This window comes from Acomys russatus, chromosome 5 (genome assembly GCF_903995435.1).
Source record: "Acomys russatus chromosome 5, mAcoRus1.1, whole genome shotgun sequence".
Lineage (NCBI taxonomy): Eukaryota > Metazoa > Chordata > Mammalia > Rodentia > Muridae > Acomys > Acomys russatus.
In genome coordinates, this window is record NC_067141.1 from 6,981,738 (window position 1) to 7,049,726 (window position 67,989).

The window sequence follows — 67,989 nt, forward strand, 5'->3', positions numbered from 1 at the left end:
CCAGCCATGTGCCCTGGTACCTGGCCACTCCTGCTCCATCTTTGTCCTGATGGCAACCTCCTCATGGCCTCTTCCCTTCAACTTTTCTCCTACCTGGCTCTCCTGGCTCTCCTTTTTTTTTCCCCCTGGTCCCTACCTGAGACCCCTGACTGGCCTCCAGTTCACTCTCGCCCAGCTATGGGCTGATCAGTTTCTTTATTAACCAACCAGAGGTGATGAAGAACAACTTTTACACAACATTGAGACCAGAGATGCTTCATAGAAATGACAGTGCCGGGCTGGTGAGGTGGCTCAGAGGCTAAGAGCACTGGCTGCTCTTCCAAAGGTCCTGAGTTCAATTCCCAGCAACCACATGGTGGCTCACAACCATCTATAATGAGATCTAGTGCCCTCTTCTGGAGTGTAGATGTACATACAGGCAGAACACTGTATACATAATCAACAAATAAATTTTAGAAAAAAAGAAAAAAGAAAAGAAATGACAAGTGCCCATGTCTGACTGCAACCAGATCTCTGGGCTCAGAAACCAGCGTCTGAATACACAGTGCACAAGACCATCCCAACACTCAGGTCTGAATCCCAGCACTTCGAGTTTTCCTTCTAGGGCTTCCTGGAGGCCTGGCTTGGCAGATAGCTATTGCTTAAATTTGGTTTATATCATGGAATATCTTAATCTTTCCATTGTGATTGAAAGTTTTTCTGGGTATAATAGTCTGGGCTGGCATCTGTGGTCTTTGAGAGTCTGTAGAACCCATCTGGATTTTAGAATCTCCTCTGAGAAATCATATGTTATTCTAATAGGTCTGCCTTTATAAGTTGCTTGGTGTTCTTCCCTTGCGTTTTTAATAGTCTTTCATTGTTCTGTACGTTTAGTATTTTAATTATTTTGTGCCTAGGATAATTTCTTTTCTTGTTCAGTCTATTTGTTATTCTGGATGCTTCTTGGACCCTGATAGACATTTCCTTCTTTAGGTTAGGAAAATATTTTTCTATGGTTTTGTCGAAAACATGTTTTGAGACTGGAGTGATGGCCCAGTGGTTAAAAGCACTGGCTGCTCTTGTAGAAGATCTGGGTTCACTCCCAGCACCCACGCAGAGGCTCACAACAATCTGTAACTCCAACTGCAGAAGATCTGACTCTCTTCTTGGGCACAAGATATAGTTCACATATGTACATGCAGGTAAAAGGACACTCATAAAGTAAAATAAATCTTTAAGATTTAGTGATTTATAGCCGGGCGTGGTGGCGCACGCCTTTAATCCCAGCACTCCGGAGGCAGAGGCAGGTGGATCGCTGTGAGTTCGAGGCCAGCCTGGTCTACAAAGCGAGTCCAGGACAGCCAAGGCTACATAGAGAAACCCTATCTCGAAAAACCAAACCAAAAAAAAAAAAGGAAAAAAATTGTATTTTCTGTTACCTGGGCTGCTTCTTCCTTTATTCCTATTATTCTTAGATTTAGTCTTTTCATCGTGTGCCAGATTTCCTGCATGTTTTGTACCAAATTTTTTTTAGATTTAAATTTTTCTTTGACTGAGGTATTCATTTTTTATTGTTGTGGAGTATTCAGAAAAGAATACTGCCTAGACATGGGTTTAAGTCAATAAAATGTCTTTATTAGCTAGCAAGCGATTATACTAGGTATTTGAGAATCCCAGTGTAGCACTAAGCCTTTCTCTGGGTGAACTTTTAAGCACAAAAACCATGTTCTGGGTTGACATACTTCAGTTAACAATAAAAATTAGTCAAAAAACAATGTTAGTACATTTAAAGACTTTCCCAGAACTATGGGCTTTGATGGATTAGGTCCTTGGTTTCATTTTGGCAGGTGATACAGTCTACATGCTGAGTTTTACAGTCTGAATGGTATTTCCATCATGGAGTCAGTCATGCTAAGGTCTGGGGGTCTGGTATACTATCATGTCTTTAATGCCTGAGATTGTCTCTTCCATCACTTGTATTCTGTTGGTGAAGCTTGCCTCTGAGGTTCCTGTTCAAGTCCCTAAATTTCCATTTCTAGGTTTCCCACAGCTTGGGTGTTCATTATTGATTCTACATCCATTCTTGTTTTGTTTTCCAGGACAGGGTCTCTCTGTGTAGCCTTGGCTATTCTGGACTACTTTGTAGACCAGGCTGGCCTCGAACTCACAAAAATCCCACTGCCTCTGCCTCCCGAGTGCTGAGATTAAAGGTATGTGCCACCTATGCAACACTACGCCCAGCTCACTTTTATTCAGTTCCTTCCACGGTTTGTGTTTTCAAAGAGTTCTTCATTTCTACTTTATAGGATCTCTATCATGTCCATAAAGGCTATTTTAATGTCTCTGTCTTGTGCTTCAGCTGTTGTCATTTTCAGAGCCTATTGTGGTAGGGCTGCTGGGTTCTAGTGGAGACCTATTGTCCTGGCTGTAATTGGTTGTATTTTTATGATCACATCTAGGCATCTTGGCTTGAGAAAATCGTAACTGTAGATACTGATGTCTGGTCTTAGCTTTGTTGGGCGGCTATTTCATTCCTTAGTTTCTGTTGCCCCCTCTGGTTCTTTCGAGGTTGTGGTGTCTGTGTGTTACTGGTAGGGAATTCTGGGATCAGGCTAAGTGTGACCACTGGGGATTCTGGGTAAAATGTATTTCTATGTATTGGGAGCTGACACGTGGGGATGCCTAGGAGGTGAGGGTTTAGAGGGTCCACAGGAAGGAGAAAAGCAAGGCTTTCTGCCAGCATCTGTTGACTCCCGAGGCATTGGAGACCGAGACTAGGGGACTGGACCTGGAAAAGAGGTGAAGATCTGTAGTCAGTCTACCTCCTTCCCTGGCCAGAGTGGCCTGCAGGTTCCCAGGGGCGCCTGCTGCTGTAGAGGGCTGGAGCGATGGGCTGAGGAAGCTGGGAGGGCACAGCAGGTGGGGGACAGAGGTGGAGGAGAGGAGGAAGAGATGAATATAGCCCGTTTCCCTCTTTTTTTGTTGTTGTTGTTTGTTTTTGGTTTTAATGTTTTTTTTTTTTTAATAATACAGTCCCATGTAGTTCATGCTGGCCTCAAAAGCTGCTATTTTGCTGAAGGTGAGCTTTTTCTTTCTTTCTTTCTTTCTTTTTTGTTTTTTGAGACAGGGTTTCTGTGTAGCCTTGGCCGTCCTGGACTCACTTTGTACACCAGGCTGACCTCAACCTCACAGTGATCCGCCTGCCTCTGCCTCCCAAGTGCTGGGATTAAAGGCGTGCGCCACCACCACCTGGCTTCTTTTCTTTTCTTTTGCTAAGTTTGGTTTTTTTTTTTTTTTTTTTGAGATAGAGTCTTATGTAACTCAGGGTGGCCCTCAAGCTCCCTAAGTTGTTCATGATGACCTTAGCATCCTGATCCCTGTGCCTCCACGTGCCGGGATTACAGATTATTTTTGAGGCAGGGTCTTGCTATGCAACCCACACTGGACCAGAACTTCTTCGGCCTCAGCTTTCCAAGTGAACTCTTATGTTCTTACACCACTGTCTCTGCTGGTATATTTGCTTTAAAAAAGAAATTAATAGTTTGTTTGCTTTTTGGGACAGTGACTTATTAATTAGCTCTAGCTGGTCTGGAACACTCTTAATATAGGCTAGGCTAGCCCGGAACTCAGGGAATTCTGCTTGCCTCTGTCTCCCAGTGCTGAGATTTGAGGCACTATCTGCCATATCTTGCTTTTATGTGGGGGCTGTGACCTCAGGTCCTCTTGCTTTCACAGCAATTGCTCTTACTCACTGGCCCATCTCCCCAGCCTCTCATGTCTGCCTTTGTTAGAAGCTGCCATGCCCTTCCCCCTGGAATGGCTGCATCAGTTCACACGCCCGTCATCTGTACTGCACATCTTCAGCAGCATTTGGTGTCCTCACTCCTTCATTCTGAGAGGTGTGTAGTGATAGCTCTCTAAGGCTTGATTTGCATGTCTGTAATAGCTAATGGTAACAAAAAAAAAGTTAAGCCCCTTTTTGTGAGAATGTTTGCCACCTGTGACATCGGTGTACAACAGTCTGTCCTTTGCACTTTCTCTACGCTCTACGCCAGGATGAGGCTTGATCCGCGCACCAGGGAGATCACTTACATCAGTCTGTCCTTCCCACATTTTCCAACTAGACTACTTTAAGCCAGGATGAGATGAGACTTGATTCATGTGTTGGGAAGATCCCTTCTGCTACATTGAAAGAGACTAATGTGACAGGGCGGGACAGTACAGAGGTTCTTCTATCTCATGTTCTTGCTAAGGGCATTTTGGGTTTAACTAGAATTTCATCTCCTGGATGGGAAGGCTGTGGAAAGCAACCCTACACTATTCTAGGAACCTGAGGTCAAGATGCTCAGCTAACTCAGCTTCAGTTAAACCCTGCTTGTTCAAACCTCTTCTGCTAACTGCTTATCCCAGCTTCTGTTAAACCAATTGTTTGTGCAAAACCTCTCCCTGCCACTGCAGAGCAAGACAACAGGATGTGGTTCTTGCCTTTAAAAGGAGCCTGCGCCGGGCGTGGAGTCGCACACCTTTAATCCCAGCACTCGGGAGGCAATGGCAGGCAGATCGCTGTGAGTTCGAGGCCAGCCTGGTCTACAAAGTGAGTCCAGGACAGCCAAGACTACACAGAGAAATCCTGTCTCGAAAAACAAAAATAAAATAAAATAAAATAAAAGGAGCCTGCTCTAAAATGCTCGGTGCTGCCTGAGTGTAGTCGCAACCAGTCTTTCAATTGGCTATAGACTGTGTGTGGGTGATCATCTGCGGTGGGCTCCCTGTAAAGCTAAAAGCCCACCGGAGGGATATAGGAGGAGATTAGGGACTGTTATCTTGCTAGTGCAGGAGGGATGGATACTCCGACTGGGTGTGGAGCTGAACAAATGTGAAACGCATCCGGGTATAACTAATTGGCGTGGACTTCCAAGGTGGCCGCAAAGAATCAAGGACTCCCAGGTTCAAGCATCCTTTATAGAAAACAGGTTTGGAGGCAGGACAAGTCAGGCTCTTACTTCTTTGAGTTGCTGTGACCCTCCAAAGCAAGAGGTCATACATAATGAGAGATTGACCCAGACCCAGGCTGAAAGATTTACAGCCGTGGGAGTGGAGAAAGGGATTTGCAAGAAGCCATCTGAAAATGGGGGTGGAGACAGGCAGGTTTCGCACCTCTGCCACTGACTGCGCCAAGCTTCAGAACGCCGACCCAACCCTGGCCCGCGGGGCGGAGGTGCTGGGAGGGCTGGGCAGCGCCTCGCTGTAAGGCGAGCCCGACTGCGGCGGAAGGGAGGCCGGGCGGAGGGAAGAGGGAGGTCGCGCGCTGCCTCCTCCAGTGCTAAGGCCCGGCGTTCCCGGAGGTGAGCTCGAGTGGAGCCTCAAAAGACTCGCGGGCACCAGGGAAGACTACTGCACACCCGAAGTCTTCCGAGTTTCCAGGGAGCGAAGGAGGGCGGGCGAGGAAAGGCGGGACTCAGGGCCCCGCAACCACTCGAACGCCTTCGGCCTCTCTCGACTATACCCCCGCTAGCCTCCGCGGTCCTTGCAGACCCGATCCGGAAACAACCGAGCGGATCCGGAAACAACCGAGCGGACCCGGAAGCGGGAGTGCCATTACCAGTGAGTGCGGGAATCCGCCGTTTGGGCTGAGACGATGGCAGCAGCTGCGCCAGCAACCCTAGGTGAGGACCGGAGGCACCGGCGGCCAGTGGCCGGTGCGTGAGGCCTCCGCCGTGCACGTGGGGAGCAGGGGGCTGGGGGCGGAGCGGAATGTCGCGGCTGGCGGCAGCCTGCCAGCACGGAGGCTTGGGAAGGGGGCGGGGCACAGCGCCCACCGCGATGGGCGTGGCCTTATCGGTGGGCGTGGCCTGAGGGTGGGGCGGGGGCGGGGCGGAAGAAGGAGCGGGACCACTGGAAGGGATTGGACGGTCGAGCCAAGTACGCTACGGGAGGTGGGAAGGGGCAGGCGAGGTGAGTGGGATGAGGCCTGTGCAGATGGAAGTCTGGGACTAGGTTACTGGACTGCTAGGTAGGCAGAGGTGTTAGGAGAACCATGGGAAGAAAAGTTGGTCCCTGGTCCCCCACAGCGCCAGATCCCCAGCCCCAAGAGGAGCAAAATGATACATCCGAGTCAAGTGAGCTCTGCCGGCTTCGTGCTGAACTGGCCGGTGCACTGGCAGAAATGGAGACCATGAAGGCTGTGGCGGAGGTGAGCGAGAGCACCAAGGCGGAGGCGGTGGCTGCAGTGCAGAGACAGTGCCAAGAGGAGGTGGCTTCCCTACAGGCCATCTTGAAAGGTGAGGAACCCTTCCCCAACACACCCACCCTGGCGTCCCTCTAACCAGGAATGCAGGATGAGAAAGGCTTCAGATGAGCTTCAGGTAGCTGAATAGACAGAAGTCTGTACCAGAATTTAAGTACCTCTTTCTGTTTTGCAGAGAGGCACCACAAGTGTTGTCAGCAACTCTGGTCAAGTCACGGCTAAGTGTGGCACCCATCTTTACCCATGTCTCACGGTTGTCCTATCTCAACCTTGCTGACGTCAGCTCTGCCCTGTGTATGAGCCAGAAACTTCTCATTTCCCGGCACCAGCCTTATGTTCAGCCTCGGGGCTCTAAACTCAGCCTGTTCTCTCTGAGCTTATCCCTGTGGTTCCCTCGCTTCCCAGGCACCCCCACAGCACCTTACACAAATGCATATGTCTCTCTCCTCTGTCTCATGGCCTCTGTGGATTAGTAGGCACCAGCCTTCTTGATTCTAGGTCCTCCAACATTTCCAATTACCTGCCCTTCTCTTCTGGGCAGAGATCAGAGTCTCTTTGAGGATGGCAGACCTGCCCTTTCTGTGTCCTGGCATTAGTATTACTCTGGCCGGCTCTATTGGACTACTGACTGCTTCAGCCCCTCACAGATCTCCCTCTATGGTCTGCCCTTGACTTTGGCTTCATGGTAAACTGCCGAAAACTCTTTTTTCACTCAACCAGGCGTGGCAGTTTATTCTGTAACCCCAGCTCTGGAGGTTGGAGATTGGGCATATCCCCAGCAGCTTGCTGGCCAGCCAGTCTAGCCAAAACAGAGAGCTCCAAAGTCAATAAGACAGCCCAGCTCAAAGAAATAAGGTACACAGCAAATACAGAAGCCAATTCATAGTGACCTCTGGCTTGTGTACACACACAAAAGAAAAGGTATCCTAAGTTAGAACAATGGCTACTCTTTATCAAACACTTGGGATAAGCTAGGCACAGAGATAATGCTCTGTAAAGTAAGCTGGTATTTTCTTTTGAGACAGGGCAGGGATGGCCTCATACTCTGTGTGTCAACAACCACAACAACTTCTCCTCCCCCTCCCCTCCCTCCCCTCCCCCCCTCTCCTCCTCCTCCTCCTTCTTCTTCAGTTAGGGGTGTGTGTGTGTATGTGTGTAAGAGAGAACTGTGAGGGTGTCACATGTGCAGTGGTACACCTGTTCAGCCAGAGGTCAGCTTTGTGGATTCAGTTCTCTTTTTCTGCCTTTGTGTGGGTTCCAGAAATTGAACTCCTCACGTCATCCGGACTTTCATGACAAATACCTTTAACCACTGAACCATCCCAATGGCCTTAAACTTGTCATCTTCCACCTCCAAGGGCAAGTATTAAGGCATATACTACCACACCTGGCTTTCTGCAACACTGGGAGTCTAAGCCAGGCCTTGTGTTTGCTAGGGAAACCCTGTGCCAACTGAGCTGTGTCCCCAGCCCCGCTATGTCTTCTCTTTTTGCTGCAAGGATCTTACACTGATGCTAGCCTGGAATTCATTCTACAGTCTAGTATGGCCTGGAACTCAAGGTGACCATCCTATTTGAGCCTCCCAGGTACTAGGGTGATGGGTAGGAGCTAACATCCCTGCCTGTGTTTACTCTCCATAGCAAACTCTTTGAGGTAGGAGTTATTATCTGACTGTGTACAGAAAGCACAGAGACCACAGACACAGGTTAACCTGCGCAGCGTGATGTAGCCACACGGCAGCAGATTTGAACCCAGGCAGTCTGGCAACTTCTCTGTCTAATGCTAGTACGTGTTAAGCAACTGCACCTGCGGCCAGTGAGATAGCTCTGTGGGTAAAACCTGGTGTCTTGAATACAATCCCCATCTCCCACGAGGCAGAAGGAGAAAGCCAGTTCCCCCAAGCTGTGCTCCGACCTCTACCCTCACAGCAGAAACCAGAGAGCCAAGCCCTGTAATTTACCCTCTAACCTCCACATGCGTGACTTAGCACATGATCACCTACACTAAGAAAATTCAAAACAAGTAAATGAGCTGGGCATGGTAATGCATTCCTTTAGTACCAGTACTTGGGAGGTAGAGGCAGGGGGATAGCTGATCTCTGTGAGTTCCAGGCCAACCTGATCTATATAGTGAATTTCAGGCCAGCCAGGGATACATAATCAGACTTTGTCTCAAAAAGATAAACAAATATTTGGTCAGGCATGGTAGTGGACACCTCATTTAGGAGGGAGAGCCTGCAGGATCTCAAGTTCCAGACCTGTTTTGAAGAAAAACAAAACAACTGAATAAGTAAAGGAAAAAAATTAATGTCTACTTAGCATCACTTTCACCTGCTGCTAATCTGTAGCTTAATTTCCAGACCCCTTGGTGTGGCATTCAAAGCCTTCAGAGCCATGCCTTCCCTGCATCCTTTGTGCACCCTTCTATTTGGGCTCGTATGATGTGCCAACATGTGCAGACACACCAGCCCATGCCAGTCCTGTCTTCCTTTGTTTGTGTCCCAGCACCGCCTCCTGCCAGGCTCACCGAGCACTGACATTCCTTCCTCTGGGATGGGTAGTTGGGGAGGAGGCCATCTCACCCCACATCCTTACTCTGGTCATGGCTCTCTTCACTGAGCTGTGAGTGCCAGGTTGTGGCCTGTCTGATCAATTGCTGTATCTACAGAGCCCAGAGTAAATATTTATCACTATTATCAAGTACTTATTGTTCCAGACACATTAATAAGAACAGATATCAGACCTTCAGCATTTGTTTTGCTAATAACTGGGCAATTTGTGTTTCTTTCCCCCGCCCTCTGTGTGTGTATGTGTATATGTGTGCAGCGTACGCACACTTATATACAGGTGTGTGTTCCTAGGTGTGCTTCCATGTGTAAACTAAAGTGTCTTCCTTCGTTGATCTCTACTTTATTTGTTTGTTTACTTATATTTGAGGCAGGCTGTCTTACTCGATCTGTAGCTCACCATTCAACTAGTCTGACTGGCCAGCAAGCCTGTCCCTGCCTCCTCACCCCTGGGATTATAGGCACATGCTGTTCTGCATATTTTTAACTTTTATTTGTATTTTATGTTGTATGGGTGTTTTACCTGAATGTATGTCTGTGTGTGTGTGTGTGTGTGTGTGTGTGTGTGTCGTGTGTGTATGTCTGTACCACTCGCATGCAATGCCTGCAGAAGTCACAAAAGGATGGACCTGAGTTACAGGTGGCTGTGAGCAGCTAGGTGGGTGCTGGGAACTGAACCAAATTCTCTAGAGAAGCAGCTGCCGAGCTTGTCTGTTTGGTGTTTGTTTGTTTGTGTGGATACCTGAGATTTGAACCTCAGGACCTCATGCTTACAAGATCAGCACTTTACCATCTGAGCCATCTCCCAGCCCTACATTTGTGATATTTTTAGCTTAGTTTAGTTTGGTTTGCTTGACACTGGGTCTCACTGTGTAGCTTAGGCTAGCCTCACTCTTGTATTCCCCCCACTTCAGCCTCCCAAGCACTGAAGTTACAGGCCTATCATAATTTCGTTGGTTTGGTTTGGTTTTTCGACACAGGATTTCTCTGTGTAGCCTTGGCTGTCCTGGACTTGCTTTATGGACCAGGCTGGTCTTGAACTCACAGCGATCCACCTGCGTCTCTGCCTCCAGGGATTAAAGATGTGTACCACCACTGTCTACCTTTTTGTTTTGTTTTTTGAGGCAGAGTCTTTCTACATAGCTCTGGCTGTCCTGGAGCTCATTCACAGAGATCCTGCTGCCTCGGCCTCCTGAGTGCTAGGATTAAAGGTGTGTGACACCATGCCCCGCTCTCTGCTACCATAATCGAATCTTCAGTTGTGCAGTTTACCCCTGAAGTCACATAGAAAGTGACAATTGCTATAACAAGAATTCCAGTTTGCGGGGTGGAGGATGGGGGGCAGTGTGCAGTGGCACACACCTTTAATCACAGGGTTCAGGAGGCAGGGGCAGCCAGGTCTTAGAGAGCAAGTTCCAGGACAGCCAGGCCTATACAGAGGCACCCTGAGTCAGGTGGGGGGGCTGCTTAGCTCATACTGTAATCCATGTCTGCAGTTTGTGTCACAGGCTGCGTAAGCGGGGCTTTGAACTCTATCTGGCGTGTCTTAGGGTCCAGGTCCTGTTTGGCCACCCAATCAAGCATAATCTCATCCTGTGCTTGAGGGAGGGCAGAGGGCCTTTGGGGACCCTGGCTATTTGGAAATTGTCGCTGACTGCTCTGCCCAACTCAGCTATCTGTCAGAGCATGATTTACTCAGCTCTCCCATTCGCTCTGACCTTCAGCTGTGTCTCAGGATATTCAGCTCTCCCTGCCTTCCACCATGCTGAGGCTAATATGCATAAGATCAGTTTCTCTTCAGGTTACCTCCTAGCAACAGAGAGGACTCGTAGTTGAGTGAATGTGTGTGAGAGACGAATGATCTGAAAGGAATGCTTTCATTTTCTTTTCCGCACGTACCAGAACACTCTCCTGTTGACTGACTTTTCAACCTGGGTTTTAGGGGATCCTAGTCTGTTTTGTGTTTGCTGGGATGGGATGGCAATGGATTCCTGGCCTTTATGACATATTGCTTCTTTTCCTTTTAGTAATAACAAGGCCTCAGACAGAGGTGGCTTGCACCTTTTTTTTTTTTTTTTTTTTTTTCCCTACACAGGGTTTCTCTGTGTATCCTTGTTTTGTAGACCAGTTTGACCTGGAACTCAGAGATCCCCCAGCCTCTGCCTCCCAAATGCTGGGATTAAAGGTGTGTACTTATACATTTAATCCCAGCACACAGGAGGCTGGTAGGTCTCTGAGTTCGAGGCTAGGCTGGTCTATAGAGCAAGTTCCAGGACAGCCAGAGCTACACAGAGAAAACAAAAACACACAAATAAAAATTAAAAGAAAAAAAAAAAAAACAACAAGGCCTCATACATGCCTGGTTTTAGTAAACATATTCTGGGGCCAGTTCCTCATTTGGAATATTTCTGAGCAACATACTGTCCAATTGGTCCTCACTGTGTGCCTGGTGTTTGACACCTTCTATCCTTCATCTTGCTCTATCCCGGAACACCCAGGGTCACACACTCCCTCCTGCTCCTGAGGGCACTGGCGCACAGAGGTGCTGAGGCCTTGCCAAGGGCCCTTTCTGTCCAGCTCACCGTGGTAACTGCTGCAGTAGGTCACCTGGGAGAGGGCATGTACCAAGCACCCACCCTTCCCGCCCACAGACTCCATCAGCAGCTACGAGACCCAGATCGCAGCCCTGAAACAGGAGCGGCAGCAGCAGCAGCAGGACTCTGAGGAGAAGGAGCGAGAACTAGGCCACCTCAAACAGCTGCTGGCCCGGGCCCACCCCTTGGACTCCTTGGAGAAGCAGATGGAAAAGGTTGGGGTGGGATGGCCTGCCCTATCCCTGGGGTGTGGAACCCTAGACATTGCTGTCTCCCTGCCTGCCTGTCATAGGACACAGTAATGACTCCAGGGAGAACCAGAGCCTAGCAGGATCCTTGCTGGAGGTGACTGCCTTTGTTTAATAGAAACAAGGTCAGCTGTGCAGTGCTAAGGAAGGGAATTAACCCTTTCTGTGCTAGGCACTGCTGAGTGCTCAACAGTGTGAACTGTTCTTGTTCTTAGCCCCTGTGGTATAATGCCTCCTTTACTATCATGAATAACAATGGGAGGTTGGGTATGGTGACAGCTCCTGGTTGTCCCAGCTATTTGGAAGGCTGAGGCAGGAGGAGTTTGAGCCCAGGGCTTCAAGATAGCCTGGATAATATATTAAGACCTTGAGCGTTTGCCCCTCTGTCTCCCTGTCCCTCCCCCACCCCCGCCTCCACGTTGAGACTGGATCTTGCCCAGGGTGACCTTGAACTTGCTGAAGGCTTCTCTTGAGTGCTGGGATTTATAGGTGTGGACACCCATAGCCACCTAGAAACCTGGAAGGTTTCTTTTTGGTTTTGTTTTTGTTTTTTGAGACAGGGTTTCTCTGTGTAACGAACGGTCCTGGCTGTCCTAGAACTCTCTCTGTAGAGCAGGCTGGCCTTAAACTCACAGAGATCCACCTGCCTCAGCCTCCCAAGTTGTGGGATTACAGGCGTGTGCCACTGACTGGCCAAGAATTTTTTGTTTGTTTTGTTTTGTTTTGTTTTTCGAGACAGGGTTTCTCTGTGTACCCTTGGCTGTCCTGGACTCACTTTGTAGGCCAGGCTGGCTTCAAACTCACAGCGATCCACCTGCCTCTGCCTTCCGAGTGCTGGGATTAAAGGCGTGTGCCACCACCTCCCGGGAAGAATTATTTTTTAAAATACCTGCATGTGGTGGTACGCACTGGAGAAACTAGACAGAATTTTGGGTTCGAGGCTAGCCTAGGAATATGTAGTAACACCTTCATCTCAAAGACAATAAAAATAAACTCTAAGGCACGTATATTTCCATATTCTCCCTCTTATGATCAGTATGCATTCTTACCTTATTTGATCTTCACAGAAGCTCTGTGAGGTAGCTATTCAGTTAGAACCCGAGGAAACAAGAGCTGGAGTAAATTTCCGGCTTACGAAAGAAAACAAAAGCCAGCTTGGTCTACAAAGCGAGTCCAGGACAGCCATGGCTAACACAGAGAGACTCTGTCTTGAAACACCCCCCCTCCCCCAAAAAAAGATCAAACAGGAGCCTGGGGCTAGGGCTGTGGTCCTGTTTCTAAAGTGTTTGCCTAGCATGTACAAAGCCCTAGATTTAATCCCAGCACTGCATAAAACTAGGCTTGGTGGCACATGCCTGTACTAGCATTGTGGTGTTACATGCCTGTGCTCCTAGCATTGTGGTGGCACATGCCTGTGCTCCTAGCATTGTGGTGGCACATGCCTGTACTCCTAGCATTGTGATGGCACATGCCTGTGCTCCTAGCATTGTGATGGCACATGCCTGTGCTCCTAGCATTGTGATGGCACATGCCTGTACTCCTAGCATTGTGATGGCACATGCCTGTGCTCCTAGCATTGTGATGGCACATGCCTGTGCTCCTAGCATTGTGGTGGCACATGCCTGTACTCCTAGCATTGTGATGGCATATGCCTGTACTCCTAGCATTGTGGTGGCACATGCCTGTACTCCTAGCATCGTGGTGGCATATGCCTGTGCTCCTAGCATTGTGATGGCACATGCCTGTGCTCCTAGCATTGTGGTGGCACATGCCTGTGCTCCTAGCATTGTGGTGGCACATGCCTGTGCTCCTAGCATTGTGGTGGCACATGCCTGTGCTCCTAGCATTGTGGTGGCACATGCCTGTGCTCCTAGCATTGTGATGGCACATGCCTGTGCTCCTAGCATTGTGATGGCACATGCCTGTACTCCTAGCATTGTGGTGGCACATGCCTGTACTCCTAGCATCGTGGAGGAAGGAGAATCAGAAACCCTAGCTTAAGGCCACTTGGGATTTGAGACCCCACCTTAAAAGTCCAAACAGAAAAATGAGAGCCCAGGAAAGAAAGCCTTTAACTGGCAACTTCCACTAAAGTTGCTGTTTGCATCCAGGCCTCCTCTGGGCAGAGGACAGGGTGTGGTTCATCAATGGCAGCCCCTGGGACAGCATAAGGAGCTTCCGGTTTGGATGCCGCTGCCCGGCACTCAACTGTGTTGTTTATTTTGCATGTACATAGAGTGTGGGTTCCAGGGCTGCAGACAGCTTACCCTGTCTGTGACATGTGCAGAGTTAACTTAGTTTGTCTAAGGAGACATTGGGGGATTCGGGAGGTTGAAATGGAGTGAATTGGGAAAGGTGGTGGTAATAATGATACGTGTCTGGCACGTGTTGCCCAGAGCACATGGCAGTGGGGCAGGACCGGTCTTACTGTCCCCACTGCAGGCTCCCACGCTTGAAAGGAGGCAGTCAGAAAATGGTCAGTTTGATGGTTGGGATGTAAGAACAGGAAGGCATGTCAGCTAAGATGAGGTTTGGCTGCATGTGACTGGAAACACAAAGCAGCGGCCATTTAAATGAGATGGGAGTTTTTCTGTTTAAAGTCCAGACTGAAAAAAAATTTAAAAAATAAATAAAAATAAAGTCCAGACTGATAAAGCAATTCAGCAGGTCTTTGGAAACCCACACTTTTGGGGCTGGAGAGACTAAGAGCACTTGCTGCTTCTCCAAAGGATGTGGGTTCAGTTCCCTGCACCTACTTGGTGGCTCACAACTGTAGCTCTAATTCCAGAGGATCAGATGCTCTCTTCTGGCTTCTGAGCGCACCGGATATGGACACAGTGTATGTATATATGCCAGCCAAACATGCTTATACATAAGATAAAATATTTAAATTTTTCAGAAAAAAAAAAAAAAAAGAAAGAAAAGAGGGGCTAGAGAGATGGTTCAGCGGTTAAGAGCACTGGCTGTTCTTTTAAGGGACCTGAGTTCAATTCCCTTCTTGTTCTTGTTCCAGGGACCCAACACCCTCATACACACATACATTCAGGCAAAACACCAATGTACATAAAATAAAAATAAAATTTAAAAACCCAAAAAGAAAAGAAACCTACGCTTCTGCATTGCTGTTTGACTGTCGCTAGTAGATTACCGCATGGTCCAAGATGATTGCTTGAATGTTAAGCAATCACATGCACATCGCAGCCAACAAGGCAGTGTAAAAGAAGACACACCTTCCTTTAAGGAGTTGCCCTGTGAATTCACATATGGCACGTGTGCTTTTACATCTCATTACCTAGAACAAAGTTGTGTGATCACTTTTGTTCCAAAGCACCTGGGAGGTGTAGACGGTATCGGAAAACAGAACTCATCTTCAGCTATGCCCAATTAAAAACCCAAGGTCCTAGACAGCCCTCCTGTGTAATCCCAGCACTCAGGAGGCAGAGGCAGGCGGATCCCTGTGAGCTCAAGGCCAGCCTGGTCTACAAAGCCAAGGCTACACAGAGAAACCCTGTCTCAAAACAAACAAACCCAAGGCCCTGTGGTATAAAAAGATGTATGTTGGGCTGGGCGTGGTGGTGGCACATGCCTTTAATCCCAGCACTTGGGAGGCAGCGGCAGGCGGATGCTGTGAGTTCGAGGCCAGCCTGGTCTACAAAGCGAGTCCAGGACAGCCAGGGCTACACAGAGAGACCCTGTCTTGGGGGAGAGAGAGAAAAAAAAAGATGCACGTTGGAGCTGGAGAGGGGACTTGGGGTGGATTTGCTCAAAATACTTGTGTACATGTATAAAATTCTCGAAGAGTAGCCAGGTACAGTGGGTTTGTAATCCCAACATTTAGGGAGGAAGAGACAGGTGGGAGGCTAGCCTGGTCTACAAAGCAAGTCCAAGGCTACACAAAGAAACCCTGTCTCAAAAAATGAGGGAATAAAAGATTAATTAATTTGGGGCTGGAGAGATGGCTCAGAGGTTAAGAGCACTGGCTTGTTCTTCCAAAGGTCTTGAGTTCAATTCCCAGCAACCACATGGTGGCTCACGACCGTCTATAATGAGATCTGGTGCCCTCTTCTGGCCTGCAGGTGTACATGCAGGCAGAACACTATATACAAGTATACATAGTAAATAAATAATTTTTTTTTTAATTCAAAAAATAAGTGAAAACAGTTCTATTTTGTTTGGTTTGGTTTAATTTAGTTTTTCGAGACAGGGTTTCTCTGTGTATCCCTGGTTGTCCTGTACTCACTTTGTAGACCACACTGGCCTCAAACTCACAGCGATCCGCCTGTCTCTGCCTCCCTAGTATTGGGATTACAGGCATGCGCCACCATGCCTGGCTGTGAAAACAGTTTTAAAATATGGATGTTGTGGGGGGGGGTGGCCTGGAGAGATGGCTCAGTGGTTAAGAGCACTGCCTGCTCTTCCAAAGGACCAGGGTTCAATTCCTAATACCCACATGGCAGCTCACAACTGTCTGTAAAATATCTTTTAAAAAAAAGATGGATGTTGGGGCAGACCTGCACGAAGAATAAGTAGACAAGAGGAAGCTAGTCGTGGGTCTGACTCTTTTTCCCTAAAAACACTAAAAGCCTGTGTTCTGGAGTCTTAAGTGGGTAGGCGTAATCTTCAGGGAGGATTAGTGGCTGCTGTTCATGACGAGGGCCTGTCACTGCCCACTGCCCCATCCCTCCAGGCTCATGAAGACTCAGAGAAGCTCCGGGAGATTGTGGTACCCATGGAGCAGGAGATTGCAGAGCTGAAGGTGAAGCTGCTGAGGGCGGAAGAGCTGATCCAAGAGATCCAGGTGAGGGATGGCCAGGGATGCTTAGGGAAGGAGGGGTGCCCGGGACACTGGCCCCAACCTCTTCCCTGCAACTTTCCCTAGAGACGACCAAGGCAGTCTGCCTCCCTGCACGGCTCCACGGAGTTGCTTCCACTATCAGGGAACCCCTCGCCCCCACTGGAACCCTTGGAGGAGCCAAGCGGAGATGCAGGCCCAGCTGCTGAGGCCTTTGCCCACAACTGCGATGACAGTGCCTCCATCTCTTCCTTCTCCCTCGGTGGAGCAGCCGGTAGTACCTCCCTGCGAGGCCCTCAGGGCCTCAGCCCTGAGCAGGAGGAGACAGCTTCTCTGGTGTCTACTGGCACTCTGGTCCCAGAGGGCATCTACCTACCCCCTCCTGGGTACCAGCTTGTTCCAGATAGCCAGTGGGAGCAGCTGCAGCTAGAGGTGAGTGGACTGGGCGAGGGCCTGTGGGCATTCCTGCCTCCCTGGTTATGTAGGGGCCTGCACTAAAGCTACAATGGGGAGGCTAGTGGGAGAGAGAAAGATCCCCTTCTAGCAAAGGAAGTTGGGCATAGCATACATAGAGATGCTATAGAAGATACTGTTACGGTGAGAAGTGCCCAGGACAAAACTGAAAGGGAGTGGGGTGTGGCTTAGTGGTAGAGCACTTGCCTAGCCTGTGCAAGACCCTGAATTCAAGCCGGGCGTTGGTGGCGCACGCCTTTAATCCTAGCACTTGGGGGACAGAGGCAGGCGGATTGCTGTGAGTTGGAGGTCAGTCTGGTCTACGAAGCGAGTCCAGGACAGCCAAGGCTATACAGAGAAACCCTGTCTCAAAGAACCAAAAGAGAAAAAAAAAAAAAAAAAAAAGACCTTGAATTCAGACCCCAGTACTAAGGGGGAGGGGGAGGGGAGAAAAAAAGAAATTGCAGCTAGCCCAGAAGATGGCAGCAGAGATGGAGAAATGTGTCTCTCCATCGCTCCACTGTTGGAGGAGCAGCAGGGCTGAGGGATGGATGGGGAAGGGAATGGTGGGCACAATCCCCTGCCAGCTGAGCTGAGGTCTGGGTCTGGCAGGGGCGGCAGCTGCAGAAGGACCTGGAAAGTGTCAGCCGTGAGCGGGACGAGCTGCAGGAGGGACTGAGGAAGAGCAATGAGGACTGTGCCAAGCAAGTGAGTCCAGCCCGCATGTCAAGCCCCCACAGAGCCCTCCCGGCCACCCGCTGCCCCTCACCATCCCTCGCGTTTCATCCTCCTTCCTCCTTAGATGCAGGTGCTCCTGGCCCAGGTGCAGAACTCAGAGCAGCTGCTTCGAACTCTGCAAGGAACCGTGAGCCAGGCCCAAGAGCGTGTGCAGCTGCAGATGGTGAGTGCTGGGCCTGGGGTAAGAGGAAGGGTCAGGACCACTTGGGGCCCCAGAGGGCATGGAAAGTCTGGGTATCCCTCCTGCCCCCCACCCCATCCAGCTACTCTCACTAAGTGAGTGAAGATTTTGGGGGTGGCCTGACTGGCTCGAGCTATGTAATCTTGAACTAACTAGCCCCACAACCCTGGAGTGTGCCTCTCACCATCTGTGAACAGAGCTAGCAGGATCAACACTGGCCAGCTCCACCCAAAAGTGTGTGAGGTCGGCCTGGTCTGATGTCCTGGTTTTAAAGAGAAGCCAGAGATCTGGAAATGGAATATCACCTCCCAGTTTGAGAACTGGTAGTTACTTTGGCACTTAAAGCATGTTTCAGGGGCTAGCAAGCTGGCTCAAGTGGGTAAAAGCACTTGCCGCCAAGCCTGATGACCTGACTGACTTGGTAAGTTGTCCTCTGACCTCCACAATACTTGTGCTTGTGTGAGCAGGACAGGAGGCCATCCAGAGCTTCCTAGTGTCAGTCTCCCTGTGGGGCTCCAAGTTTAGCCTCAGGAACTAGAGACACTCATCTTTCTAAATGCCTCGCCCTTTGGTCTGTCCCCAGGCAGAACTGGCCACTTCTCACAAGTGCCTGCACCATGAGGTTAAAAGGCTAAATGAAGAAAATCAAGGGCTGCGGGCTGAGCAGCTGCCACCCTCCACCCTCCAGGGCCCGAGGCAGTGGGAGGACAAGGGTGAGGCGCTCCCAAACTCCGTACAGGTAAATGGCACCAGAAGCCTAGTGTCAACAGCCTGTGGCTGCCTCCTCTCAAAGGAGACCTGAGGACAGACCCTGGCTCTCGTGTGTTAGCTGTGTCTACAACTTATTTTCTTCATCTGATAAGTGGAACTGTACCCTCTTCCCAGGCTTGGTGTGAAGAGAAAGAATTAAAAAGGGCTGGCCACAAGTGAAGCAGCCAGTGGTTATGTTTGCCATTTTGACCACACCCCTTGCTGCCTGCACTGTCCTCACTGCTGGGGTTAATTGCAGGACAAGCACTGTGCTGCCGAACACATTTTGAGCCCTTGATTTTTTTTTTTTTTTTTTAAGACAGGCTGGCCTGAGAGTGGGGTCACAGCCCCCCCCCCCACTCACCACACCAGGTGCTGTTTGCTGTTTTCAAATGACTTGAGGTCCTCAGAGTCTCTGACCCCGCCCTCCCTGAAAGCCTTTGTCCTTTTAATCTGTAAATAATTAGTTCATAAACTAGTAGGTCATCTAGTTCCTCTGGCTAACATCTACCTCAGTGTGACCTTGTAGTCTTTGATTTCTCCCTTCCTAAATTCTTGGCTAGTTGGTTTGGGGTTTTTGTTTTGTTCTGTTTTAACTTTATCTTATGTGCATTGGTGTGAGGGTGTCAGATCCCTTGGAACTGGAGTTACAGACAGTTGTGAGCTGCCATGTGCGTGCTGGGAATCGAACTCTGGTCCTTTGGAGGAGCATACAGTGCTCTTAGCCACTGAGCTATCTCTCCAGCCCTGGCTGGTTTGGTTTTTTGAAATGGTCTTGAAGAGTCCTAGCTGGCCTGGACTTACTTCCCTGGATAGCCAAGGATGCCTTGAACTTATGATCATCTGCCTCAGGCGTGCTGGAATTACAGGCCCGCACTGCCACCTCCCTCGGGTTTTTGGTTGTTGGTTGGTTTGGTGTAGGGGTTTTGTTTGTTTTTTGGTTTTTGAGACATGGTTTCTCTGTGTAGCTTTGGCTGTTCTGGACTCGCTTTGTAGACCAGGCTGGCCTCAAACTCACAGCGATTTTCCTGCCTCTGCCTCCTGAGTGCTGAGATTAAAGGTGTGTGCCACCACGCCCAGCTTCCCTACCCCCTTTTTATTGTAGTTTTCATTACGTACATAATGGAGAATTTAACTTGAGTTGTTTGGAAGCTTCTAAGTATTCTGGAACTTTCTATACTATTCTTGAAAGTCCTGTGTATCGTGTGGCAGTCACAGGCTCCCATTCCTTCACTCCCCCCTGTACATCTGCAGCTTGCTTACCTCTCTGACTGTGGCATTTGGCTTCTTTTTTGTTTCTACTCCCTCCCATCCCTCTTTTCACAGTGTCCATCTGGCCAGTGTTTCCTGCCCTCCTCTTCTGCCCTGCGCCTAGCAGGCCCCTTGTGTCTCTTGCAGGAGCTGCATCTGCTGGTGCAGAATACCCAGCAACAGGCGCGTGCGCGGCAACAGGCACAGGAGCACGAGGCTGAGCGCCTGCGCATTGAAATCGTGAAGCTGCGGGAGGCCCTGGAGGAGGAGACAGTAGCCAAGGCTAGCCTGGAGGGACAGCTGAGGGTGCAGCGAGAAGAGACAGGTGAGGGAAGACAGCAAGTTCCCACTGGGCCTCTTGCGTCAGGAGGAGGTGCAGTGGAGACCCAGCCTTGACCTCTCTCTCTCTTACTCCCACAGACGTGCTAGAGGGTGAGTAGGGGTCAGCGCCTTGTGAGGGGCTACAGCAGCGGGCTGGAACCCTGTGGGCCTGACTTCTAGTGTCCTTGCACCTTGACTTCCCAGCATCCCTGTGCAGCCTGAGGATAGAGACAGAGCGGGTCCAGCAAGAACAAAACAAGGTGAGTGGCACCGTGGCCTGGCTAGGGTAATTCAGCTATGTGGTGATAGCCCGCGCCCCCCCAACCTTTCCTGTCTCCCTCAGACCTGGTGGCAGAGAGCCCCTACAGCAGCCACCTGGGTCGAGCCAGAGTCTGGTGGTATTGAAGGGACACAATGTGGGTCATCCTGTGGCTGTGGCCACCCACTCTCTCATCTAGCCCAAGATGAGTCAGGGCCCAGCCCCATGTCTTGTCCCCACAGGCCCAGCTCACAGACCTCCTCTCCGAACAGAGGGCTAAGGCGCTGCGGCTGCAGGCCGAGCTGGAGACCAGCGAACAGGTGCAGAGGGACTTCGTGCGACTGTCCCAGGCCCTACAGGTACTGACCTGGCCTTTCCTGCCTCACTAGAATGGCTCTGGGTGACTCGTCCTAGGTCTCACAGGACAGCCCCTAATTAGGAGAAGTCCTTTTTGTAGGCCTGGCATGGTCTTTCCCCGTGAGCTATTTATTGATCAAAAACATGGAGGCTCTCTTGCACACTTCTACTGCGTGACAGCTTCACACCATCAGCCCCACCAATGGCCGCCAACACCCAGACTTCCTCAGGCGAAACCCCTTCCCTTCCCCCCATCTGAACACAGATGGCCTGTGCAGAGCTGACCCCTGAGGGGCTGGCTGGTCAGGCAGGGTTTTCCATAGCATCCACTCAACCACCACACAGGTGCGCCTGGAGCAGATCCGCCAAGCAGAGACTCTGGAGCAAGTGCGCAGCATCCTGGACGAGGCACCCCTCAGGGACATCAGGGACATTAAGGACTCCTGAGGGGCCAGACGATTAGCTTTCCTGCTGGTAAAGCTGCCCCTTTCTGCACCAAAACTGTGAGGCATGGACTACAGGTCTCAGAATGGAGCCCACCCGCTCCAAACCTGGCTGGTGGTGTCCCCAGGGCCACTACTTCCACCGAGGGTGGCTGGCCTGCTTCAGGCATGATACCTGGATGAGGGTCCCAAGGTGCAGGCTGAGCCCTGCAGCTCTCAGGCTGCCCCCTCAGGCCAGCAGCCAGTCCCGCTCTGTGGCATGTCCAGCTTGTGGCTAGAAGCTTGTTGGACGCAGCGGGCTCCTCACACACAGGCCCTGGGACACACAGCTGCTTTCCGGGCTAGAGGACACTAAGGTATTTGTCCACCTGAAATAGATCCCAAGAAATATGGAGGCGAGGCCAGACTTTTCTGTCATTTATTTTCAATAAATAAGCAGCTCAGCTCAGTCAGTCGCCTTGTCCCTGCGAGCCCCAAGCCCCACTGAGGTTGGGAAGGGGATTTACAAGGTCAGAGGGGGAGCAGGTTACTGAAGGGGGTGGAGGGCGGGAAGTTGTTTATAAACGGAAGTGATGGGGGAGAAGGGTCTGTGCTTCAGCTCTGGCTGAAGAGGCGTTGCTGTAGGGTGGGGAAGGCAGGGCGAAGGGGCTGGTTACTTCCTTCTTTCATCTTCTGGATCTGGAAGAAGAAAGGCAGGGATGGAGCAGGTGGGCACTGGAGGGAAAGCTGCATCTCCTTGTGCATCTCCAGCACACGCACCTCGAGGGGCCTATGGCCTCCTTCCTTACTCACCTGCAGTGTGCCAGACCCCAGCCCACCCCAGCCACCACAGCCCCAGCAGCAGAGACAGCCAGCGCAACGCAGCGCAGCGCAGCCCAGCAGACTGGAAGGCCAGGGCACAGCCTCACAGCTGCCAGTGCCCACAGTAATGGCACGGCCCTCGTGTGGAAGCGGGCAGTGGCAACAGCAGCAGTGGCTCCAGGGAGAGCTGCGAGCGCAAGTGACCGCGGGGGGTGCGCGGGGCTGGTGGGCGAGCGGCAGGGTACAGCAGCTGGGGCAAGGTGGGAAGGGAAATACCTGTGACACGGTTCAAGGACATGGAGGAGGGGGGGCGGTTATCCTATGGCCAGAGAGGACAGAGAGAGGCCGTTATCAAGGGGAAAGTAGGCCCTCAGGGCCGTAGGGCTGAGCAGCTTAGGGGAAAGTCCCACCAGTCATAGCTGGAGTGGGGACAGGGCTTGGGCTGCCTTCCCTGGGGACACTGGTCCTGCCAGGGCCAAAAAGAACTTACCCACCTACAAAGGAAGAGGGGGGTGAGTTGTGACGCGCGTTCGCGGCGCAGAGGGCAGGGGCGCTCCACTCAGGATTGGGTAAAGGGAAGCGGGGTGTCACTCACCCTCCAGATAGTTCCGAGCAATGAACTTGAGCAGCTCGTCTAGCCCGATGACTGGAAGGGAGATCTTGAGGACCATGAGCCACTGGGTAAGGTCCAGGGCCCGAAGCTTGAAGATCATCTGGGGCGGGGACAGCAGCCATCAGGACAAGAGGAAAAGGGGGGCCAGGGTGACATGGACTACCCTCCGCTGTGAGCACCCTATGGCCACAGGCCCTGTGGGGGCTCCCTGGGCTGGGGGAGAAGAGGCAGCAGAAGGCTCACCGGCAGGGGGTCAACATAGAGGATGAGGAAGTGGAGGGACATGGACAGGCAGATGGAGCCCAGCAGCCAGATGTTCACCCAGGGTGGCATCCGCAGCAGGGACTGGTTCTCAGACAGGCTGTGGCACAGGCCAGGCAGATGGAGGGACAGGGATACAGAGAAAGGTGTGGTGAGGCAGAGTGGAGAGAGGAGAGAGGTGAGGGCGGGGCAAGAAGATCCACGTGGGCGGGACCTACCTGTTGAGAGCATTGCACATCTCAATGGTCACCAGCACAGACAAGGCCATGGTCATGGGCTCGGGGGCCTCAAAGACCTCACAGTCCAGGCCATCAAAATCAGGGTTGTGCTCAGTGCATTGCATGAAATGGGTCTACAGAGGAAGAGACAGATGCCTGAGATCCACAGGCGCCTTCAAGGTGCCCTCGCAGTGCCCACCTCCCCACCCTCCTCCTCCCTACCAGCTGGTGGTAGCTGACATGAGGCCCATCCTCTGCATACAAGAACCACCAGGCCGCGGCTCCCACAGTGGCTGCACCCACATAGCCTGTGGTGGGGAGGAAAAGGAGCTGGGGTCAGGGCTGAGAGGATGAGGTATCAGGAGACAGCTGGCTAAGGAAGGAGCCTCTTGGAGCAGCTTGAATTGAGAGAAGCTGGTATCAGGGATGTTCCAAGGGCAGACTGAGAAGGGCTATTGAGTCCCTTCTCGCTCACCCCCAATTGCCATGTAGCGGAAAAAGAGCCAGCCGCTGATGAGGGGCTCCTTGGGACTCCTGGGGGGGCGGTCCATGATGTCCAGGTCAGGTGGGTTGAATCCCAGGGCAGTAGCAGGGAGTCCGTCTGTCACCAAGTTCACCCAAAGCAGCTGCACAGGGATCAGGGCCTCGGGCAGCCCCAGGGCCGCTGTCAGGAAGATACTGCAAGAGGAAGGAGGCCGGACATCAATCCTGTTGCACGTGCCATGGTCACCCACTCTCAGCCCTGTTGTTGCTCACCACCCTGGCTGCTCACCAGACCACCTCGCCCACGTTGGAGGAAATGAGGTAGCGGATGAACTGCTTCATGTTGTTGTAGATGGCACGGCCCTCCTCCACGGCAGCCACAATAGTGGAGAAGTTATCGTCAGCCAGTACCATCTCGGAGGCTGTCTTAGCCACAGCAGTACCAGATCCCATGGCAATGCCAATCTCGGCTTTCTTCAGGGCAGGGGCATCATTGACACCATCCCCTGTCTGAGGGTGGAAGGAGAAAGTGAGAAACTACAAATTCCAGATGGCTGTATTTCCCCTCCCCAGACTCCATACAAACACTGAATACCCTCCACCCCCCGCCCATGTGTCGGTGGGGCCTCTGGGCATGCATGGGGACACTCAGAGCCTTGACCCAGGCAGCCCTCTGGGAACTCTCACCATGGCTGTGATCTCATCATAGGACTGCAGGTACTCCACAATCTTGGACTTGTGTGAGGGCTCCACGCGGGCAAAGCAGCAGGCGCGTCTGCAGGCTTCCCGCTGCTCAGCCAGGGGCAGATCATCAAACTCACGGCCAGTGTAGGCGCGATCCATCACCTCCTCATTCTCCGAAAAGATGCCAATCCGGCGGCAGATGGCAATGGCCGTCCCCTTGTTATCCCCAGTGATCATGATAACTCGGATCCCAGCATCGCGGCACAGCTGGATAGAGCCTGTGACCTCCTTGCGGGGTGGGTCCAACATGCCCACCACACCAACAAATGTCAGATCCATCTGGAAAGACAGTAGATGGTCACAAGTCAGGGTGTGGTTTGGGACAAAAAGGAGGGAGCTCAGAGGGAGGAAGCACTTTCATTCCCTATAGTGCCTGCATATCCTGGCAGTGCCACAGCCTGCCGCTATAAGAAGAGCTCAGTGAGAAGGTGGAGGCGCGGTCTTTAATCCCAGCACTCAGGAGGCAGAGGCAGACAGATCACTGTGAGTCAAGACCAGCCTGGTCTACAAAGTTCCAGGACAGCCAGAGCTGTCTGCCCTGGGTTGTAGCCCCAGGACCACACACAAGGGCAGCACGGGACTGAAGGATCCTGTCTTCATTTTTTTTTTTTAAATAAAGATTGTTATTATGTATAGTGTTTTGTCTGCAGGTACTCCTGCAGGCCAGAAGAGGGCGAGGGCACCAGATCTTGCTATTGATGGTTGTAAACCACCATGTAGTTGCTGAGAACTGAACTCAGGACCTTGGGAAGAGCAGCTAGTGCTCTTAACCTCTGAGCCATCTCTCCAGCCCCTGTCTTCTTTTCCTGGCTTTTGTTTTCATGGTTGTTTTGAAACAGGTTCTTGCTTGTATAGTTGAGGCTGGCTTACCTCTATCTCATGAGGGCTGAGATACCAAATCTAGCTGGATTAGGTCTTTCTTTCTTTCTTCATTTTTTTTTCGGGGGGGGGGGAGGCTGGTTCGAGACAGGGTTTCTCTGTGTAGCCTTGGCTGTCCTGAACTCGCTGTGTAGACCAGGGTGGCCTCGAACTCACGGCAGACCGCCTGCCTCTGCCCTCCCGAGTGCTGGGATTATAGGTGTGTGCCACCATGCCCAGCAGGGTTAGTTGTTTCGTGTCACATCTTAATGCCATGTGATTTGGGGATCCATAGGACACAGCCATGGACTTGACACAGGAGGGAATGACAAGCACAGTAGCAGACAAGAAGGAGCCACCAGGAAAATTGTCTCCACACAATTCCTGGGACCACAGGGGCCTTCTCGGGCTCAGCTCACCTCGTACTCCATGAACTTGGCTGAGTCATCTAGAACCATCTCCTCCCGTTTTGGGGGTGTGTCCCGGGTGGCCAGGGCCAGGCAGCGTAGGGTATCCCGGCCAGTGCCCCACTCCTTAATCACTGTCATGATCTTCTCCTTCACGGGGCCCGTCAGTGGCACACGGGTTGTGCCAACACGCACGTAGTTACAGCGGTCGATGACCCCTTCAGGGGCACCCTGGGAAAGCAGAGACCCTGGCTCACCTTCCGAGGCTCGGAGGGCGGTGTAGGGAAGGGCCCCAGGGTCAGGGGCTGAAGATGTCTGACCTTGACAAACATCTTGTTGCCTACAGCGGCCCGTGAAGACTTAGCTGGGGAACAGTAGACAGACATGGATTTCCTGTCTCGGGAGAACTCCAGGGTGAATTCCTTCTTCATTAGTTGGCGGATCACCTGGGAGGTAAAGATCAGATTTCTTTACAACAGTTCAAAGGGACCGAGATGTCAGCGTAGCCCTATTGCTGAGGCTGAGCCTAAAGCGAAGCCTGCTGCCCATAGGGCAAATGCAGAAAGCCAGGCTGGTGCCTACCATCTGGACAGTGGGCTCTTCGGTTTTCATTTTTGTAGGACTGAAGATAGAACTCATGGGTCAGCTGGGCATGGTGGCTCATGCCAGCAGAGGCAGCTGGATCACTGTGAATTCGAGGCCAGCCTGGTCTATAAAGTGAGTCTAGAACAGCCAGGGCTGTTACACAGAGAGACCCTGTCTCAAAAAACCAAAACAAACAAAAAACCCCACGCCTCACAGGTCTCACAGGCTGGGTTCTACCAGTGAGCCACACCCAATGTTCAAGTGTCCAGTTTAAAGCACAACAGAAACAGAGTGGCCTTGCATGCTGTTGCCCAAAAGGACATTCAGTGACCAAAGAAATGTACCACTTGCACTGTCTGACGGGTGCCAGTGGGAAATGTAGCCATTTTGACCAAGACTTTTATTTTTTTAGATAAGGTCTCTCTTTATAGTCCTGGAGGGCCTGGAACTCACAGAGATCCACCTGTTTCTGCCTTCAGAGTGCTGGGATTAAAGGTGTGCACTACCAAGCCCAGTGACCAAAACTCTTAGAAACAGGGTTCTCACTATAGTCCAGGTGGTATTGAGCTTATGGTAATTCTCCTGCCTCTGCTTCCCAAACACTGCTAATTAATTTGAATATAAATAACACATGCTTTATTAGAGAGTGTGGGCCTAGTACCTAGCACACAGTGAAAAATGAGAGCCAAGGCCAAGCAAGGCCAAGAGTGATTTACACCTAAAATCCCAGGACTTGCACACTAAAGCTGGAATAGTGCTGTGACTTCAAGACCTATCCAGGCTGTGCAACAAGGCTTTATCTCAAAACAAAACAAAATGAAAAAAAATGATAGCCTTCAATTACCAGCTCTATCACTAGCTCAGTGGTAAAGCGCCAACCTCGCATGTGAGAGGCTTCGAGGCTTGGTCCCAGTATCACATACAAAGAAGTAAACAGATAAACAAACCACCGTCCATAGAATCAAATTAAAATAACAAGAGCCAGGGAGGTGACAGTGAAATAACATTTGCCTAGCAGGCATGAAGCCTCAAACTCAATCCTTAACACTGAAAAAAAATTTTACTTTTAAATTTAATATTTAAAATATGATATAAAATATTTTATATTTTATATTTAATGTTTAATATTTTAAATAAGGTGGATATTGCTCAGTGGGAAAAGCGTTTGCCATAGAACCTGATGACCATGCAAGCCTGATTCCAGAACCATAGTGCAGGGCAAGAATGAATCCCAAAGCCCTCTGCCTCCACATTCACACATAGCACACAGCTCCCACCACACATCCTGCACAAACAAAGAACCAACAGAATAGCATTGCGCATCCTACACAAGAAAGGAACTTTTAAAAGAATTGATAAAAAAAAAAAATTAAGGAAAGAAATAAGCCAGCTAATGGTGGTGAACACCTTTAATCTCAGCACTCAGGAGACAAAGGCAGGCAGATCTCTGAGTTCAAGGTTACCCTGGGCTACAGAGCTAGTTCCAGGACAGCCAGGGCTACACAGAGAAGCTCTGTCTTGAAAAACCACAGAAAAGAAAAAGGAAAAAGAATATTTCCTAGCACATGTAAGTTTCTGGGTTTCATTTCCTAGTACCAATAATGAAGTATAGAGAGAAATGGAGAAAAGCCAGCCAGAGGGTCACCACGGGGCTGGCCTTGTCCCTTGGATCTCACTTTGTGGGATCCATGGCTGCACAGCCCAGACCCAACACCAAGACCTGAGAGCTGATGGAGACCAAGGTGCTGTGGTCGGACAGCAGAAGCCATATCACTGTGAGGAAAAGGGGGTTTCCCCGGAGCCCAGGCCAGGTTGGAAAAGCTGGGGGGCAAAGCCACTGCCTAGGCAGTTGGGATCCCTGGCTCTAGGCCTGTGGAGGGCGTCCTAGCTCACCGAGTTGCAGGCATTAGCTCTCTCCACTTTAGAAAGACTCCTCACTTCCGTGTTGAACACGTTCATCTTTTCCACCAAGGTGGTGAGGGCTGTCTCCGTGGCCTCGCCCACCTTCTCATAGACGCCTTTGGTCTGAAACGGGCAGAGGAGAAAGAGGAAGTGTGTGCCTCGGTTCCCTGCCCTCTGTCCTCACCCAGCACGCACATCATCATCTGAATGGGACAAGAAAAAGCCAACCACTTCCTTCTTGCATTTACGTTTGCTTCCCAAGTCCCCTTCCTGCTGGAAGGCCCAGGAAGCACAGACTCTGAGCCACGGGAATGGAAGGAGTGGGGTGGGGTGGGGGGTGGTAGAAGGTTACCTCATTGAAGTCCAAGGAGGAGTCATTGCAGAGGGCACAGATGGTAGCCAGCTCCACTAGCCCATCATACTGCCCTGCTCGGATTGGCTTATCGTTCTTCAAGCTGGCGGCAAGGTGGGGAGGAAGGCAGGAGAGAGTGGAGAACGGAGCATGAGATGCAGAGAGCACAGAGAAACAGGAGACGACAGTGAACATGGAGACGGAGGAGTGGGTGGAGAGGACCAGGTTGGGACAGCAGGGAAGAGAAGAAGGAAGGGGAACCAAGCAGGAGATCCCACGGGAGGGAGGTGGCGGTGTGCACACAGCCCCGAGGAGCCCCCTGAGGACTTACACCTCTCCCTCAGGAGCGTAAGTGGAGCCGGTGATGGAGAACTCGTTCAGGAGGCAAACATCGCCGTCCACCTTGTCAATGATGAACATCTGCAGGAGAGAAGACCACGCACAGAGACTCCGCATCCCCATCTCTGAGTGTAGGCTGCCCCAAGTCCAGATTAAGCGAATCCCCAAGCATTCCCCCCCCCCAACCCCCCCCCCCCCGTTGCCTTCTCCCTGAGCCTCTGTACTGCTCCCTGTCACTCCTGGTTTTGTAATGATTCTTCATGTTGTCAGTGGCCTTACAAGCCAGTCGCTGAGCCAGGAGGCGGTGGCACGTATCTTTAATCCCAACACTTGGGAGGCAAGGCAGGTGGATCTCTGAGTTCTAGGCCAATTTGGTCTACACAGGGAGTTCCAAGATAGCCAGGGCTACACAGAGAAACTTGTCTCAACCAAACCCAACACACACATACACACACAATTACTGAGGTCAATGTAAGGCCTTCTTCAGGTCAGTGCACAGATGTCTACTCCAGGGTGTGGTGGGAACCGGGGCCAAGCACACCTGTGAGCAGCAGGTATCACGGCTTCCGACACGTAGACCTAAGAGTGTGGGTTTTTTTGTTTTTTGTTTTTTGGTTTTTTTTTTTTTTTTTTTTTTGCTATGACATTGGGTTTTTTTTTGTTTTTTGGGGGTATGTTTTGTTTTGTTTTTTGTTTTTTCTGAGACAGGGTTTCTCTTTGTGCAGCTCTGGCTGTCTTGAAACATCCACTGTAGACCAGGCTGGCCTTGAACTCACAGAGATCCACTTGCCTCTGCCTCTTGAGTAGTGGGATTAAAGGTGTACGACACCACAGCAACCTTAATTCATTTTTTGTTTGTTTGTATGTTTGGTTAGGTTTTTTGAGACAGGTTCTTAATTCAGTATTTTTTGGGGGGGTGTTGGGGGGCTTGGGGGGTTTGTTTGTTCTGGGTTTTTGTTTTGTTTTGGTTTTGGTTTTTCTAGACAGGGCTTCTTTTGTAGTCCTGGCTGTCCTGGACTCACTTTGTAGACGAGCTGGTCTTACAGTGATTCGCCTGCCTCTGCCTCCCAAGTGCTGGGATTAAGGCCTGCACCACCACACTTGGCTCAGAAAAGCTTTTTTTTTTTTACATCAAAAGGACAACATTACACTGAACTCTGTTTAGGGCTCGGCAAGGGCATCCGTGGAGGAAGGGACACCTAAGAGAGCCTGAGGCCCAGCATGGGAGTGTAGGCCTGCAATCCCAGCTCTTGAGAGACAGAGGCAAGGGGATGGGGAGTTCTTAGAAAATCCAAATCTCTTATTTTCTGATGTGTAGCATTTCCTTCTAGTTATGAGTACAGTACATGGATCACATCAGTGTTAGCAACACCTGTGATTCTGGGTTGAGTCGGGTGACACAGACCCAGGCCCCGCATTGGGGCTCAGAAATGGATCACTTGAGGCCAATAGTTCAAGACAAGCCTGGAAAAACTCTGACCAAAACAAAACAAAACTCTCTAAAGTAAGACTGACTCTGGAGGAAAGGACTCCAGATGCCTGTCCATCACGTCCTTGCTCTCCATAGCTCCCCACACTCATCCGCCCTTGCACCACTGCTGGAGCTTACTGTGAATACTGTTGCTAAGTCATAGGTTTGCTTTAAAAATATTTTCATGGCCGTATCTCAATCATTAGCTTACTTTGTGATCATATCTATTTTAATTTTTGAAAAAAAAATTTTTTTTTTTTTGGTTTTTCGAGACAGGATTTTTCTGTGTAGCCTGTGTAGACCAGGCTAGTCTCAAACTCACAGGAATCCACCTGCCTCTGCCTCCCGAGTGCTGAGATTAAAGATTAAAGGTGTGCACTGGCACCACTCAGCTGCTACTCTTTTTTTTTTTTTTTTTTTTTTTTTTTTTGAGACAAAAATTTCAGTGGTGCTGGGCTGGCCTTAAACTCCTCAGTGGAAGTGATCCTTGCACCCCAACCTCCCAGTAGTAGAGACTCCAGATACATGAGGCAAAGTCTAGCTGGCCTCACACTCAAAATGTTCCTGCTTTTGCCTCCTGAGCACGCACTACTATACCTGGCTCTGCTATCTATAAATACTGTATCTTTGGCGAACCCCTAAATCTCCCTAGGTGCCAGTTTATTTTCCTGAAAAGTGAGGTTAAAGAGGACGTCCCTGAATGGATTGAGAGGAGACACAAGGCACGGGGGAGGCAGCTTACGGTGGTTGGGTTTTTTTGTTTTGTTTTGTTTTGTTTTTGTTTTATGTTTTGTTTTGTTTGTCAAGCTGACACAAATTAGAGAGACCTGGGAAGAGGGAAACTCAACCGAGCAATTGCTTCCAACCAATTAAGCTGGAGGGACATTTTCTGGGCTAATGATTGATGTGGAAGGGTCCAGACCGCTGTGGGCAGTGCCATCCCAAGCAGGTGGTCCTGGGGTGCATAAGGAAGTAGGCTGGGTGAGCCAGTAAGATGCGCTCTTGTGTTCCCCTCAGAGTCTGCGTCAAGCTCTGAGCTTGAGTTCTCGCCTCCACTTCCCTCAATGATAGACTGTAAGCTACAAGATGAAGTAAGCCCTCTTCTCCCAGAGTTGCTTTGGTCATGGTGTTTATCAGAGCTACGGAAAGCGGGCCAGCAGCCAGCTCTCCTCCATGGTGTCTGCCTGAGCTCCCACACTTGAGTTCCCCCCTCCCTTCTTCCCTCAATGACTGGAGCAGGGGAGTCGAACAAGCCCTTCCCTCTCCCAAGCTGGCTTTAGAGTTCTCTGAAAGAAACAGAACGGAAACTAACATGGCTCTTCCCTTGATCTAAGGGTGGTACTTAATCAACCTTGAGCACTTCCCACGCCACGCTCAGAAGCCACTCGCACAGACGCCCATCTTGAGGAGGTCCACCCCCCCCACGGCGGCGGGCGGGCTCTGATCTGGCATGCTGCCTCTGCCTCTCCTGACCTTGCACACCGACATCTGGTTGGTGGTGAGGGTCCCTGTTTTGTCAGAACAGATGACAGAGGTACAGCCCAGGGTCTCCACAGAGGGCAAGCTCCTCACGATGGCGTTCTTCTTTGCCATCCGGCGGGTACCCAAGGCCAAGCAGGTGGTGATGACAGCAGGAAGCCCTATGGGGGACAGAGATGGTGTTGGCAAACAAAGCCAAGACGAGGGAGACCTCGTGTGGTCGCCACATGACCGCCGCCAAAGCTGTCAGGTCTCTCCCCATGGGACCCGCCATTGTTACTTTCTCTGGAAACAGTCTTTGCCGAGGAGACAGCAGATGAACAAGGGCTGGCCGTCTTACCTTCTGGGATGGCCGCCACGGCCAAGGCCACAGCAATCTTGAAGTAGTAAATGGCCCCCCGGAACCAGGAGCCCCCATGGACAGGGTCGTTGAAGTGGCCAATGTTGATAAGCCAGACAGCCACACAGATGAGAGAGATGACCTTGGACAGCTGCTCCCCAAATTCGTCGAGCTTCTGCTGCAGCGGGGTCTTGTCCTGCTCAGTAGCAGCCATTTGGTCTCGGATTTTGCCAATCTCAGTGCTCACGCCAGTGGTGGCCACGATGCCCACGGCCTTGCCGGCTGCAATGTTGGTGCCCTGGGAAGGCAAGGAAGGGACAGGGTCAGGCAACAGGCGATGCTTGCGCTATAAGCTGGGGGCCCTTATATCTCCTTCCTCTGGCATGCTTCCCTCCTCCAGCCCGGTCCTCTGGCCGGCTGTGTGACCGCTTACCGAGAAGAGCATGTTCTTCTTGTCCTGGTTGACAGCTCGGGGGTCAGGGACAGGGTCTGTGTGCTTGATGACAGATACAGACTCTCCTGTAGAGAAAGGGCCGAAGAGTTGGCAGGTGCTGTCATGTGCCTCTCTTTAGCATTCTGGCCCCTCCCGATCAGCAAGCGAGCACTCCTGCAGAGGTCTTGCCTCTGGAGGAAGGCGCGTGGGACAAATAGGAAGCCCACTGCCTTTAGAGCATGTGACTTTGATGGCTCGACTCCCATTTGCTCCCTCTCTTTAGCATTCTGGCCCCTCCCGATCAGCAAGCGAGCACTCCTGCAGAGGTCTTGCCTCTGGAGGAAGGCGCGTGGGACAAATAGGAAGCCCACTGCCTTTAGAGCATGTGACTTTGATGGCTCGACTCCCATTTGCTCCCCATGTCCTGGTGAAAATGAAATAAGCCAGTGGGTGTGGAGCATCTGGCTACAGTGTATCGTGTTCCTAGGAGACAGAAGTCCCCAGTACTGGTGTGCCCTCTCCACCAAGGACAGGGGCTCAGGTCCTCCTGCTGTGGGCCCAGTTTACAGTGTTTCCCTCCCAGAATTTAAAGTGTATCCATAGTCCACAGTCTATCTTAGAATCCCTCATACTAGGGCTTTTCGGGATGTTGGAGAAGATGCGGCAGTTTGTGACAAGGATGATTTCCTATGCCCATATAGGTGTAGGGCAAAGGCTCTACGGAAAGTGGTCATAAACATCCTCTCCCACGCCCCTTGTGACAGAACGAAGGCCATGCCACACGGATGACACTGCCTCAGAACCAGAAAGAGGTCTCACTGCGGGATGTCCTCCTGCACCCACCCAAGATCTATTCCACGTGTGACTACCTAGCTCCTCCCTCATTACACCCTCCCGTCTGAGTCAGCCTACCTGTCAGGATGGACTGGTCGACCCGCAGGGTGGTGGATTTGATGGAGAGGATGCGGATGTCTGCGGGGACTTTGTCCCCAACTGCAGGGAGAGGAGGGGGTTCAGTTGGGAACGGACTTCACTTTCTTTTTTTTTTTTTTTTTTTTGGTTTTTCGAGATAGGGTTTCTCTGTGTAGCCTTGGCCAGCCTGGACTCACTTTGTAGACCAGGCTGGCCTCGAACTCACAGCGATCCGCCTGCCTCTGCCTCCCGAGTGCTGGGATTAAAGGCGTGCGCCTCCACGCCCGGCCACGGACTTCACTTTCTTCCCAATCTCTGTCTCCTTCATCATCCATCCTAGAGCATCCAGCCCTGCCTTTCATAGGCCCCCAGGCTCTATCCCACTCTAGCCCCACCTGCCGTGAGCCTGTAAAGGGGACGCTCTCTCGAACCTCCTGGCGTGAGGTGTGTGCTCATTAAAATGTACTCTCAACAAGTGAAAGGAGAATTAGGGACAAGGCAGCTAGAACTGAGAAAGGGAAAAGCAAGGGGAAGGCAAAGAAGGAAATGTAATTTTGTAACGCAGAGAAAAGAGGGCGACTCGGAGGATCAGAGAGCAAGGCCGATGACGCTCAGGATAACCAGGCCAAGTGAGGGTGGAAGTGGAGCATCCCCAACTGCAGCTCAGGGCTTCACAGCGGGGAAGTGGGAGATAGACTGTGAGAGAACCTTGGGAGGAGCAGAGGGGGGGCACTCTGCCAGACCAGACACTTTTTTGGGGGACACACACACACACATACACACACCTCCTCAGGCCTCTGCCTAAAGCCACCTTGGTCCCATGAGTGGAACTGGGGCAAAGTTCACTTGCTTTCCTTCTTCTTGGTTTCTAAGGTCCCTCCTCCTCCAGTGCCAGAGCAAGCACGAGGGAAGAGGTCAACAATGGGGTCAGACAGACACCCTTGTCACTGAAGCCCGAGTAGTATTTTTAGACATTCATGGCACTGACCCCAAACTGTCACCATAGCAGGACGGCCCTGTAATGGAGCTGAGGGTCTGTAGCCCACCAGCTTCCCATCCTGCCCTTCTCCTGGTGGTAACATGGTGCAGAGGGTGACAAAGTATGAGGGACTAGGGACTAGAAATACACATTGGCCAAGCTGGGGACCTAGGGAGGTGGAAAGTCCTGCTCAGGGCAAATATAAAAAGCGCTGAAGGGGGCAGAATCCTAGTAATCTTAGCTACCCAGCCGCACCCCTCCCTGAGCCGGCATTAAGTGTCCCTGAGGGGGCAGGGCCCTCCTTGAGTGCCCTCCTCATAGGTCCTGTGTTCCCAGCAGGGAGAGGACTAGGAGTTACCCTTACATGGTGGTGGGGGTTGTCATCCACCCCCACCCCCCACTCCCTTCTGCTTTCATTCCTTCCCGCTTTGAAAGGCCTCAAGGACACTGAGGGGTCAAGACTGAAAGCTGACCACTCGTGGGTGGAAGGCGAGGGGAGCCAGGCTCGGGAAGGGGTGGAGACAGGGCCATTGGCAGGGCCTGCCTTCCACCTGTTGCTTGCAAGTGTTGGCTGAGAGGAGGGGGGACGGGGGTCTGTCTGCTGCCTTGGGGACAGGACTAGATGTTCCTATTGAGACTCTAGTAGGGAGAAATGCTGTGGCTCGAGTGTCCTGAAGTGACCCCTGAGGAGTCCGGGAAGGAGAAGCAAAGACGCCACCACCCTCTTAGATAGCAGGGTCAGGGCTGAGCAGCCCCCTGCTCTCTTCTTGGCCTCAAGACCCAAGGTCTGCCCTCCTGGACCATCCATACTGGCACTCACCAGCCACCTCCACAATGTCCCCAGGGACGATGTCCCGAGCCTTGATCCTCTGCACTGACTTTCTGTCAGCCCTGTAGACCTTCCCCATCTCAGGCTCATATTCTTTCAGGGCCTCAATGGCGTTCTCTGCATTCCGTTCCTGAGGAAAAGAGAGGAGAAGAGCGGAGTCCTGGAGCAGCAGAAGGCTGGTCTGGGTCCATGCAGGAAGAGTGAGGGACACACAGACAGAGGAAGAAGGATTGCGATGCTAGCCAGAAATAGGAACACGGCAGAAAAGACTGGCATATGCGGTTCCGGTTGGCACAAGGAGACATGGACGGAGCCCCACATCACAGCAGTGGTGTGTTTGTGGTAGAAAATGTCACCAGTGGCTACACAAGTGAGAGGGGCATGGGCTAAGAAGAAAGGAATTTAAAAAAGAAAAACAAAAACCAGAAAGCAAGGGACAAGGAAAGTGAAGTGGCGATGTTAGCCCAAGGGGATTAACTAATGCTTTGTTGAGTGCCTACTGTGTGCAGTGAACTTTCATATTCTTTTTCAATCACACCAAGCCGGGCGTGGTGGCGCACGCCTTTAGTCTCAGCACTCGGGAGCAGAGCCAGGCAGATCGCTGTGAGTTCAAGACCAGCCTGGTGTACAAAGTGAGTCCAAGACAGCCAAGGCTACACAGTGAAACCTTGTCTTGAAAAATAAACAAAAACAACAACAAACAAAACAAACAATGACAACAACAAAACAGGAGCTCACTATGTAGCCTTGACTGGCCTGGAACTCTTTATAGACCAGACAGGCCACAAACTCACAGAGCCCTGCCAGCCTCTGCCCCTGTAATTGTGGGACTAAAGGTGTGTGTCACCACATCTGACTTAGTCCCCTTTCCTTTCCTGTCTCTTTGTAGTGGGATTATAAGTGTGTGGCACCCTGTCTAGCTTTTTGTTTTGTTTTGTTTTAAAGACAGAATTTCACATTATGTAGTCTGGGCTAGCCTAGAAGTGGACAGTCTCCTGCCTTTGCCTGTGGAGTGCTGTAGGTCTGTGTCACTCCACTTAGCTTAAAAGCCCTATTTCACAGGTGAGAAAGCAGGCTTGGGGCATGGAGAACTGCCTCAGGGTCACACAGTAAGCAAATGCGTTTTTTTCAGCTCTTTCCAACAGTCATCCATTCCCAACCTGGATGAGGGGACCAGAGTAGTGGGCAAGGCTAGGGAAACGGAGGAGGAGAGGACCGGAAGGGGGCTCAGTGCTCAGACACGAGGGTGGGGAGGGGTGGAAACTAACCTGCCAGACCCCCACAATGGCGTTGGCGATGAGAATCAAGAGGATGACAAAAGGCTCAACAAAGGCAGTGACAGTTTCTTCTCCTTCCTCAAACCAGGCTAGTACCTGAGAGGGGGAAAGGGAGAGCAGCAGGTGGTGACAAAGTCTTTCGGAAGACCACTGCAGAGGCCAGCCGATGTGCCGAGATAAGGGGCCGGTGGAGCGCTGCAGCCCCACATTTATGTGAGGTTCTTCCCACGGCAGGGCCCCGAGCACACATACCCAGCCACCCTGGTGATGCGGAGCAAACAGGCAGACATACACACTTGGGGATTAATGGGGAGTGCTTTCAGGCTTCCCTGACCAAATTATTGGCTTGTAAGCAAAGCTCTGAGACACCCAGGGTCAACCACTCCGACGGCCACAGCCATCCCATAGGGACCCAAGCCCAGTAGGAAAATCCCTATGGTCCTCGGAGGGCCCAGCCCACCCACAGCCCTCCCTTACCACCAAGGCATGGGAGCTCCAATTTCATGAGCGAACAGGAGGGAGGTAGGGTTACAGGCATCCTGCACCCACCCCACCCCAGCTGTTGCCACTGCCAGGCAGCAGCCACAGGCAAATGTCAAGGAGCAAATCTGAGGAGAGGGAAGGGAAGCTCTGCCAGCTGAGGCCCAGGAGTGCATGGGGCCTCCACAGATTTTTTTTTTTAATTCATTAATGAACTAATTGATTAATTAATTTTGTTTTTAGTTTGTTTGTTTGTTTGGTTGGTTTGTTTTGCTTCCTAGGTCTTATTTTCCAGCTAAGATGCCAAAGAAATTCTAAAAGGCAAGATGGACTGTTGGGAAGGAGGGTGACAAGGAGCCAGCAGCAGGGGCTGTGGACACTGGAGATGTAACATGGGGCTGGGGGAAGAGGTAAGGATGCAGAGGAGTAGGCGCCAAGCTCCGGCCCCAGTGGAAGTAGGCTGTGGTAAAGCTGCCTCCTGTGGAGACTGTCGAGGAGTAGGGTGTGGAGGGAGGGCGGTAAGGGCTGGAGGGCACACTGGCAGTTACCCCGGTATCAACAGCACCTTCCCCACTTTCTTTTGGCCATTCAACATTGCAAGCTGGAGAGGGCAGGGCAGGATTGGTAAAACAGAGCGGGGGGGGGGGGGGGGGGGGGGGAGTGAACCAACCAGGGCAGGCTGGGAGTGGTAGTGGCCCCACAGTGGGCACTGCAGACCACACTGAAGCCAGGAACCCTGCACTTAGAGGGTAACCTGAGCCCTTGAAGCGGGGAGGGTGGCTTGGTTTCAGGGTATTGGCTGAGAACACTTTCAGGGCTTAAAATAAACTGTCTCTGCTGGGGAGGAAGCAAATTAGCAGGCCACCCCCAGCTGCACCGTGGAGACTAGGGTGTTTAGGGCTTGAATGAGGGCATCTAGGTTGGTAGGAGTCACAGGCGGATCGCAAGCCCCCCCCCCCCCCCCCCCGCATCACACAGCACACATCACACAGCACTTACGAAGGAGATGCAGGCAGCCAGGAGAAGGATCCGCACCAGCAGGTCTTCAAACTGCTCTATCACCAACTCCCACAGGGACTTGCCTGGGGGAAGAGACAAGAAGATGAGTCCCAGGAGTTAAGATCCGAAAGATGAAGTTCTGTGGCTCTGGATGGTCTGGGGTCCAAAGCCTAGAGTGCCCTGCTGGTCTAGGTTGATGGGTAACCCAGCTTGGCATGACAGAAAGAGATGAAACAGCCAAAGAGGCGCTTCAGATTGATTGATGGCAATTGTCCTAGGGTTAGGAGGCCTCAAGGAAAAGTGTCTGGAGACCTCAGACACTCGGCTTTGGGAAGGGTCTCTGCCTTTTGGGTAAGGGCTGTGGGTCTGGGTAAGGAAGGCAGGGAGCCAGGAATGAGGCACACAGGAGGGCTCAGGTAACTTACCTTCCTCAGCAGGGAGCTCTAGCCAGGGGAAGAAGAAAAGATAAATTTAGTAGGGTCCTACTACTCTCATGTCCCCCATACCCCAAACTCTATGGCCAAGACAAGAGAAAGAGTCAGGCTATCAAAACGGCATCCGAAGTTCAAGGTCACCCCCATGAAACCTCCCTAATTCCAGATCTTAAAACTCTTTTTAGTACCCTCCTCCTCCTGCAAGAAACAGCCCACGGCCCTGCTAGTCCTTACAGATGCTGAGGAGACAGTTCCCACTGGTAAAGGCAGAAGGGCAGCCTCACCAGCCTCCCCTCTGAGGGGTACTTACCATTGGGGCCGTATTTTTCCAGATGCCGCTTAACTTGGTCTGGGGTAAGGCCGGTGGTCTCGCTCACCCCAAAATAGGACAAACATTCCTCTGTGGACTTGGAGTGTGCGGCCTCCATTGTGCTCCCTTCTTGGGGGCCCGGGGGGCGATGTATTCCTTCTTAAGGGCCTCTCACTTGTGGGGGGACTTCTTCAGCGTGTCCACCTGCCTATTGATTTGGGCGTCTTCCTTTTTCTTGCCTGCCCCCCCCAAGACTCTTCTTCCTTCTACAAAGTTCTGACCCCAGTCCCACTTGCAGCAGCCGGCCACCCCCCCAGCCCCCAGCTGGTCCTTATGAGGGAGTAGGGGGGGAGCAGGCTCCCCCTTCCCCCAGATCAGGGATTGGCTGGCTGAGACCCCAGCAGGAGGGGTCAGAAGAGAGAGACGTTTCTGCTGACAGAGAGAAACAGTAGGGCTGCAGCCTGAGATGTCACTCATGAGGGAAGCAAAGGTGGCCCCAGCCCTAGGGAAGGGGGGGGGGGCAGGGAGTAAATTCACTTTCTGTTATCTGCTGACCCCAGTTGCCTCAACTTCCCCAGTTACACTAAATGCCCAATTCCCAGCTCACCCCACCCAGGTCTCTCCTTAAGCCCTCTCTGCCCGTAGGCCTCATCACTCCTTATCTTTTTCTGTCTTGACCATCCTGAGCCCCTTCCTACTGTCACATTCTCTTCCCCCTGCCTAATGTGTTCAGAGGACAAAGGAGGTACTCCAGGCCTTTGGGGGGGGTGTCAAGTGAGAAGGGAGAGCATCTTTGGGGAAACAGAGGAAGTGGCTCCAGTGAGATCAGGGGAAATAGGGAAGGGAGCCGGTCAAGGGGACAGGGCAGATGGTAACCTTACCCTAGGGAGGGGTTGCTGCAGCCATCAACAAGGGATTTAGTGTCCAGGCCCTGGTAAGCAAAGCCAGGACTGTCTGTCTCTCCTAAACTCCCCCCCGCCACTACCGCTTTAGCTCAGCCTCTGGGAACACAGCCTTTAGCTCCCCCTTGAAACTGCCAGGGAATCCCCCCTGAAGAAAATGGGACACCCAGGCAGCAGCCAGGTAACCCAAGAGGCTACAGAATGTGCTGATGGCAGAGGGGGAGGGATAAGTGTCTCAGGGAGGGGCAAAGGAAGAAGGCTCTCCTTATCCCACACTGGCCTTCAACCCCAGGGGCTTCATGGTTGACCCCCAGAGGCTGGGGGCTCTCAGAAGGTCCGGCCCTGATGCAACAGCCCACAGAGGGATTGAGGCTCAGGCCTGGTAAGAATGTTCTGGAGCTGGGCCTACCCCTTGCCAGAGTGCCCAAGGGCAGGACCCCTGAAGCTAGGTAAAGCAGAGGTTCCAGAGAGGGAGGGAGGGGTAGGCATGAGCAAATGAGGACAGACCAGAGCTAGGAACAGAGACAGCAAAGACTTCCCGAAGTCTGAGGAGAAGAGGGAAAAGAAACAGCAGGGTGCTGGTGGTGGCAGTCAGGTGGGCGGGGCCCCCGGGGGCTGGGTGCAAAGCCACAAGTTGTTGCTGAAGGGCTGGCCTGGGTGTCAGCTTCCTCCGAAAAGCAGCTGCTCCGAGTCACCCTTCCCCACCCGATTCACCATTGGGGCATCTTTTGATTTCCACCAAAGCAGCTGCTGGAAGAGCAGACAGGGTACACGGGCCAGGATGCAAGCAGAGAGGAATGTAAGGCCGAGAAGTTTCCATGAGTAGGGATTAAAAGGTCAATGAGGGGCAGCAGCATTGGAGCCCCTGGAGCACAGGTCTCACCTCTACCTGGGCCTCAGTTTCCCTGAAAAGAACCAAGGGGTACTTCCCACACCAGGGCTCCAGCCCACAGACAGAATGATAGGAGCAGCAGAGCCCAGCAAAACAAAAAGAGGGGCCCCCCTTCTTGTTTGGGGTAAGAGCTGGCCAACATGGATAGACAGAAATGCAGGACTGGACCTCGGATTCATCCTGCCTTCTGCCCAGGCCTGGGGGAGGGGTGAAGTGAGGACAAGGTGTTCCTTCCCGCCCTCTTTTCACAGTTCCCACAAACCCCTCCCTTGAAGTAGAGTCCTGCTGTGACCTGAGGCGAAGGGGCATAGACAATGGGTGACAATGTTGGGGTCACATAAACAGGCATCTCTACCTGGCCCAGGACCCTCCATCTCTGGCCAGAGGCGGGCTCAGCAGCTGTGGAGGCTCGGGCCCTAGCTGGCTTGTCCCCAGCAGTACCTGGAGGAGTGACAGGGGTACTGCCTTCCAGCAGCAGGAATGCCCAAACATGGAGAGGGGGAGTCGGGAGAGCTTCAAAGAAGTTAAGCGAGGAAAGGAGGCGGGCTCTGCAGGACACCCCAGCCAAAGAGGCTCTTTGAGGTTATTCATTTCTACCTCTACCAGCTTCCCAGGCAGGCAAATGCAGGCTGGAGACAGCTACCAGCCCAGATCTGTGGCGAGACACCTTCCTGCACTGTCATCTGTGGTGGGACAGGGCAGAGGAGGCAATTTTACAGACCACTTCTCACTACATCAATGTTGAAGGTGTTTTTGCTCCTGGGTTCGGAGAGGTCTGCCTGTGAAGGGCATGGGGCAGAGCCTGGCCCACTCCTGAGTTCCACAAAGAAAGACTTACAGGGAGTCTCATTGTCTCCTGAGCTCTTCTAGCCAGGACATGGCAGTCTGGGGGTGTCTTTCTGCCCACCCCAGGACAGCAAGTCCTTGAGGGTGGCAAGGCATGGGGAAGGGGAGCCTTTGAGCCCCAGCTGCCATGAGATTAGGGAAGATGAGGCCTCCCACTCTGAGGTGCTACAGCCCTCACTGGCCATTGGCTAGCTCCAACAATCTCACTTGGAGAACACAGCACCCAGGTCTCCAGCTGCCTTCCACCCAACCTCTACCACAGGGCCAATTGAATCCCTAGTCAAAGCCAAGATTTGGGGAGCCCCAGGGATAAGGTAAAGCAAGAGCCAGCAGGCTTCCCCAAGCCAAGCCCCATCCTAGGTAGCCTGTCAGCTCAGCTGTCTCCAGTCCATCTCCCCACAGAACTGACACAAGGCCCAGAATAGCAAGGTCATGAGCGTGGGTAGGTCCTCCTGGAGGTGGGGCAGAGGCTGTTCCACTTTCCCGGGGGGGGGGGGGGGGGGTGAGACAGTGGAAGGTGGAAGGGAGGGTAACACAGTAGGTGGGAGTCTTCAGATCTTGCTTTCCTTCTTGTACCCCTGCCCAGCCCCCAGGCTGGGAAGCTAGGGCACCCCTGTTGGAGAGCATAGATGTCATGCCAAAAGACGTATTCAGGACAGGATCTATATTTAAAAACAGGACTTTGGTGGCGATGGTAGGGATGGCTGCAAACTCCATGCCAACCAAAAGCCCATATCTCAGGGATGCAATCGGTAGGAAAGGGAAATGTGCAGAAGCTGGGACTTGTGACTCTCAAAGGAGGCCTTGTGATGTGTGTGTGGCGTGTGCATGGAACTCAGACGTGTATGAAAGACATGTGTAAAGAGACATTTAGGTCAACCTGTGTCAGCAGCACCAACTAAGATGACACTTCACTTTTCACAGAGGATGCCAAGGCCTAGAGTCGCTTGCCTTCCCCTTTGTCCACACAGCAAAAGAAAGGCAGCACCAGGACTGGGAGCCAGGACTGTCATCCAGGCTCCAGCTTGTCTGACAGAGGGGACAATCATCCTGGCCTTGGGCTCCTCTGCAACCTGGACATGCAACTCCAACTCCATGACTCCAACATTTCCTTCTGCCTACTTTCTTCCTAGGGTAAGAGCTTCTCTCAAAAACAATTCAGTGAGAGATGGCTCAGAGGTTAAGTATGGCAACCACATGGTAGCTCACAAACATCTATAATGTGATCTCATGCCTTCTTCCTGGTATGCAGGTGTACATGCAGGCAGAGCACTGTATACATAATAAATAAATAAATCTAAAAAAAAAAAAGAATCAGTGAAGCGAAGGCCTTTGGTGCCCATAAATCCCATTCAACAGACAAGTTGGTAGGGCGCAGCTCCGCAACCCCTCAGCACACAGGGGCTGAAGCAAGAGGGTCACAAAAGTTGGGTACATAACAACAGAGTCTTAAAAGATAGCTTCACCCTGAACAACAGAATGTGCTGGAAACCCCCAAAGGTACTGTTGAGCTCTGCATTGCAACACTCAGCAGATGCAGGGGACTACAGACGAAAGGACTAGAGTGTGAAAAAGGCTGGCCCCAGGTCCTACTCCAAACATCAGCCACAGCCATTGTGATGGAACTAAGATAAACCTTTTATTTATTTATGCTTTTCCATTTTGTTTAAAACAACAACAACAACCTTAATATAACTGACAGCCCTTCCCCCTCACCCTTGCTTGGGTGGGGGTTATTAGTGGGGAAATAGCCCCCAGAGACGGGGCTGACCATAAGAGCCCCTCAGGGAGGTAATGGAGCCCAAGTCCTTGGCCTTGGGGCAAGGGCACCTGTAGTGTAGTAGCTGGGGACTTGACAGGGCTCTTGAACCTCTACTTGTACCAACATACACACCCTTGGTGACAAGGGTCAGGAAGCATGTGGGGAGGGGACTCCCACTTTCCTCTGTATCCCTACCCAGCCCAGTTTCACAACTTAAGGCTGGGAGCAGGAAAATGGAAGGTGGGCAGGTATCTCACACAAAGGAGTACTGGTTATTAATGGCTCTGGGGTGGCCCCCTTCTTCTCCATTGCCCCCTAGCGGTAGCTGCTGGAGCTGCACCATCAGGGATACCCCCAACTCCCCACCAGAGCCAGCACCACCCTGAGCCTCAGGGGCTAGTGCTATGGCCTCTTCCAATTCAACCACGGGGACCAGCTCAGCCACGGGGACCAGCTCTTCCTGGACCCCTCCACTGCCCGCTTTCTCTTTCTCTTGCCTCTCTTTGGCTGCTGTGGCTGTGGCTGCCGCCACTTCTGGCGCCCCCGACGCCTCTTCTGCCCCAGGATGTGGGGGATCTGTCCATGGAGAGGGTTCAGGGGGCTGGGCTGGGTCATGGGAGGTGCTCCATTCTGGATAGGAATGTTGAGAAGACACACTGATTGTGGACGGAAGTGAGTTCTTGTGGTAGCCTCCCCTTTGCTTGTCCTCCCCAAGGAGCCATTGCTATCTCCCCCAGAGCCCATCTCCTGAGCAACCCCCTCCATGGAAGATGAATCATGGGCGGTGGTGAGAGGACCACACTTACACACAGTCACTCGCTCCGAAGGGCAGGAGGGTGGAGGAGGCATCGGGGTAGCATCGGTCGCCCTCGCACACCCCTGCATGGCTCCCAGCCTGCTCCCGGCCTGGGGGAGGGGGGCAACGTGGGGATAGATGGGATGGTGGGGTGGGGGAAAGTGAGAGATCAGACAGGGACATCAGACATCAAGGGAGGAAGGAGGGGAGCCAGACCATGAATCCCCCAGAAGGTCAAAGACAAGGCCAAGGAGGATGGGTCCAGGAGACAGACAGTGATGGAGTGGAGGGTCCGATGGAATGGGAATGCAGCACCGACTCTCCACTGCCCCTGGCTCCGGGAGGAGCCTCTGCCTGCCTGCAGCCTGTCAGCCTTCTCTGTCCCTTTCAGGCCCCTGCCCAGGCCCCTTGACTGCCCTGTTCCCCACTAACAGGGCCTTTCCTCCAACCCCCCACCCCGTCTTCCTGGCACACACACCTCACTTCTTGGGTGCACGGGCACCTCCTCCCCTGCAGACCTGCTCTGCTCACCCTGCTGCCGCTGGGAGGGCACATAGCTGACAAGGACAACATCACTGGAGCCTCCAGACTCCAGGGGGATGGGGTGCACCCGGAAGTGCTCAAGCATATCGAAAATGGACTGGAACCACAGATGTTGGACCCGGCACTGACCCTCCTCGTTCAGTGACAAGCGCAGGTGCTGAGGGCAGGATGAGCAAGTGAGGAGGGAGGTCAGGTCCCTGTCAGTTGTCAGTCCATCCTCCCCTGTACAGTGGCATTCCCAGGTCCACCCAAACACTGCCAAACAGAGCTCTCCTTCAAGGCCACTCACCTTGGCCTTGCCCTGGAAGTTGAAAGTGAGGACATATTCACCACGTCTTGTCTCACTCTGACGTACCAAGAAGACACCATGTGAGCCAGTACCTCCTTCCAGCACTAACTGGGCAGCCTTGAGTCGAGAGAGCATGCCGTGGAACCAAGGATAGCCTGAGAGGGGCTGATCCCCCTCACCTCCCTCTGACTCCCCCTGGAACAGGAATGACCCTTCAGGAAGGAGAGAGAAAACCAAGGCATCAGAGGCTTCTCCCTAGCCTTGTTTTCCCCTTGAGACACCTCTTCCCCAGACAGCTGCAATACAGCACCACAAACCAAAGACAAATACACATGCATCCAATACCTGTGGCTGCTTCCGGAGTGTCCAGGGGAGGGTAGGGGGTTGAGAGGGGATGAACTGTCCCTGCTGGGGGCCCCTCCTCAATAGGAATGCGAGGGGGCAATTCTGGAGGAAGCAGTTCCATTGAGTCAAAATGGGAGGCAGCAATGGAGGCAGAGCTAGGGGAGAAGGACGCTGACGGCCGGTCTGAGAGGCCCCCATAAGCTCCTGAGAGAAAACAGAGGCCTAACTGAGAATGCCACAGGTTCGTCTCCAGAAGGCCTGGGCTCCTGTCATCTCCCCGTTGGCTGTCCACTTGTGTGCCCAGCCCCCGCACACCTCTGGAGTGACCCTGATGGATTGTTACAAGGTTCTGACTTACACTGCTTGCACTGCTGAGGGGCCATGGTTATTTCGAGGAGGTCCTAGAATCCAAATGTGCCTATGTCTTTTCTGAATCAACAGCTGAAAGATTATTGCAATGGTTGGTGGGGTGAGGGATAGAAGCACTGAAAATTGTCCACATTAGAAAGGAGCCCTCTGTTTAGACTAGGAAAAACTACCAACTTGAAGCACATCAAAAATTCTTGTCAGGAGGAACACTCCTGTCCCAAGCCCACAGAAGGCTGAGGCTGGAGGCTCGCAGGAGCCTAAAGCACACAAAAGAGCTGGGAACATGCTTCAGTGATAGTGCTTGCCTGGCAAGAGCCAGGCCCTGGGTTCAATCATCAGTGACAAAAGGAAAAAACCAAAAAACCAAAAAAAATCACCTTCCTCTTTCCTGCTAAGCCTTCAGGACAAGTCAACTTGCTTTTTACTTGTACTGCACTGAGCTCTTCCCGTCAGTCAGCTCAGCCCATCTACTTTCCAAGCGTCCTGGCACTGCCTATGCCAGCTTTCAGCAAAGGCCCTGGCTTCCTTGAAGCTACAGTCTTCTCTCCCCTCAGGAGAGCATTCTGTCTATGCCATCTCCTTGCTCTCTCCCTCCTGAGTTCCCAGGATGCTCCCTGCTTGGGCTGCTCAGAGGCCACTAAGCTCAGAGGACCCTGTTTTGGAGACCTGCATTTTATTGGGACTAACGTCTTACCCATTCAGTTACAGTGAATCCATGGAGACCAAGGAACCCATTTGAAACACCTGTGTTCCGCACCCACCCCAGAGCCCAGCCTGCAGCCAGGGATGCACTAGGGCCTGACTGAACTTCTGTCAAACTTCAAGCCCAGGCCAGCAACCATTGCCATGGTGCTTAGAAAACAGGCGTATCAGGAACTAAGTTAGCATTGCCCATCTTTGTTGGCAAACTCAGGAAATCCATTTCCTCCCTGTGGTCTTGCTACATACAATCTGATGTAAGGTCTATGCTGGCTCTAACAATCCCAGCCTATGATAACTCTTCGTTGACTGAATGCAGGCCGTGTGCTAGGCGCGATGAAGCCGAAACTCAGAACCAGCGGTCAGGAGCAGGGGCAGAGCAGATGCAGTCCAGGGTGGGCTGGGCCAGACAGATGCATGAGTTTTTGCTCAGGCCAAAAGAAAAGATGCAAAGGCCACTGACACACACTGAGATGTGCGACAAGACTAAAACAAAGATGCCCACGGACTCTTCTGGAAATTTGCAAAACAGAAGTGTTACTTTCAGAGTGGTGGCCTAGAGGAAGGAGGCTGAGTGTGAAAGGTTAGATAGGAGTCTCGTGGGGCCATGCAAGGTAGTGAGAGTTATGGTCTTACATGGCAGACAATGAGCTAAAAGTACATGGTATGTTTAGAGACCCAGAACAAGCAATCGGTAGGTTGTAGGGAGAGAGCTAGGGGAGCAGGGGCCTGGCCCAACAGCTGGTGAGGACTCTACCTTACCCTGTGACAGGCGGTCGTTACTCTCACTGGGTCCCAGCAGCAGATCTTGGCTGGGCAGACTCTCTGAATGATTCAGGCAGGGCAACTCCAGGCTGTCTGTGTTATCCTTTGTGAGGAAGGAGGTCCCAGGGGCCAAGGGAAGGGTCATGGGACGGGGGCTGATAGCAGGGCAGGGTCTACAAAAACAGGGAAAACGGTGCTGGGGAAAGTCACCAGGAAAGAGACACAAGGCTGCTCCCCTACCCATGTGTAGATGCCCTCAGGGAGAGGAAAGCTTCTTACCCTGGGCTTAGGCACTCTTGGATGTCAGACACCCAGGCCTTCACATGAAGGGCATCAGTTGTCTCCAGGATGTACTCTGAAGGGCCTTCTACCTAAAGGGCCAAGACATGGGGCTACAGCCAGGGCAGAGGGTAGGAGGCCTACAGGCCACACCCAACCCTAAGTAACAGAAGAAGCCCCAGCCCCAGGAGCAGAGCCTGCCCGGACACACATTCTTCCTGCTGCTGCAGACACTTGCCTAAGTCCATCAAGAGCATTCTCTCAAGCACAAGTACTTTCTGGGAGCAGAGCTTGGGGCTCCTACCTTAACCACAAATGTGTTCTCCCGGTCAGGCATCTCTAGGGCTGTGGCTGTGCGGACATCAGTAATAGTAGAGCAGGGAATGCTGAGGCGAGGCCGAGATGCCTAGATGAGAAAGGGGTTAGGAATTGGCCTTTTAAACCAGGCGTGGTAGCGCACGCCTTTAATCCCAGCACTCGGGAGGCAGAGGCAGGCGGATCGCTGTGAGTTCGGGGCCAGCCTGGTCTACAAAGTGAGTCCAGGACAGCCAAGGCTACACAGAGAAACGCTGTCTCAAAAAAAACAAAACAAAAACAAACAAGCAAAAAATCCCAGCACTTGGGAGGCAGAGGCAAGTGGATGACTCTGAGTTTGAGGCCAGCCTGTCTACAAAGCGAGTCTAGGACAGCCAAGGATACAAAGAGAAACCTGTCTCGAAAAAAAAAAAAATTGGTGTTTTGGTGTGTCAAGGCCAACTGTCCCTCCCTCAACTCACCCACCTTTCCTTCCTAGGAGAGGTGAAAAAGTCATAGTCCTTTGGTCTCAGATGCCCCCATGGCAACTGAGAGCACACAGTCAGCACTGACCCCAGGACACCATGTAATGGGCTAGTCAACTCCATGGTCACCTGCAGAGCTGAGCAACTCTGCAACCACTGTCCGTTCCTGCTACCCACCCTCCTGTCGGCTCACCTTCGGTGGCACGAAGAACTCCAAGCGGCTTCCTCCTCCTCCTTCTCCTTCACTCCGGAGCAGTAAGCGACACTTCTGCCACTGAGGCTGCCCTCCTGCCCCTGAGGTCAGCCCAGCTGCCCCTCCTCCACGGCCCACTCCTGCAGGGTCAGGGGCAGCCTCTCCAGCCCCCATGAAATTCAGCAGTTCTTCCCTCTGTACCATCCCTGCTCCGTCCTTCAAGGTTCCCCCTCCACGACTTAGTCTGAGCCTCTCAAAGCGGTGAGTCCATCTCTCCCCAGGGGAGGCGCCATCACTAGCCAATGCCCTACCAACTGTCCCGGCACCACCAGAGGAGTTGGAGTTGCTGTTTCCACCTAGCACTGGAGGGCTGGATGTAGTCTCCAGAGGCCCAGCTGGGGAGGGAGAGTCAACAGCCCCCCGCCACTGCAGGATGCCTCGTACAGAACCTCTGACTGAGCGACCCACCGAACGGAGGGAGAAGCGTTTCTTGAGCTTCGGCTTTGAGGATGTTGTAGAGGAAGAAGAGACTGAAGAAGGAAGTGGGCCAGCCAGGTCCTCAGAAGATCGAGAAGGGCCCAACACTGCCAGGGGCCCACCCACCCTGCAGGTCTCAAGGTCATGTGGTGGTGGGCTCTCTACACCAGGGCTCAATGGGGCCAAGACAGGTGGAGAGAGTGAACCTGAGGCCCTGGCCACCTCAGCTTCGAAGTGCTGCAGGAAGAGCTCGGCAAAACGGCCCGAAAAGGCAGCCTCTGCTCCAGGCTCTGCATATTGCGGGTGGGAGGCCAGGTAGAGGCGGAAACGGCGGGCAAGATCCAGGGCAGCAGCCCTCGCATGGGACTCACAGAACTCTTGCCAGCTTGGGGGAGGGGGTGCTGGCAGTGCTGGCGGAGAAGGGAAGGCCCCATCCTCCGGGGACGGGGCACCATTCATGATGGGCCCCAGGAGGAGGACAAGGGGAGCCTGTGGGGAGGAGCGGCAGACAAGGAAGCTGCCAGAAGACGCGGGGTGAGCGGCCACAGCTGCAAAAGGAAGAAAGAGGCATATATATTGAGTCACTGCCCAGGTGACAATGGCTTAAGTCCCAGCCCAAGCCAGAGACTCCCATATGGACTCCTCAGAGGGCAGCGGGGGAAAGAGAACTAAACTGTTTTGCTCTCCTCAAAATCAACCCCACACACACCCCAGGGATGAGGGATGCTAGGTCCACCCTGCATTTTTCCTGCTACCTCTGCCACCACTCTCCCTGTTGTGGGATCCCAGAGCAAAAGCCTCTTACGTCACAGAGCAAGCACTCTTACAGATCCCCTTGTCCTTTCTCAAAGACAAAGCCTTCCCTGACTATCACACACTTTTCATATGCCATTCCAGAGGGTTCCATGGGTCATTTTACCTTCCCTTAGAAAACTTAATAACCTCTTACAGATGAGGAAACAGAGACTCAAACACATCCCAGAGCCAGAGTCTACTATATCTCGCACTACACAGTTCTAGCTTCTAGGCACTTGCTGGACCAACCTCACCCATGGCTCCCACTGCTGTTCTCAGGGGACCAAAAGGGTGCAGGGATTTAGAGACCTGTCTTCCAAGCTGATGCTACAACCCAGCACTTAAGCCCTGCGTGGAGACTCAGAGTGACTTAAGACCAGTCTCTGGGTTGCCCCTTTGTGTCTAGCGCTGACAGGTAGCAGCACTAGAGAAAAAGAGACGGTGGCTGGGTCAGGGCAAGTCTTTACTGGCCACAGAAGAGAGCTATCACAAGGAGCAGGGCTCACGACTGTTCTCTCCCTGAGGAGTATGCCTGTGAGACTTGGACCGAAGCCCCAGCTCAGCCCACCTGTTAGCTTGGGTGACCCCAGCTATTTTGCATCTGTGGAATACAGCTAATAATCTCTAGCCACTGCAGTTGTCAGGAGAAATGAAGTGACAAGGAACATGTCCGTGCTTGACATAAAGTAAGCACACAAGACACGATTGCCATGTTCACTGTTTGGATGGGGGAAGACATTATTATGGGTCCCATCTGCTCTCTAGGAGAAACTCGAGAAAGGAAGAGCTTCTGAGGGTACCCCAACTCCAAGTCACAACCAGAAAGTGACAGAGCTCTGTATGTAATTTACAACCAGTGGCTCTTTGGTGAATGGTCCTGCCCTAAGATATACTGCAAAGTGACGTCCCTGGACACTATCTGTCTATCCTAACTATCTGTGATGTCAGCCTCCTCATCAAACCTAACAGCCAGGCTGTAACTCAGAGACTCCCCACCCGGCTCCCGCTCCCCTTTTTCCTTGGCCTAAGCCTTACACACTCCGGATGGCTTCAACCACGGGGACAATTCCAAAGCATGGAGAAGCAGCCAGGAGATGCGGGAGTCACAGAGCACGGGGGAACCCGGCCAAGAGGTGCAGGCACAGCAGAGACAGTTTCCAGCCAGAGGCCACCGCGGCTCGCACAGGCCCACCCAGCCCCGTTCAGCCCGCTGACCCTGCGGTTCCTGGCCTGGTGACTCAGTTTCTCTTCTGCCAAGAAGGCTCAGTCACAATTTCCCGGTGCACCTGCCTCTTGGCTTAGTTCTGACATTCCAGAAGGGCGGGTGGTGGAGGGTGCAGGCTGCCCTCCCGGTTTGGACCCTCCGGGCCCCGTGGTCAATCACTCGGACCCGATCCTATTCGCTGGACACCCTCCACATGCCCCGGGGCCAGAGCCTCCGGGAGACTAACGCTATCTGCTGCCCTCTCGGTAGCCAAGCACCCCTCCAGCCCGGAGCCCCCACGCCCACCCCCGCCCAGACTCCTCAGGCGCCAGGGTCGAGTCCCGGAGAGGAAAGAAGCACTTGAAGAGGGGGGTTCCGGTTCCGGTCCCACCTGCATCTCGGTCCCCGGGCTCAGCTCCGGCGGCGGCGGCGGCGGCCGCAGCTCCCGCTCCCTGTGGCCCCCGCCTCCGCGACGAGCTCCCAGCACTCGCTTCTGCGCAGGCGCCGGGACGGGTTTTCCCGACGCGGAAGGAAGCGACCATAGAGAAGAGCCGCAAGAAGGAAGGCACCTTCGGACTCACTTCCGCCATCGTTCTGGGCGCCGAGCTTTCAGGACCCGCCGACGCGGCTCTCACCGGACTCCCGTGGCTTCTGCAATTAGACCTAAAAGGGACCACTGAGGCAGCTATGGGAAGGCGTTCGTTCCCAGACGAGCGTCCTCCGAAGCAAATCGGAGACAAAGGCGAGAAGTCAACCATAGAGAAGCCACTTGAGAGGAAAGAGTAGCCGCCCAGTACGGGAAATCAGCGAGATGATAAAGTTCTTTGAAGAGTTGGCTGATGCCTAGAGCGCCTGGCCCTGCACCGAGGGGGACACGGACACCGCCCCCAGGGAGTTGGGCGAGCGAAGTAGCGGTGACCTTGGGAGGCCGAGTGAGCAGGCGGAACCTGAACTTACGACCTTGGCTTTTCAGAGAAAGGGGGTCCACCTTAGGCGGGAACTAAAGATGGGGCAGCAATAGGGAGGTCAATTTCCGACATGCTTGGGGGGACATCAGGAGGTACGTGGACCTAGAGCCTTTCTGAAAGTCTAGAGAGGCTTCAAGGAAAGTTAATAGGGATGAAGACCTGAAAGTACAAAGTGCCTTGCGTAGAAATATGCTCTAGCAATCCAGGTTCGCATTGGTCCGGCTTCACTACGGCTTAAGTAACTGAAAAGGCCAGAGAAGATAGCGATCGTTGACGGGGCAAAAGATACCCATCTCTGGCTCGCCATCTGTAATTGTAGTCTACTCGTGCATTTGCCTTCACCCACACGCCGGCTCTCATGTCTTGGTGGCAAGATGGTTTTCCATATATTCAAATGTAAGTCCTAATAATTTAGCAACTCAGTTTAAGGAGCATCATTTATTTCTGAGATACCCAGTAAAAATTCCAGAACTATGCTACTGAAATGACTCTTGAGTAAAAAATGCTGTGTTTGCTAGGCAAGCTTAATGACCAGAGTTCCCTCCCCAGAACCCACTGTGCAAAGAGAAAGGATGTTGGAATGTTGTCTTCTGACTTCCAACATACCACACACGCCTATGACATACACATATACAAAGCTGGCCGTGGTGGCACACACCTGTAATCCCAGCACTCCGGAGGCAGAGGCAAGCAGATCTCTGTGAGTTCGAGGCCAGCCTGGTCTAAAAGGGAGTCCAGGACAGCAAAGGCTACACAGAGAAACCGTGTCCCGAAAAACAAAAAAACAAAAACAACAACAACAACAAAAGGAGCCAGCGAGCTTACTAAATCAAGTGCTATCCTGGAACCCAGAAGCAAGTGACCCAAAAGATGGATATAGAGGAATGTCTTGTCTCGTATGAAGAATGTCTAAGGGTACTATCCTGCCCCTCATGCAGTTAGAAAACCTTAGAAAAAACAAGTACTGACTTAGTCATTTGTTTTTTAAAAGATTATACGCGTAATATACATATGATTTGCCTGCATGTAAATGCACTATGTATGTGCAGTGCCCTGGGAAACCAGAATATTCCCTGAAAGGAAGTTATTCATGGATGCCAGGAGTTAAGCCTGGGTCCTCTGCAAGAGAGGCAAGTGCTCTTAACTCCTGAGCTCCCTCTCCCGACCCGGGGCTTAGCCCATCTTTGGTTGGTTGGTTTTTGGTTTTTCAAGACAGGGTTTCTCTGTGTAGCCTTGGCTGTCCTGGACTCACTTTGTAGACCAGGCTGGCCCCAAACTCACAGTGATCGCCTGCCTCTGCCTCCCAAGTGCTGGGATTAAAGGAGTGCGCCACCATGCCCTGCAACTTAGCCAATCTTTTTTTTTTTTAATATTTATTTATTTATTATGTATACAGTGCTCTGCCTACATGTCAGAAGAGGGCATCATATCACATTATAGATGGTTGTGAGCCACCATGTGGTTGCTGGGAATTGAACTCAGGACCTTTGGAAGAGCAGCCAGTGCTCTTAACCTCTGAGCCATCTCTCCAGCCCCAATCTTTTTTTTTTTTTAATGATGTATTTATTATTATGTATACAGTGCTCTGCCTGCATGTACATATGCAGCCCAGAAGAGGACATAAGATCACATTATAGATGGCTGTGAGCCACCATGTGGTTGCTGGGAATTGAACTCAGGACCTCTGGAGGAGCAGTCAGTGCTCTTAATCTCTGAGCCATCTCTCCAGCCCAGCTTGGCCAATCTTAAATCACCCAGAATATGGCCCGTTGCATCAGCTCAGCTAATGTCTCTGTTGAAGTTTTTATGATGAAGAAGATGATGATGATGATGTGCACAGCGTTCTGCCTGCATGTGTGCCTGCAGGCCAGAAGAGGGCACCAGATCCCAGTATAGATGGTTGTGAGCCACAGTGTGTTTGCTGGGAATTGAACTCAGGACCTCTGGAAGAGCAGCCAGTGCTCTTAACCTCAGAGCCATCCCTCCAGCATTATCCAACGTACTTACACTTCAAAGGAAAAGACAAATGAAAAGGATTCCTTTTGGCTGGATGGTGGTGGTGGTGGCAGTGATGGTGACGATGGCACACACCTTTAATCCCAGCACTTGGGAAGCAGAGGCAGGTGGATCTCCATAAATTCAAGGCCAGCCCAGACTACAGAGTGAGTTCCAGGACCGCCAAAGCTGTTACACAAAGAAACCCTATCCTGAAAAACCAAAGAAAAGAGAGAGAGAGAGAGAAAGGATCCCTTTGCTGTGATCCATCTCCCGTATCCTCCCACACCCTCCTGTAGCTTACCTATCTATCTGCCATCTAGTAGGGCCATGGTTCAAAATTAACTACTACCAAACCACAACCAACCTCCATAACTAAACAACAACCACAGACCCAACTTCTTGGGACCCTTACGTTTGTTTATGTACCCTTTGAGAAGTTCACAGAATTCCAAAAGTCGCACAATTGCAGAAATTGTCTATAGCTGGAGAAACCATGCTTCTACTAGAACATGGGGCAAATCATAGTTAACTGCTGCATAGAGTCCAAAGCAATCTCACATCCCCACACCTGGCATTAATATGAAAACACATTCTTATATTTCTGTGGGGTTTTTGTTTGTTGGTTGGTTGGTTTGGTTTGGTTTCTTTAGATAGGGTCTCTGTGTAGCCTTGGCTGTCCTGGACTCCCTTTGTAGACCAAGCTAGCCTCAAACTCACAGAGATGTGCCTGCCTCTGCCTCCCAAGTGCTGGGATTAAAGGTGTGCACCACCATGCCCGGCCGTATTTCTGTGTTTTTAAAAAAATATTTATTATGTATACAGTATTCTGCCCAAATGTATGCCTGCACACCAGAAGAAGGGACCAGATCTCATTATAGATGACTGTGGGCCAATGTGGTTGCTGGGAATTGAACTCAGGACCTTTGGAAGAACAGACAGTGCTCTTAACCTCTGAGACATCTCTCCAGCCCTATTTCTGTGGTTTTTTTTTTTTTTTTCGTTTGTTTGTTTGTTTGTTTTTGGTTTTTTGGTTTTTCGAGATAGGGTTTCTCTGTGTAGCCTTGGCTGTCCTGGACTCACTTTGTAGACCAGCTGGCCTCGAACTCACAGCGATCCGCCTGCCTCTGCCTCCCGAGTGCTGGGATTAAAGGCGTGCGCCACCACGACAGGCTCTATTTCTGTGTTTTTTAAAAAACTAAAATTCCAGAATTCTGTGTGGATGGTGGGGTAATGGGAAGAGAAAGTAGGGTTACCATTTGTTCTAATGAATAATGAGAAAAAGAAGAGTCCTATTTCTCATGTGTTAATTCTGTAAGATTCAGTCTCCTATGTAGAGCAGACTCATTAACAGCTCCATTGTGAATACTCAGAGGTCTTGTGGCCAGGCTCTTAGATAAATAGATGAAGCTTACTTAAGTCAGCCTCAGAACTGAAACGGAAACTAGAAATGAGCTACAGTATCTGTAGGCTTAGATTTTCAAAAAACTTACTTTATTTAGGGTTCTTAAATGTTTCTACCTCCCTTCCAACCCACCAAACCAGAGGTAGGAATGAACAAAGGTTAATAGGGGCCGGGGATGTGGACCTTCTTAAATGTAGTTGGTTTTTTTTTTTCTTTTTTTTTGCTGGTTATTCGAGACAGAGTTTCTCTGTGTAACAGCCCTGGCTGTCCTGGACTCACTTTGTAGACCAGGTTGGCCTCAAACTCACAGAGATCCGCCTGCCTCTGCCTCCCAAGTGCTGGGATTACAGGCGTGCATGACCACACCCGGCTTCTAGATGTTCTTCAGGGCAGTTCCACTCTGCGTTGTCAGGATAGCAGCAGTCCACTCAAATAGCAAACACAAACAGCCAAATGAATCAGTAGCAGCAGCACAGTCCAGCAGAAACCAGCGAAGAGATGCGAACCATTGCAAAGGGTAGCTGTGCAGAAAGCATCCTTGCTGTGGGCTTCCATTTATAGTTTCAGTTCACCGTTGGATATTTTCAGGTGGCCATAATCACGCCCCTCTCACGAGACAGCTTCCAGCAAAATATCACATGACACTGAGTTGTTTTTGTTTTTTTAAGTTATTTATTATTATATATACAGTGCTCTGCCTGCATGTACATCTGTATGCCTTAAGAGGGCATCAGATCACATTATAGATGGTTGTGAGCCACCATGTGGTTGCTGGGTATTAAACTCATGACCTCTGGAAAAGCAGTCAGGGCTCTTAACCACTGAGCCATCTCTCCAGCCCAACACTGAGATTTGTTTGTTTGTTTGGTTGGTTGGTTTTTCAAGATAGGGTTTTTCTGTGTAGCCTTGGTGGTCCTAGACTTGCTTTGTAGACCAGGCTGGCCTCGAACTCAGAGCAATCCACCTGCCTCTACCTCCGGAGTGCTGGGATTAAAGGCACTCAGCTTTGACTATTTTTTTTTAAAAGGGGGATATGAAGCTGGGTGTGGTGGTGCACGCCTTTAATCCTAGCACTTTGGCAGGCAGAGGCAGGTGGATCTCTGTGAGTTTGAGGCCAGCCTGGTCAACAAAAAGCAAGTCCAGGACAGCCAAGGCTACAAAGAGAAACCCTGTCTCAAACAACAACAACAACAAAAAGGGGGGCGGGGTTGGGGATATGAAGTAGAAGATTCTGGTTTCTTTAAAAAACTAAGTGTCTACCAGCACTCAGGAGGCAGAGGCAGGCAGATGGTTGTGAGTTCACAGACAGCCTGGTCTACAAAGTGAGTCTAGAACAGCCAGGACTGCAAGAGAAACCCTGTCTTGAAAAACCAAAACCAAACCAAAACAACAACAAAAACTCAGTGTCTACACAGAAAACCCTGTCTCAAAAAACAAAAACAAACAAACAAAAAGATTTGCTCTGGTCAGATCTAATCTTTATAAGTTTTTGTTGGTAATCATATGTATATAATTTTTTTATTTGTTTGTTGTTTTTGTTGTTTGTTCAAGACAGGATTTCTCTGTGTAACAGCCCTGGCTATCCTGGATCAGATGCTGGGATTAAAGGCACGTCCCACCACCCCCAGCTGGTAACTATATTTTTGCATTTCCTGTAGATAAATAAGCATAACCATGTCCCCTTCTTAAGACTGTTACAGGTTTCCACTCTAATGGTAACACATCCTTATAGTATATTGATTGGCCTAGTTCCTCAATTTTTTCAATAACCCCGTGTCTCTCAGCTGCTGTTGTTCCTTTTTCACCAACATTAAGAAAATTTATAGTTATAACAAAGCATTATTTAGTCTGCCCCTGGGGTTTTTACTCTTCCTTTTTGTTTAATAAGCATCTCTTTTAAGGTATGATTGGCTCTTTTTTTCTTTTCTTTTCTTTTTTCTTTTTTTTTTTTTTTTTTTTTTTGTTTTTCGAGACAGGGTTTCTCTGTGTAGCCTTGGCCATCCTGGACTCACTTTGTAGACCAGGCTGGCCTCGAACTCACAGCGATCCGCCTGCCTCTGCCTCCCGAGTGCTGGGATTAAAGGCGTGCGCCCCCACGCCCGGCTATGATTGGCTCTTTCTACAACTGCTTGTCCTGTGGGATTGTGTGGTATACCAGTAATGTGTTTTATATGGTGATATGCAAAGAATTGCTTCATCTTATTGATACATATTCAGGAGCATTATCAGTCTTAATTTGTACCTGTGTCCCCATGGTTGCCATTATTTCCAATAAGTGTGTAATTACACAACCTGCCTTTTCAGAACGTAAAGCAGCTGCCCATTGAAACCCTGAGTACATATGAATGGTATGGTGTAAATAACTTTGTTTTCCAGATGGTGCCCCTAGGGTTACTACCAGCAGGTAACAAAATTTGGTTATATAGAAAACACATAGGACATTTTATAAAATTATTTCTTCATTTGTTGTTTTGGTTTGGTTTCTCAAGACAGAGCTTCTCTGTGTAGCCCTGGCTGTCCTAGACTCACTTTGTAGACCAGGCTGGCCTTGAACTCACAGCAATCCACCTGCCTCTGCCTCCCCAGTGCTAAGATTAAAAGCACGCACCACCGTTCCTGGCATAAAATTATTTCTTTGGCTTTTTGCCAAGTGATATAGTTTTTTCTTTAATCCTTTCACGTTAACATGATGTTTCTCATGAAATTTTGAAGCTTCAAACACATTTCTTTTTTAAAAAGATTTAATTTATTTATTGTGTTATGAGTGCTCTATCTGCATGTGCACCTGCAGGTCAGAAGAGGGCATTCGATCACATCATAGATGGTTGTGAGCCACCATGTGGTTGCTGGGAATTGAACTCAGGACCTCTGGAAGAGCAAACAGTGCTCTTAACCTCTGAGCCATCTCTCCAGCCTCCAAACACATTTCTTATTAGTAATTGATCACTTTGCTCATTTCCTTGCGCCATGGACCTTGCAAACCTGTGTGAGACTGAATATGAGTAATATATAATGGATGGTTTCTATTTCTGATGGCCTGCTGCAATTTCATAAACAATGAAGTTAATTCTGAGTTATCAGGAACAAATTCGTCAGTCTCTACTTGCAAAACAGCTCTTTCTGCATAAAAAGAATCAGTGAGTTCAAGCCGGCCTGGACAAAGTGTGTCCTAGACAGCCAAGGCTACACAAAGAAACCTTGTCTCGAAAAAACAAAAGCTAACAAACAAAGAAACAAAAAAGAATCAGTAATTATATTAAGAGATTCAGGAAAATCTAATAATACCATAAGAATTGCATACAATTCTGATTTTTTAACAAGTGTATGGACTTTTGATCATCTTGCTTATTTTGTCCGACTTATAACCTTCCATCCCTGTCTTATTTGCATCAGTATAGAATGCTGGTGTCTCTGGAATTGCTGTTCCCTTTACAATACAAGGAAGATGCCAATTAGTTCTTTTTATAAACGTTTACATTTGCTTTTGGGATATATATTATATTGTTTGTTTGTTTTTCAAGACAGGGTTTCTCTGTGTAGCCTTGGCTGCCTAGACTCACTTTGTAGACCAGGCTGGCCTTAAACTCACAGCTATCCACCTGCCTCTGACTCCTGAGTGCTGGGATTAAAGGTGTGTGCCACCATGCCCTGCCCTGCTTTTAGGATATTTTTTATTAATTTCTCCCAAGTAGTTACCCCAAGCTCTTTGCCAATCTTTATTGATCACCCATAATGACATAATCACAGCATTACTAAGGACCACAACAACTTCAACCAGACATGTCCCTGATAATTGCTGAAATCTTTCTGTATATGTCTTCAATTTTTTTCCTTATGTGCTGAGAAAATCCATTTCATAGTATTACCTTCCCTTTGCTTAATGAGCCAAGTAGGATGAATTGAAGGCAAAATGACCAAAATACAATCAAGTTTAGGCATCTTGCAGTCTTGCAGACTCTTTTTTCTGCTTCAGCTATTAGACATTTTGGACTGTTTAAAATTTGAATCTCCTTGTAATGTTTGAAACAAATTACTTAATTCATAAGTACTTAATGCAGTGGTAGGCCACAGCCAGTTAATATCTCCCATTAATTTTTTTTTTTTTTTTTTTTCTTCGAGACAGGGTCTCTCTGTGTAGCCTTGGCTGTCCTGGACTCGCTTTGTAGACCAGGCTGGCCTCGAACTCACAGCGATCCGCCTGCCTCTGCCTCCCAAGTGCTGGGATTAAAGGCATGCGCCACCACGCCCGGCTTCTCCCATTAACTTTTGAAAATTGTTAAGAGTTTGCAATTGATTGTTACATTAAATTGTAATGGTTCGGCCAAAGATGGCTAATAACTGACAGAGTCTGAAATGTACTTTAAAGCTGTTAGCACTATGTGTTGAGCAGAATCTAAAATGGTACAAATCTACTGGTAAACTAAGCAAACTACTCTAAACCTCATAACAAACATATATTCCAAGCACTTGCCACTATGATCCTTGGGCTGTTTCTCTGCCCTGTCGGATCCTCGTCCACCGTCAACCATATTCCCCTCTCAACTGTCAAACCTGGCTCCACCCCCTCTCCAGGAAGTCCCGCCTTCCACTTCCTGTCCTTCTGCCCACTGATTGGCTAAACAGCACTTTATTGACAGTTGTTACATCCACTTGAGACATTCCTCCACATTCCCCTAATAAAATAAAATAAAATAAAAAAACAACTTTTACCTATACATTTATATCATTACACCAATATACAATATAAATACACAAGAACCACAAAACAATTATTGTATTTATGTTATAATGTTTTGCTGTCTTTAACCTCATCGGAGACTTGAGAAGGAATAAAATTAATTAGCTGAATAAATAGAAAGTGCAGGTTAGCAGCTTCCAAAATTAAAAAAAAAAAAAAAAAAAATGACAGAGACACTTTGCTGCCTTAACAGTCACTCAAAACTCCTTACCATGGTGGAGCATCTTCTTCAGCCTTCCGACCCAGTCAATATATCTGACAGGCATATTTGTGAAGCAGGGACTATTGAGGACCTGCCTACCCTGTCTTGGCAGAGCTTGGCCGTCTACTCCACCTGCATCCAAGTTTGCCCATTTCAGGCAGAGTTCTGTCTGTGGCAGAAAACAAGAACATTTTTTTGCCCAATGGCTGGTTTGCCACATCTGAAGCCATCTCCATAAGGAGGTTCCTCCATGCTCATTACCTTCTTTGAGGCAGGCTGGGTGTTGCCAGGAGTCAACCGGCCTCATTTTCAAAGAATCCCCAAAACAATAAAATTTATTTAAATGCCATATTCTGTAGGTCTCTGAGGTTTTTGAAGATTTTATCTAAATATTTTATTTTATCTATCTATTGAACCTAGGATGTATATTCTTGTGATAAAATTGAACAGTACAGCCGGGCGTGGTGGCACACGCCTTTAATCCCAGCACTTGGGAGGCAGAGGCAGGTGGATCGCTGTGAGTTCGAGGCCAGCCTGGTCTACAAAGCGAGTCCAGGACAGCCAAGACTACACAGAGAAACCCTGTCTCAAAAAACCAAAAAAAAAAAAAACAAAACAAAAAAAAATTGAACAGTACAATGAATTAAAAATAACCTTATTATACATCAATATCTAATATTCTATACCAATGAATTAAAAATAGCCTTGTGAGTAACAACTAAGGCCTTAAATTGAAGAGTAGATTCAATCATCTACCTTTTGTCCTATCCTTCCTATATATTTCTATACTCCCAGAGAAAAATCCCTGAGTCAAACCTCGTTCTCTCTCTGAATAAAACCAACAATAACACAAACAATTGCCAATGAAGATAAACATCCACAGCCTAAAACCTTACCCAACCCCCCTTTAAGGGAAATGGGACAGTGTTCTCTTTTTAAGGCTTCTTCAGGCTGATTTGGGATGAATAATACTTATGCAGGGGCCCAAATAAAACTGGGAAAATGGATAACAAGCTAGAGATAGCATTTGTGGTCCAGTCTCTAAATATTGAGAAATTCAGGCTTAACAGGAGTTCTGTGTGGGACGGTCTGAAATGCTGGACCAATTGGAATCAGGAGCTTTCTTTAAAGCTGTCCTGGGAGATGTTCTGTTCTGATGACAACAGCAACCGAAGCTCTTGTGGCTGGAGCATGGGGAAGGCAGGATGTCAGCATCTCAGCATGCTGGAGGATGCATCCTGTCGGGTCTGATCCAGCATCAGTGTCTGGTACTTTTGTTCTGAAAATATATAATTTCTTGCAAGCATTATACAATTCCAAAACTATAAATGCATGAGGTGTGCAGGGTGCACAGAACAATCGAGGCTGGTTCTGTAGTTTGAATTCATGTATGTATAGACTGACTTAAATCAGCAATCTCCCTTTCATCCAGGTCTGTTTTATTTTGACCTCTTTCTAAGAGGAAGTATAATATTACCATTGCCAAAGAACACAGAATCATTATCTAATTGAAATCAAAACAAGACTGTACAGTTCTAAATGTCCTTCTCTAGGCTCTGTGGTGCCTGATGTGTGGCCAGGCTGCTACCTGTCTTCCGAGGAAATGCACCCCAGTTTAGAGACAAGCCAGTTGCCCTGAATGAAAGAAGAGCCATTAAGCCTTAAATAAACTTATGCACACCCTAGGCATCTTGTACCTGGGTTTTCACACTTACATAAACTCCCATTTCAGAGTTTATGCATACCCTAGGCACCTACAGATCTGTACCTTTTGTGGTCCATTATTTTTGTTGTTGTTGTTGTTGATTTTATAACCCAAATAACTAAGTGAATTTTCTCTTTGTATTTTTTTATGGAGCAATCTGTAATCCCCAGCATGGCAAAATTCTTTGTGTTTCCTTAAACATTTTCTCTAAAGTATCTGTATCAGGATCAGCCAACACAACATCCTTGTAATGATAAATGATAGATTAGGGAAATTGCCTATGAATTATTTATAGTAGTCGTTGCACAAAAACGTTAGACTGTTTACCATCCTCTGTGAAGGCACCATCCAATGGTAGCTTTTTTGGTTTTTTTTTTTTTTTTTTTGGTTTTTTGAGACAGGGTTTCTCTGTGTAGCCTTGGCCATCCTGGACTCACTTTGTAGACCAGGCTGACTTTTTTGGGTTTTGTTTTCTTTTGCTTTTGGTTTTTTTGGGACAGGGTTTCACTGTGTAACCTTGGCTATCTTGGACTCACTTTGTAGACCAGGCTGGCCTAGAACTCCCAGTGATCCTGCCCTGGACCGCTGTTAATTCAGAGTAGGTTCTGAGAAAGCAACCCTTTCCCTATTCTGCCCATGCAAGGGTATTGTGTAAAAGCAAACTTTTAAGTCAATTACTATTATAAGGCATGATCTAACAAGGAAGGTAAAGGAATTCCAGGCTGTAAAGGACCCATTGTTTGGAATTCTTTCTTTTTCCTCCCGAGACAGGGTTTCTCTGTGTAGCCTTGGCTGTCCTGGACTCACTCTGTAGACCAGGCTGGCCTCGAACTCACAGCGATCTACCTGCCTCTGCCTCCCGAGTGCTGGGATTAAAGGCGTGGGCCACCACGCCCTGCTGGTTGAACTACTTTCTATCCACTGCTTTTAACTCCACTATTGTCCTCCATTTTACCGATTTCTTTTTTTTTTTTTTTTTCTTTTCTTCAACAAACACAGGTGTAGGCATGAAGTTATTGTGTAGTTATTGTCTTGTGCTGATTTCTGTGCCCTCCAAGTCTGGTTGCAAGCTTTGTTCTGGGAATTTACTGTCTAAAGGTTGTGTAAACTCTGCTCCCCAATTGTTCCCCTGATATGTCCATAAAGCAGCTTACAGCCAATCGACGAGCAGAGGAGAGAATAGGGCTGGACTTCCTGCCAGCCAGGGGAGGAGGAGTTCGGAGATTCCGCCAGGGGAGAGGGCCAAGGAAGATCAGGAGGAAGGGGCTGGAGCTGAGGAAAGCTACAGTGCAGGTGTTCCTGGGATGTTTGCTAGAGCAAGACAGAGTAACACAGAGGGTTAAACTGCTTCAGCCGGGCGTGGTGGCGCACGCCTTTCATCCCAGCACTTGGGAGGCAGAGGCAGGTAGATCGCTGTGAGTTCGAGGGCAGCCTGGTTTACAAAGTGAGTCCAGGTGAGTTCGAGGGCAGCCTGGTTTACAAACTGAGTCCAGGACAGCCTAGGCTCCACAGAGAAACCCTGTCTCGAAAAACAAAAACAAACAAACAGACTTAAAATGCTTCAAAATTGTGTTGTGAAGATTTGTATTATAAAAGAGTCTCAATTATTTGTGTGCTATCTGGGTTAAGAGAGAAACACAGTTTTGTTTTGATTTTCAAACAGTTTTTATAAAAAATAACTTCAACCACAGGGGGACACCATGGCGGTTGAGTCTTCTCTGTGTTGCGCCTCCAGCTGCTCTGGTACCAGTTGTTCAAGTGCCTGTAATTTTTCTTTCGTTATGGGCCACTGCTCTTGCCACATGGGCCTGGTTAATAGCCATTTTAGGGGCAAGGCTGTCGGTATGTCAGCCGTGGCCCCTTTTATAAATGTGGACATTCAGCCCCTGTGATGTCCTGTGTTTGGACAATAGACCCAGCTTGTGATTGTTGTCAAACACGCATGTCAGTCCCTTTCCCAGGAGCATCTACCACATGACCCCTAATTTCCTCATTTGCTGTCCCTGGAATTGCAGGAATATTAATTTGAGTACCCCATTGTTGTAAAAGATTCCTCCCCCATAAATTTATGTCAGCCACATAAGGTCTCAACTTCCCTGTTTGCCTTTCTGGTCCCACACAGTTAATCCATCGGACACTTTGCCTTATTTGTGATAATTTACCAATCCCTATAAACTGTGTATAAACTTTCTGAAGTGGCCATTTTGGATTCCATGACGTTGGGGGAAAGTATGCTAACATCACTCTTGTATCTACCAAACCTTGTATTTCAACGCTGTTCATTTGTACCATTAAATTGGGTCTCTGATTGTTAAGCACTGTTTGCCAGAACACATGTCTTCCGGTACTCCCAGCAGCCTTGCCCTTGACATAAGGAAACAGTACCAGCTGAGCAATTTTATCCCCTGCACTAATTTGCATCTCCTTTTTCACATATGCCATTATTTTAATTTCTTCCTTGCAATCCCCATCTACAATACCTGGATGCACAAATAAATCCTTGAAAAGTCAATTTACTTCTTCCCAAAATTATTTCTACTGTCCCTGAAAGTAAAGGACCATAAAGACCAGTGGTTATCTTATAACATTCAACTTTTAGGTATAGTGTGAGAGGTGTATCTGTGGCCAGATCCAAAGATGCACTGCCTTCTGTTGCATGCATAAGATCAGAAATACTTAGTTTCGATTTTCCTGCTTGCTTGGTATCTGCTGGCTGAGCAAACGGAAAAGGCTGATATTGTTTGCCATGGGGCCTGGAGCTGACAGGCCCCTCTGTTGGTTTCCCAATGGCACGAGGTTACCTCGTATGCCCCTCTTGGACCTATGTATGATCCCTAGACCAATGTTTGCCCTTCCACAGTGCCTACAATACCCTGGAAACCCTTGTGTTCCATTGCAGCCGGAACCTGCTTGTCCCCTTCAATGAGTACCGTTTTCTCCAAGGTCAATGCACCTGCTGTTTTGATCTCTGAAGCTTCTAGCCTTAAAATTTCTTTGGAAATGGCCAAATTCACCACAATTAAAGCACCAGGCATTTTGATTCCTGAGACAGCTTGTCCTATGATATTGGCATGATGTGCCTGAGAGCCAATAGGAGTTGTCTCTCTTATCCATTTGTCTATCAGGGGCCCTTGTGCTTTTAATGGGCTAAGTGCTCTCTTACATTCAGTATTTGCATTTTCAAAGCCAAGGTCTCTATCAATGGCTGTCTGTTTTCAGGATCTGATATGGCGCTATTTATACCTGAACCCAATCTCTGTAAGTCAGTAAAAGCTTCTGCAGGGCCCTGTATTACCTTAGTAAATGATGTGGCTTCCCTTCCCTGCCCTCTGCCGCCTGCCCCCCAGTTCCTCAACCATATCTCAAGCTCTTAAAGGTGCAACATGACATTGTTCAATTATGACATTGTCAGATTGGATTTGTTCTTGTAGGTCAGCATAAAGCCCTTCACCAAGCAGTTGGTCTTTAACCACATTTTTCTCCCTTGCTTTATTATGTTGTTCTGTTTTTATGGCTTCGTGCCTCCACCACAACAACCATTGTAACTGCTGACCAGCTTCTAGCACACCATCCCTTCCAATCTTGGGGAATAACTATATGCTGTGTAGCCCAGTTCCTTAATATTTTTTTTTTTGAGACAAGGTCTCTCTGTGTAGCCTTGGCTGTCCTGGACTCCCTTTGTAGACCAGGCTGGCCTCGAACTCATAGCGATCCGCCTGCCTCTGCCTCCTGAGTGCTGGGATTACAGGCGTGCGCCACCATGCCCGGCCATGTCAACTCATTATAAGCATGACCACCACTGTTACCAGGTATATGCTGCACAGAGCCTGGAAGGCTGATGGTACCTGTGTAGCTCCAGACGACCCCTCTGGTGTCACATGTGGCTCAACACTAACTCGTTGTCCTAGTACGTCCTCCTGTCCTTCCCTGCCCCTTGTCTCACAGAGGAGCTCTGGGCACCTGGCAGCGAAAGTGTGTGGTTGCAGCCTGCCTTCCAGCCTAGCTTGCCTCCCTCAGACACCAAGCCTGAACCCTGTTGCTTCCCCCCACTGGCTCTTTTTGCTTTTCAAGCACTTCAGCCTCTGTTCGCAAACCCTCTAGGGGCATAGCCAGCTCTGCCATCCTTTAAAAAACGAAAGGATTGAGTGATCCTTCTGAGTTTTCAGCTTTTCCCTTGATCTTTTTCAAAATGAAATATATGTAGACTATGAAGCAAAACCAGAAAACTCGCTCTGGGAGCAAGACGGGAGAGAACCCCAGAGCCAGTGGCTGCTGTTTTGCCAGCCTCCCTAAACAACACTGCCAACCCATAAAAACCTGCTGATTGCTCTATTGCATGAGATGCAACGCTGCCCGTTATACCTAAGCCACAACTGGGTGTCACCTGCAGGCTTATGTTTACACTGGGGCTGGAGAGTTGGCTCAGAGATTAAGAGAACTGTCTATTCCTCCAGAGGTCCTGAGTTCAATTCCCAGCAACCACGTGGTGGCTCACAATCATCTGTAATGTGATTTGTTGCCCTCTTCAGGCCTGCAGCGGTATGAGCAGGCAGAGCACTGTATATGTAATAAACAATAAATCTTAAAAAAGAAAAAAAAACCTACATTATTTAGGGTTCTTAAATGCTTCTACCTCCCTTCCAACCCACGGCCAGAGGTAAGGGAGAAGGAAGGTAAATAGGGGTAGGGTGTGGACCTTTTTAGACATAGTTCTTCAGGGCCATTCCACTCTGCACTGTCAGGACACCAGCCATCCGGTCAAATAGCAAACATAGATCAGTAGCAGCCATCAAAAGAGTGTATGTTATGACATACATACTTGGTTGTGAAGAGCAGACGACGATCCTGGCTCAGACCATCTGAAGACGATCCTGGCTCAGACCATCTGAAGACGATCCTGGCTCAGACCGTCTGAAGACGATCCTGGCTTAGACCATCATCTGAAGACGATCCTGGCTCAGACCATCTGAAGACGATCCTGGCTCAGACCATCTGAAGAGCACTCCTCTTCCTCTGTAAGAAGACTGCTCTGTGAAGATGCTTATCGTTTTAGCATCATCCATGACTTTTTTTTTTTTTTTCTTTTGGAGACAAGTCCCATTCTGTAGTCCAGGCTGGCTCAAACTAAACAATCCTCTTGCCTGGCCTCTATAGTGCTGGGATTACAGGTGTGTAGGACCAAATCTGGCTGAACCAGAAGAATTGTACCAGCCTTGTTAGGATTTCTTCCTGTAGCTCGAGAAAGGGCCATCTTGAGCAAAATTGGGACCCATGGCTGTTAAATAGGAGTGCAAAGTGTCTACCAAATCGCTGAATAAATAGGTCGCTTCGGGTGGGGAATGGAAGAAAGGGCATCTCACTCAGGTGAGGGATGGAAGGAAGGCCATGCCATTTTAAGAGCATCTTCCAAAAGTGTTAATGACTCTGCACACACACATACATACACACATTACTCTTTTTCTTTCATTTTTCAAGACAAGGTTTCTCTGTGTAGCCCTGGCTGTCCTGGAACTTGCTCTATAGACCAGGCTGGCCTTGAACTCAGAGATTTGCCTGCCTCTGCCTCCCAAGTGCTGGAATTAAAGGCTTTCACCTCAACTCCTGCCTCACAAAAAACTTTTTAAAAAGTGTTTGTTGGGCTGGAGAGATGGCTCAGAGGTTAAGAGCACTGACTACTCTTCCAGAGGTCCTGAGTTCAATTCCCAGCAACCACATGGTGGCTCAAAACCATCTATATTGTGATCTGATGCCCTCTTCTGGTGTGCAGGCAGAGCACTGTATAGGTAATAATAATTTTTTTTTTAAGTGTTTGTTAGCCAGACGTGGTGGCGCATGCCTTTAATCCCAGCATTCAGGAGGCGGAGGCAGGTGGATCACTGTGAGTTCGAAGCCAACCTGGTCTACAAAGCAAGTCCAGGACAGCCAAGGCTACACAGAGAAACCATGTCTCAAAAAACAAAAACAAAACAAAACAAAAGCCTTTGCTTATTCGCCTACTTATTTATGTATGTTTGTATATATATTTATTTTCATATGTGTGCATGCATCATGGTGCACATGTGAAAACCAGAGGACAATTGTCGGGGTTGGTTCTCTGCATCCATCCATGTGGGCCTCAGGAATTGGACTCGGGTCATCAGGCTCGGTGGAATCACCCTTACTCACTGAGCAATCTCATCAGTGCCTCACCTTTTTGTTGGCTTTTTTGAGACAGGTTCCTATGTGTTCCAGGATAATCTCAAACTCTCTGTATAACAGAGGGTGCCCTTAAACGTTCAACCCTCCAGTTCCTGCCCGTCAGTGCTGTTCCAAGGGCTGGGGTTGCGGTCACGAGCACAGCACCGAGTTGCTCTAAA

At 50.3% G+C, this 67,989-nt stretch overlaps 3 protein-coding genes across 13 annotated transcripts; 1 reads left to right on the top strand and 2 right to left on the bottom strand.

The window, feature by feature from the left end:
• The first annotated feature begins 5,204 nt into the window (after positions 1–5,204).
• Positions 5,205–21,627, top strand: Rabep2 (rabaptin, RAB GTPase binding effector protein 2). 4 transcript variants are annotated; one of them, XM_051145216.1, is made up of 14 exons: positions 5,233–5,324; positions 5,495–5,678; positions 6,051–6,260; positions 11,444–11,601; positions 16,322–16,432; positions 16,514–16,858; positions 17,492–17,587; positions 17,682–17,780; positions 18,382–18,537; positions 19,947–20,124; positions 20,220–20,231; positions 20,325–20,380; positions 20,622–20,738; positions 21,082–21,627. In XM_051145216.1, exons 2-14 carry the CDS (start codon positions 5,618–5,620, stop codon positions 21,181–21,183), a joined length of 1,701 nt encoding a protein of 566 aa, XP_051001173.1. In that variant the 5' UTR covers positions 5,233–5,324; positions 5,495–5,617; the 3' UTR covers positions 21,184–21,627. The 4 variants fall into 4 exon arrangements, with proteins under 4 accessions (XP_051001172.1, XP_051001174.1, XP_051001176.1 ...); XM_051145215.1 differs by having other exon boundaries at positions 5,205–5,678; XM_051145219.1 differs by having other exon boundaries at positions 5,208–5,645.
• Positions 21,582–39,005, bottom strand: Atp2a1 (ATPase sarcoplasmic/endoplasmic reticulum Ca2+ transporting 1). Of its 3 annotated transcripts, XM_051145214.1 has the most exons (23): positions 38,686–39,005; positions 38,367–38,384; positions 37,942–38,024; positions 36,454–36,558; positions 35,177–35,315; positions 33,378–33,458; positions 32,466–32,551; positions 32,033–32,330; positions 31,687–31,853; positions 28,735–28,823; positions 28,404–28,506; positions 28,043–28,174; positions 25,885–26,010; positions 25,577–25,795; positions 24,243–24,578; positions 23,845–24,065; positions 23,548–23,750; positions 23,295–23,380; positions 23,073–23,206; positions 22,837–22,954; positions 22,576–22,693; positions 22,257–22,299; positions 21,582–21,857 (listed from the first exon to the last, which is right to left on the bottom strand). In XM_051145214.1, exons 1-22 carry the CDS (start codon positions 38,801–38,803, stop codon positions 22,295–22,297), a joined length of 2,985 nt encoding a protein of 994 aa, XP_051001171.1. In that variant the 5' UTR covers positions 38,804–39,005; the 3' UTR covers positions 21,582–21,857; positions 22,257–22,294. The 3 variants fall into 3 exon arrangements, with proteins under 3 accessions (XP_051001171.1, XP_051001170.1, XP_051001169.1); XM_051145213.1 differs by lacking the exon at positions 22,257–22,299; XM_051145212.1 differs by lacking the exons at positions 21,582–21,857; positions 22,257–22,299 and adding an exon at positions 22,082–22,256.
• Positions 39,006–42,969: 3,964 nt separating this feature from the next.
• Positions 42,970–50,913, bottom strand: Sh2b1 (SH2B adaptor protein 1). Of its 6 annotated transcripts, none has more exons than XM_051145226.1 (10): positions 50,452–50,912; positions 48,145–49,169; positions 47,477–47,578; positions 47,173–47,264; positions 46,891–47,066; positions 45,061–45,264; positions 44,716–44,927; positions 44,415–44,583; positions 43,894–43,993; positions 43,552–43,717 (listed from the first exon to the last, which is right to left on the bottom strand). In XM_051145226.1, the coding sequence occupies exons 2-10, from the start codon at positions 49,078–49,080 to the stop codon at positions 43,699–43,701; spliced, it is 2,010 nt and encodes a 669-aa protein (XP_051001183.1). In that variant the 5' UTR covers positions 49,081–49,169; positions 50,452–50,912; the 3' UTR covers positions 43,552–43,698. The 6 variants fall into 6 exon arrangements, with proteins under 6 accessions (XP_051001180.1, XP_051001178.1, XP_051001179.1 ...); XM_051145225.1 differs by having other exon boundaries at positions 43,569–43,717; positions 44,362–44,583; positions 50,452–50,913; XM_051145223.1 differs by lacking the exon at positions 43,894–43,993 and having other exon boundaries at positions 42,970–43,717; positions 50,632–50,913.
• Positions 50,914–67,989: the final 17,076 nt, after the last annotated feature.

What these genes read in the sequence shown, in the direction of transcription:
- Rabep2 (XM_051145215.1), top strand. Translation starts at nt 5,618, where the DNA reads ATGGCAGCAGCTGCGCCAGCAACCCTAGGTGAGGACCGGAGGCACCGG. An exon ending in GCACCGGCGGCCAGTGGCCG is followed by an intron (nt 5,679 to 6,050) that starts GTGCGTGAGGCC and finishes GGTCCCCCACAG; the next exon opens with CGCCAGATCCCCAGCCCCAA. An exon ending in CCTACAGGCCATCTTGAAAG is followed by an intron (nt 6,261 to 11,443) that starts GTGAGGAACCCT and finishes TCCCGCCCACAG; the next exon opens with ACTCCATCAGCAGCTACGAG.
- Atp2a1 (XM_051145212.1), bottom strand. Translation starts at nt 38,803, where the DNA reads ATGGAGGCCGCACACTCCAAGTCCACAGAGGAATGTTTGTCCTATTTT. An exon ending in CGACCAGTCCATCCTGACAG is followed by an intron (nt 32,552 to 33,377) that starts GTAGGCTGACTC and finishes CTTTCTCTACAG; the next exon opens with GAGAGTCTGTATCTGTCATC. An exon ending in CCAAGTTCATGGAGTACGAG is followed by an intron (nt 24,579 to 25,576) that starts GTGAGCTGAGCC and finishes CTGTCTTTCCAG; the next exon opens with ATGGATCTGACATTTGTTGG.
- Sh2b1 (XM_051145223.1), bottom strand. Translation starts at nt 49,080, where the DNA reads ATGAATGGTGCCCCGTCCCCGGAGGATGGGGCCTTCCCTTCTCCGCCA. An exon ending in CAAGAGTGCCTAAGCCCAGG is followed by an intron (nt 47,067 to 47,172) that starts GTAAGAAGCTTT and finishes CTGTTTTTGTAG; the next exon opens with ACCCTGCCCTGCTATCAGCC. An exon ending in CACTCCGGAAGCAGCCACAG is followed by an intron (nt 44,928 to 45,060) that starts GTATTGGATGCA and finishes TCCTTCCTGAAG; the next exon opens with GGTCATTCCTGTTCCAGGGG.